The 72,089-nt window shown below is 39.2% G+C and overlaps 1 protein-coding gene across 1 annotated transcript; it reads right to left on the reverse strand.

Moving 5' to 3' along the window:
* Positions 1–45,924: 45,924 nt before the first annotated feature.
* On the reverse strand, positions 45,925–46,317 carry LOC143545017 (uncharacterized). Its single transcript, XM_077036977.1, has one exon. It carries the CDS (start codon positions 46,315–46,317, stop codon positions 45,925–45,927), a length of 393 nt encoding a protein of 130 aa, XP_076893092.1.
* Between the last annotated feature and the right edge of the window lie 25,772 nt (positions 46,318–72,089).

Raw genomic sequence — 72,089 nt, forward strand, 5'->3', positions numbered from 1 at the left:
CATGTTCTAATCCGCGTTTTTGACCAAAAAAGTATATGTTCCTGGTTTGTAAACATGTTTAACATCAAAACATGATTTTACTTGATTTTTAGGGTTTTTGGATGGTTAAACATGTTTAAAACTAACTAAAACATGTTTATAAGATTATAACTTAGTTAAAAGATGGTTAAAAGTTCATGAAAATGAAACTTACTTGTGGGTTTTTGGCAAGGGTTTGGAGGAACAGCTGAAGGGAGGTCTGGTCTTCAAGTTATGGTATAAAATTAGGTAGCTTAATCAAGAAGTCTTCTAAGTAAATATCTTTGGTGGGTGGTTGTATGTTGGCGGCCGCAAGTGTCTAGGGGCCCATTGGGCCTCTTTTTGGCCCAATGGTGCCTCGGTTTCCGTGCCACACGTAAAAGTCGGTCCAAAATTTAGTTCGGGTTTGGTTTTTCGCAAGAAAATTAATTCGAGTGTGAGAAATAGCGCAAAAACGAGTGTTTTTCAGCTTATTTTTGTAAAATAAGAAAAACGTACTGACTCGTTGTAAAATTCCAAAATATTTTCACGGATTGCTTAGAACATGTCATATAAGTGTTTTATAAATCTTTTTCGGCTTAACGGATGCTACAATGCTTGTTTTGATATTAACGATTGCGTTTAAGCTTATAGCGTATCGATAAACGAAACCTTTTTCGTTTAAAGAGTTTTAAACGTACTGGGGCCTAAATATCAATATGTTAGCCTCTATAACATATATATAACTCGTATATGACCCCTCAGTATGTATACGGGTTATAATTAGTATCGGTCGGTTACTCGTTTAAGCACTACGAATTAACTGATTTATCGTTTACTTGTTACGTAATGAATATAGTGTACCTCGTTTTGTTTGCTATCGAACTAAGGCCATATTACTAATATTTTAGCTTGCATAGATCATATATCACTTATAGATGGCACCCTGGGATATCCGGACCATAACCAGACCCGTTTGGTTATTTGTTTATTCGTTACGCAATAAGCGGTTAGACGCTTATTCGAGTTTGTAAGTACTAAGGTGTACTCGGTTTTGCCACGGATGTCACAAACGGTCCGTGACAGTGTGACTTAACTAAGGACAATTGTACGCTTCCTTACAATTAACTAGTCAACAAACCCTACAAGCAATTATTATAACAACCAGCAAACTAATCGTTCTTATCAACAAAAACCTAAACCGACTGAATGCACAACAATACTAAACATCAATACTCATAGATTAATCAAATACAATTATAATTATTTGTTCTAGTACATGAGAAAAATACTGAAAGATTACAAACTATACATCTCGGGTATGACTATAAAGGATTAGACGCAATTCGTCATCTCTTGATCTTCAATCTCGATGTTATGGAGCATATAGATGACATAGGGATGATTGGTATTGATGGGAGAACTCTCTTCTACTCCGAAAATGATCTATAAACTGCTTGATGTCAAATAGGGTCTCTCCCTGGTCAATCGCGTATCACGATGAACCATAATCAGCAATATTTTAATATTAATTACCATCTCGATATGCGATGGAAACCCTTCAATCCCATCGGTACCGCGATGGGACCCTTCATCAGCCTAATTCATTTTTCATCTCGTTTTGCGTGCGCTCGTACAAGTCTAAATTAGCCTCTTTAAGTATCCATGACCTGAAATACAATAACCCCATAGTCAGCAATCACTGAAAGGGTGGTAAAGCTGGTTTAGGGTTTGTTGAAATCCCTCCTCCTTTTCAAAATGATTACACCATGCGACCAGACACGGTAGATCTAAAAGAAGTGGACATTGACTATCCACTGAAAATAGATCCTCCTGTGACTGTTAGTAAGGTTAAAATAATCAATGAGGAGAAAGTTAAACCAAATGATTCAACAAGGGTTGTTAAGAAAGAAACAAATTGTTTAACTCCAAAATCTCATATTCAAAGCAATCTGGTTTTCTGTCAGACTAATGATGATATTCTTGTTGAAGTGTGGTTGAACCAGTGGTGATTCATAAAAATGAAAATATACCTGTTGAAATTCATATTCTTTGTGAACCACAAACTTCTGAGAAATCAAAACCGGTAAACCAAAATTGGTTGTTACACCAAGGACATGTGAGAAGAAGGTTGTTTCTGAGAATATATTAAAATCATTTTCAAAACCAAGTGTTAAGGGTAAAAACTGGAAGGCTTATAAATTAAAAGATGTTGACATGATGTTTGCTGATGAGCTCTTTCCGATAGCTCTTGTTAAACCTTGTAGGTTCCCAGCCGGATCTACACGAGATATCGCGTTCTACGTAGGTGCGGAATCCCTACGTAAGACGTTACGAGCGTAGAAGACGATACGATTAAACACGTTACAATAAACACAAACACGTTATATTGCAACCGTAAACACGTGATACAAAGATCACCAAATACAGACTCTCTCTAACTCGTTCTCTGAATAATAAACTGAATTCTTTGGAGTTGTCAATAATCCGTAACCTAAACAGCTTATATAGACACGACAACTTCGCCTGGCATGTTCAGGCGAAGTTGTCCCTAACTTCGCTTGTCTAACAAGTTCGCCCATATCAGCGAACTTGTTAGCAACTTCGCTTACATACAAAACATAAATCTAACTAACACGATTACAGACACTTGACACTGAACTACTGACATCTTGCACCAACAGACTCCCCCTTGGCAGTAGCTTCAACTCTTTATCTTCAAACACGTGTCTTGTAATCTTCAACGACCTTGCATCTTCATCTTCAAGCATGAACTCCTTCGCGTACACAAACTGATACAATTCTTTGATATTTCTTCGCTTCGTCTTTCCAAGCAGGAATATAAAAGATTTTCTTCTCATTCAGCACCTGCAGATCAGCTTGCGACATGTTCACTAGATGCATCGGATCATAAACTCTTAGCAGCTCTTGTTCATCTTCGTCTTCCATCACTGCTTCAGCTGTTTCACAATCAACATACCACCACTTTAGATCTTTGAGCACATCCTTGGGCATCTGTTTCATCGGCACTTCTTTAAGGCACCGGATCGGCTTATACTTCATAATCATCCAAGGTTTACCATCTGCTCTCAATCCACGATCTTTGTCTTCGATAAGTTTTCCCTTTTGTGGTTTCAACAGCTCAAACTTCTTCTCTTTTATACTTTCCTTCCAAACAATCTTCCCAATAACTCTAGCCATATTATCATCACTTCGGTTTATCAATCCCAATCTGGCTAAGTCTTTCACTTCACATTCTGGCAGTGTATTCAACGATCTTAAAAGTCTTTTGAAAACTGAACACCATCATACCTCTTAATAACAAAGAGCCTCAACTGCTCATCGTATATCCAGCAAATAATCCCTTTTCTCGATTCAGCATAGCCTCTAATGTTGTAAGTCTTCTTAAACATAGTAGGGACCGCCGGTTTCTTCGTTTTGACGAACCACTGAGCGTAGCCTTCTTTCCATCTAGGCTGCTCTTCCCATTCCGTCTCATCACTTCCAATCTGTTGACTCATATCTGCCTTATCTACTTCTGGTATCTCATGCTCCACATTCTCCTCTACTATCTCTCCCTCTTCAATCTCATTATCAATAACTATCTCTTCACCAATCTTCTCTATCTCATCACTCGGTAGTACATCATCATCACCAACCAACTCATCATCCATCTCCTCTACATCCACTACCACCACATCATCATCACCAGCTGCAGTTGTCGACTCCCCCTGAGTTGTGGAAGTTCCAAGAGCTTGATCAGTTCTTGGCAACTCACCACCTGCATCTTTCGACGCATTGGGATCATCGTCTCTATCATTTCGTCTCTTGGTCCTCAACTCATCGCCTTTACAGCTCGTCTCCCCCTGAGATGCCAAGAACTCCTTCAGAGCATCTATGATTTTTCCATGTTCTACCAGCAGGGACGACTGCATCTGATTCTCTGCAACTAGGCGTTGAATAGCCTGGGTCTGGATAAGATTTATCCTTGATTGTTCTGCCACGACCTGTTCAAGTGTTGCTATTCGTTCAGAGTCTGATAAGGTTGCATCGAAATAGAACCTCATATGTGATATATCTTGAGTGTACTGAGGAGGGATTTCCGATATCACCGGGACCTCAGAAGTAGAAATAGACGTAACCGCATGTGGTATTGTCACCGATAACCCTGCAGTGGCCACAACAGTCGACTCAATAAAGCGTGCCACGACCTCCGTTGGAGTAAGAGTTGGAGGCGGCAACGAGACAATCTCAGGAGCCGATAGTTGGAAAGTAGTGGGTGGGAGGCCAAATGTAGATGAGGTAGCCACCACGGGAACATCCGTAGCGATTGGCCTTGTAACCTGTAATGTTGAGGGAACCATTGTCATACTGGATAGTGCGGGTGGGGTGAAACGTACCACCCTCGAGCTCTCACCATCTCCAGAACCTGCACCTATCCGTTCCCTTCTTGATCTGCGTATTAACTGTTGTACCTCTTCCTCATAGTCTGACTCGCTGTCATCATCAGTTCTCTTTCTCTTCCCATGTAGTCATTCTCGAGTTACCATAATCCTTCTTGCCTCAGCCACTTCATCATCAGAATCAGAACCAGCCACCGTAGCAACTGTCCTAGTAACATTCACAGTCGACACCCTCTCAACCGAGACTTGCACATACTCTCCAGGGTCCACCCGTTCCATATCAAAGTAGCCTTGACCTCCAAACTCAGCATCAAGGTCCACGTTCTCCTCCGGTGACACAACAGGTGCAGCAGGTATAACTTGAGGTGCTCCTGCCTGTTGTGGTGCCGGGTCCCGAAACTCGTCCCCACGAGCAGGCACATACCCTGGGTTGATTAAGTACCCATACAGTGGAGTATGGCAAGGACGGAGCTCAGGTTTGCTCCTCGCACTCGAAGATCTACATTGGGTGAAGATCCGTTTATTCACACTTTCAACGTATCTGATCGGACGACGCTGAGGTAGCGTTGAAGCAACATGATTCAAGATCATTTGTAGGAATCTTGGATACATGATGAATCTCTCACGCGCCATCGCCCTTCTCTGACTATCAATCTCATAGAAGACCATCTGACTAAAGTTGTATCGCTTGTTGTAAGTCAGAGCAGTCATCGCCGACTGCATGGTCGCGCACATGCCATCAGTGCCAGCCTTTCTCCCTGACATGCATACAATCATGACATGCATGAGAAAGCGCCACTGGTCAAGCAAAAACCCTTTCCTTCTCTGCGTATCCCCCAAGGGACAAGAGTATCCCATCCTCAAAAACGCTCCGTCACGGAAAGGAGCCACAAACTCTGTCGGGTCATCCCTTGTCTCATTTCCAAACCGTAAAGCCGCCCGGATTTGTTCAGAAGAGAACTGAACAATCTGATTGTTGACTGTTGCGCGCATCACCGGGGGCTCGACTCTACAGTCATATTCCACGGTCTGCCAAAAATCCTCAATGTTGGGCAAGGATATCGGCAGTGTTGTAGTGATCGCGTGGAATATACGCGAGCGTAACAGAAACGTGATGATTTCGCGGAAATCATCAACTCCGCTCGCCTCCGGGTCTAATGTTATATACATGTTGTGACCCGGGAAGAACTGTCTTTGGTTATCACCTCCGTTATCACCTCCTGCACCACCTGCTCCAGCTACAGCAGCCATTTCTGCAACAAACAGGCTAAGTTATATAAACGTCAAAGCAAATCACAAGTTCGCCTGTTACCATGAGCGAAGTTGTGATCTATTCTGTACAGGCGAAGTTAAAGGTGGGGCGAAGTTGGGAAACAACTTCGCTTCAACTTGAACTTCGTCTGTTAACTGTTAAGTAAAAAGGTCCAGGCGAAGTTAATGAGAACTTCGCCTAACCACAACATCGCCTCATAAACTGTTTCAAAAACTATTATCAGGCGAAGTTAAACCTCAGGCGAAGTTACGGATAACTTCACCTAAACTATAACTTCGCCGAATATGAAACGGCGACAGTTAAGGCTGTTCAATCGAATCGATTTGGACAATATTGAAGATTTCGGCCAGTTAACACAAGATTTTGAGTCGATTTGGACGATTAATATGTTTACTATCACGTGAAAGTAAGTTTGAAAATCGGGTGTTAAGGTTCGAAAGACGAGGTCGATAATCGAGTCGAAACGACCGATGATTAACCTCAAAAACAATGATTATATGAAACTATAAACCCTACAGACCTTTAATCGACAATGAAATCGAGAAAGAATGAACACAGATTGAATCGAACCATAATACGATAAGTTCGCCGGTTGACAGGAAAGAATAAGTTCGCTGAGGTTTTTGAAATAATGAACAGGTTTGACCTAAAAACTTCTTTATATAGAATCACAGATGTACCGGATAAGTTATGGATAACTTCGCCTATTGCAGGCGAAGTTATACACAACTTCGCTGATATTAAAATTTTTCAAAACAACCCCATACTTTGAACAATTTGCAATTAAGTTTTAAAACATCCTTTAAAGAGATAAATGATACGATCAAGACCAAGTAACCAGGTATAAAATCAAACAACTACAAAAGTAACGAAAATTTGAAAAATTAAAGTCCACGGGATCAAATTTCAGTCTCGACAGGGACTACCATGTTTTAGAAAAGATCCGAACAGGAATCATACTTATTACGTGACTGTCACACAGATCCGTGTTTAGTTGTATTATGACATAAAGAAACAGGTTGTAAGCAGGTAAATGACTTAGAATGGTTTTCATTGTTTCTGTGATACAGGTTAGGTTCAATTAAGCTCAAAACTTAAGTGGGCAACAACTCAGAGATTATAATGCCTCCTATCTATTCTCAAAGCGTATTTGGCTTTCCCCAAGTCACCCCGAGTTGACCTCGACCCGTAGTGTCTGATTAACTAGTAAGTACTCTTCGATCTCTAGTCTCTTCTTCCCGTACTCTTTGTTGCATCTTGATTAACTAGTAAGTACTCTAGAATGTCTCAATAACTCACTTTTTTTTTTCAAACTTCAAAGTAGTAAACAACTGCAAGTCCCGAATCTGGATCACTGCAGTGTCTTGACACGCTATAATCACGGGAATCAGAACACTCACGGGCTCGTGTATGACTGGGTAATCGTTTTTCTGCCTATCATTCGGAAAGATATATATGAAGACATGCACAACTCTTAAGGAGTTTCCACGTAAAATCGAGTAGATTTAGTTAGTATCATTTCTACTTTTACGCATCATAAAAAGCTACCATGACATACAATGACTGTTCTAAAGTCTTTTAGGCCTAATAACTTCACTAGTTAAGAACACAGAATCAGTATATCTATCACTTTCCAAGGTTGGATCAATTTTCTGTTAAACATAGCAAAGTACTTCTTACGAAGTAGTAGACTTGAAAAATAATTTCATCTCCCGGAAAGAAAAAAAAATTTTTAACTTCAATCGCCCCGATCAAATTGAAGTTTTCAGGTAAACGGCTGTCCCGAAGATCCAATGGATCAGCTGGACCGACCACATACAAGTATGTGTCCTTCTAACTAAGTATGATCAACTAATTTTCAGCGAAAGAATGAAAACACATCATAAACCGCCCCGGTCACTTTCAGTCATCTGGTTAATGGCTATCCTCATATTCTACAAGTAGAAATGAGGACCAAACATATCCGAAGACATGTCCTTCAAACTGAGGCAACCGAAATAATTCAAAGCGATAGTTACGTTTTTTTATTTATTTATTTATTTTTTTTAAAACAAAAACATAAAGCATGGTTACTCGGGATTGATCATCCCATTCAGCTCAACAAGGTTTTGAAATCTAGTTTTGTCAAACGCTTTCGTAAACAAGTCAGCGAAATTATCTAGCGTATCAACCTTTTCGAGCTCAATCAGTTTCTTCTCAGGACAATCCCGTATAAAATGATGACGTATGTCAATGTGTTTAGTTTTACTGTGCTTAACGGGATTGTTAGTTACTGAGATAGCAGCAGTGTTATCAATGCAAATAGGAGTAAGAGTAAAATTCAGACCATAATCGCGCAACTGTTGTTGAATCCAAAGAACCTGGGAGCAGCAGTTGGATGCTGCCATGTATTCTGCTTCACAGGTTGAAATTGCGACTGAGGTCTGCTTCTTGCATTGCCAGGACACTAGTCTGCCACCAAGAAACTGACATCCACCAGTTGTAGACTTCCGACTCTGATTGCACCCTCCATAATCAGAATCTGTGTAGGCGACCAAATCCAAGTCTCCTCCTCTTGTGTACCACAACCCCAGCTTAGGTTTGCCTTTGAGATACCTCAATATTCTCTTTGCACCCTTCAAGTGAAATTCCTTTGGGTTTGCCTGAAAGCGAGCACAAAGACAAACAGCAAACATTATATCAGGCCTAGAAGCAGTTAAGTACATTAAAGAACCTATTATAGCCCGATATTGGGTTGGGTCCACGTCTGCATCGTTGTCTGACTCAGCACCCAATTTATGGTTGACGTAGACTGGAGTATCGTATGGAGTGCTGTCCCCCATCTTGAAACGTTTGAGAACATCATGGACATACTTCGTCTGATGAATGAACATACCATCTTTCTTCTGATCAACCTGCAGTCCTAAAAAGAAAGTTAGTTCACCCATAGCACTCATTTCAAATCTCTTCTTCATGACGGCCTCAAACTCCTGACACATGGCGACCTTTGATGCAGCAAAGATAATGTCGTCCACGTAGACTTGCACCAGTAGAAAGTCGCTCCCTTTTCTCTTGAAGAACAATGTGCTATCAATCTACCTCTTTCAAACTCATTCTCAAGCAAGTAATCGGATAACGTTGAGTACCAGGCACGAGGTGCCTGATGTAGTCCATACAGCGCTTTACTTAGCTTGTACACGTGATCGGGAAAGTCAGGGTCAGGAAAACCCGGAGGTTGCTCAACGTACACAACCTCATCGACTTTACATTTAGGAACGCACTCTTCACATCTAAATGAAAAACCTTCATCTCCTTATGAGCAGCAAATGCCAAAAACAGCCGAATGGCTTCCAATCTTGCCACAGGAGCAAACACCTCATTGTAATCAATCCCCTCTTGCTGATTAAAGCCTTTAACAACCAGCCTCGCCTTGTTCCTGATAATAATCCCTTTCTCATTTCTCTTGCATTTGAAGACCCATTTTGTGCCAATCGCATGCACATTCTTTGGTTTTGCAACCAAGTTCCATACCTCCATCTTCTTAAACTGGGCTAATTCTTCTTGCATGGCTTCGACCCACGAGCTGTCCTTGAGAGCCATTTGATAGTTCTTTGGTTCAATCTGGCTGATAAAGCAGGTGTACAAGCATTCGTTGATTATGCCTGATTCTTTAATGCTTGTGTAAACACAGGTGTGCTCATTCAAGCTTTGTCTTGTTTGTACACCATCGGACAGATCACCTATCACATTTTCCAGAGGGTGATTTTTGTGAATTCTTGTAGTCGGAACCGAACTGACATTCAGATTATCTTCCAAGTTCGAAGATAGCTCATCAATGGGTGATTGATGTTGAGAGTGAAACGGATTGATGAATTCCTCTTCAGTAGAGGCAGCAGGGGTATTGACAGCATTTGACGAGGAAGGCTGACATTCATCATACTGTGGTCGTTGCACCAAAGTGTCTTCCTCATCGCATATCATCTTCGTAGCAATTCTTTCCTCAACTTCTGCAAAATCCAAATAAGGCATGTTAAAAGATTTAAAAAGTCTATCATAGTCGAAAACCGCGGCGGGTCCCGTGCTTGGTTTTGGTGATTTGTAACTTGTGATATCATTGTTACACACCACCTCAACCTTGCTGGTCGATGTATTAAAGACCCGTCTGTTGGGAGTCCCAACAACGTATCCGACTAAGATTCCTTCGTCGGCTACTTCACCAAATTTAGAATTGGTCTTTAATATCGAACACGGGGACCCGAATGGTTCAAGACCACTCAAGTTGGGCTTTCTCCCATGCATAAGTTCATAACAGGTTTTATTTAATCTTTTAACAGTTAACACTCTATTAAGGATATAACAAGCTGTTGCAACTGCTTCAGCCCAGAACACCACGGGAAGTTTTGAATCAGCCAGCATGGTTCTGGCTCCTTCAACTAAAGTTCTGTTCTTCCTCTCAGCCACTCCATTTTGTTGCGGTGTATACGGAGCGCTGTACTGGTGTTCAATCCCCTTCTGTAAGCAAAAGATCTCCATCTCATAGTTCTTGAACTCAGTCCCATTGTCACTTATGATGTACTTAACCCTTTTTCCCATGATATTCTCAACCTTGGTAATCAAATTCTTTACCATCTGACCAGTTTCATCCTTTGACTTCAGGAAATATACCCAGGAATATCGAGAGAAATCATCAGTGATCACCAAGCAGTAAGATGTTCCTCCTAGACTTTTTACATTCACTGGACCGAAGAGATCCATGTGAAGTAGTTCTAGGGTACTGACTATAGAATTAATCTTCTTGGTGTGACGGGATTTCTTGTGTTGCTTTCCCTTCTTGCATGATAAGCATTGGTCTTCGAAGTTGAAATTCTTCAAGGGAACACCCAACACCAACCCATTCTTGACAATGTAGTTCATCTTCCGAAGATGAATATGCCCCATTCTCCTATGCCATAATTCGGACTCCGATTCAGTCACTTTCGACAAAAGACACGATTCTTCTGTGGCCATTTCAGTCGACCTCATGTCCATGATATACGTATTCTTCTCTCTTGGAGCCTTCATAATAATCCAATCCTCGGGTATCTTAAAACCAGGATGCAACACAATCGCCTCATTCTTGGTAAAATGCACGGTGTAATCCTTGTCACAGATCTGCGAAACACTCAGCAGATTGTGCTTCAATTCTTCAACAAAGTTCACTTTCTCTAAAGTTATCTTTCCATTCGTCACAGTCCCAATTCCTGTGATCCTTCCACCGCTCTCTCCAGCGAAACTCACTCTTCCTCCTTGAACAGGTTTCCATTCGTGTAACAAATTCTTGTTACCCGTCATGTGCCGGGAACAGCCGCTATCCACAACCCATAGATTGTTTGCAGCCCTGTTCAACTGTTCCTGCACGATTAAAGCAGAGGGTTAAAATCTGGGGACCCAAGACCTCTTGGTCTTGGGTCGATACATCCCGTACCTTGGCTGTCCAAAGTTAGCATCAGAATAATTTCTGTAAGTCCTGAGCGGATACCTTCTTGGAGATTGACTATGAGGCCATCCAAACCGTCGTGAATTAAATGAATTATTACTTATGGTTTGGTTGTTAGCAGTGAAAAACTGAGATCTATTTCTTTGAAAACCTGAATTAGACCAATTTCTGAATTTTGATGGGTTTTCATTTTTTCCATTATATTGATTACTGTTTCTTTTCTCAGATTTTGAAGGCCTCACACCTCTGAATTTCTGCTTCAGAGGGCAATCAGCAATTAGGTGTCCTAATTGATTACATCTGAAACAACTCCTGTGTTCAACTTTCTTTTCCATAGTTGTTTTAGATGTTGAGGCTGTATTACTGCCCGTTTGTCTCACATAAGGTGGGACATACGGGTTTAGTGGAGATTTCTTTTCAGTTGTTTTATGTTTCTCCCCACTTTTTGGTAACACTGCCTCTTGTTTTGTCTCACTCGACTCGGAAGACTTGTCTGAGTTAGATGAGACAGGACTAGGCACAGAAATTTTCACACTCGAAACAGGCTTACTTGTTTCGCCTTTACTAACTTCTGGTTCTTTAATAGTAACCTTAACCGGAACTGTCTGACCAAAATCAACAACGACAGATTTCTGATTACTAGGATCATAAGTGTAATTATGATTGTAAGGTGGTGGAACTTCATGATAACCAATTCCTCCCCTTTTAACTGGGGAACCTTGATCACTAACGAGGTGATCAAGTATAGCGGAGGAATTTCTAAATTTCTCAAGTTTCCTGTTCAGTTCCACCACTTTCACCTGGTGATCAGCTATCTGTTTATCCCTTTTAGCTATTAGTTTGGTCTTCTCTTCTAAGACTTCATAGCTAAGATCAATAACTTGTATTTTTTCAGCTAAATTTGCTTTCAGACTTCTAATATCTTTTTTCACTAGCTTTTATTTTTACTTTATAACTGTTTTCTCTAGCTTTAGTGAAATGATGATCTTCTTTTAACGTTTTAAATTCAGCATCCAAACTAACAAACTGATCAGTTATAGTTTTCAGTTGTTCAGACAGATTTTCACATTTAGTACAATGAATTTTGGTACTTACCTCGGAGAGCTGGTCTTTCACATCTGCCATGTTAGCTTCATTTTGAGCTTCTGCCATGTAAGCTTCATTTTCGCCAGTCACTTTCTCACTATCTGCAGTTTCGATGTTTGCCAAATTGGCCTGTTCGAACACTTCTTCAGCATGCAGATTCCAGTTGTACTCTCCATTTTGTCTGGATATCATGGCTCTATTATCATTGACACCCCCACTCTGTTGTGTAGACCTGTTTTGACTGCGCTATACACGTTCATTTGTGCACTCCTTTGCAAAATGGCCATTCTGTTGGCAGTTGTAACACCTAACCTTCGACTTGTCAAACCCTGGTCTCTCACCGACAAACTTCCTACCAGTCTTCTTCATAAACCGCTTAACCCTTATCACAATCATCGCCATCTGCCACTGCAGATCCATCTCTTCCAGATCATCAGCATCGATCTGATCATAATCTTCATCCAAAGTTGCTGGATCAACAATTTTACCCTTGATGTAATTTTCATACGAAGCAATGAAAGATGCGTAGAGAGCAAACTGCTGTTCAGCAGATTTAACACTCATGGGCATCTTCGAGTAGTTTTTGTTTGAAACACCTGGGGAAAAACTACTCTTGGTTGCTTGAGGGCTAGAAGTATTAGATCCACCAGCTACAAAGCACACATCACCATTCATGTTGAGAGATACATGACCGTCATGTGTTGAGTTAGCGCCCGACTCTCCCTTTGAGTAGTAAGCAGACGAATCAGACTTCGAACTTGAACTTGAGTTGACCTTTGCACCATACATTCCTGGATCTTGAACCTGATCAGTAGATGTCTCTTTTCGAACCATGTTTAGTTCAAAAGTTCGTAGCTTGTTTACTGCCGTTTCCAAATCATAGTCGGCAAAGTCTTTGTCTTCTCTCATCAACACGGTGTACATCTCCCATTTCGGTGGGAGAGCATCAAGAAGCTTTTCAACAATCTCATCTTCTTTGTAAGTAATAGAATAATTGCTGAGTTCTGTCATCAGATGATAATATCTAGTGATGATATCATCAAGTGATTCATTCTTCAGATACTTGAAGACCGAGAACTGGGTTTTAAGTAGTTTAATCTTTGAATCACGGATTCCCACATTACCCTCAAAACGGTTTTCAAGCACTTCCCAAAGCTCTCTGGCAGTTTTGTACTTTCTGAATGTGTGCAGAATCTCTTGTGGAAGAGCCATTGTAATTGCTGCACGAGCTTTGCTTTCGGCCTCATACATTTTCTTCTCTTCTTCTTCCATCTTGCTGTATTTCTTAATCTGATCACGACCCTCATATTCAGCAGTTGGTGGAATGTAGCCATCTTGTATACACACCCACATTTTAGCATCTTGGTACTTGACATATTGTTCAAACCGATCCTTTCATGCCACGAAGTCGGTTCCTTTCAGCATCTTTAGGGCCTTAGTAGCTGAACCCGCTTCCACTTCCATCTTCACCAGTTCCGTAATGTTTATTGAAGTCATCTTTTACGAAACACAAAGAAACCCGAAAAATAAAAATTTTCTTCTTAACAGTACTGTAGGCGAAGTTGTGGATAACTTCGCTTAAGTCTGAACTTCGCTGATTCTGAACTTCGCTCACTTTCTTAAATTCGCCTGATTTGGCGAAGTTGTGAATAACTTCGCTTGAGGTAAGCGAACTTGTGAGGTAGGCGAAGTTGAGGGTAACTTCGCTTGAGATAAGCGAACTTGAGAAGGTGGGCGAAGTTGTGGATAACTTCGCTTAACCTTATATCTTCGCTGAAACCCTACTAACAGTGACGGCAACTTCGCCTGATGAACACGATGGTTTTTGCAGGTTTGATTTCTGGATTTTGCGAGGTTTGTGACGGTGTAAAGGGTTGTTTATGATTGCAGGAGGTGAGTAGGACACAAAAACACAGTAAACTCGTCCCGCGAATAGTCGAACGGAACGATTTCTACACCCGCGTGATAATCCCGAACCACAATCACGAGCAAAAAGCTCTGATACCAATTATAGGTTCCCAGCCGGATCTACACGAGATATCGCGTTCTACGTAGGTGCAGAATCCCTACATAAGACGTTACGAGCGTAGAAGACGATACGATTAAACACGTTACAATAAACACAAACACGTTATATTGCAACCGTAAACACGTGATACAAAGATCACCAAATACACACTCTCTCTAACTCGTTCTCTGAATAATAAACTGAATTCGTTGGAGTTGTCAATAATCCGTAACCTAAACAGCTTATATAGACACGACAACTTCGTCTGGCATGTTCAGGCGAAGTTGTCCCTAACTTCGCTTGTCTAACAAGTTCGCCCATATCAGCGAACTTGTTAGCATCTTCGCTTACATACAAAACATAAATCTAACTAACACGATTACAGACACTTGACACTGAACTACTGACATCTTGCACCAACAAACCTGAGTGGGTTGAATATGTTTATGACTGTGATCATTCGGTTTCTCTTAATCATGATGCATCAGTGATGCCTATTGGGGAAATGAAAAAGAGAAAATCAAAACCCCAAAAGGAATCTAAACCATTGTTGTTTCACCAGAACAGATTTGGTAAATCTATTGGTTCTGATGTATTGGAAAATTTTGCACAGTGTTCAAATCTTGAGAAAAGGAGGTGGGTTGAATTGAGAAAATGTTTTTATTGTAATGTCAAAGGACATTTGATTGTTGATTGTCCTTACAGGAGAAGACTCAAATTGCCTGATGCTTTAGACAAGGTTTCATTAACTTTTGGGCAATTTGAGACACTTGAACGAAAAGCTAAACAACAAAGAGTTTATTTTAATTCTTTGTTAAAGTTTCCTGAAACGTCTCACAGTTCTTATGATGTGAAATTTTTGAGACAACAAGCTGATAAACCATTACCAGCTTGGAAACCAAAGATTCCATCAGCTGTTGCTGATCATGTTGAGGATACTGGCCGACCTAAGACTATAGTCTGGGTTCCAGTTTCTCATTAATTATTTAGTTTTTGTGCAAGGATATCCAAGAAGATCTATTAACGTCATATGGATTGTTGCTAAATCAAATTTGTTGATAGTGGATTATCTCGGCACATGATGGGTGTTTTTGTTTAGTTTGATTTGATTGTTATTTGCAAAGATTTAAAATTCATAAAATTTTCAATCGGCAAACTTTTTCACCGTTCACACTTTTTATAATGGAAAATTACTTTTTGGTGAACAAGATCTTCAAAAGAGTTAACCATGTTGGAAGATCGTTTTCATTTTTCGTTATTTTCTACAAATTTTTTTTATTGTTTTTATTTTTAGGGGGAGAAAATTAGGAAAATCCAAAAAGATTGTGTTTTTTGTATGAAAAATATAAAAAATACAAAAATATGTTGTTAATTTTGAAAAATATAAAATTTGAGAAATGTGATCTGAAATATATGGGAAATGATGGTACATTGACTTAGCGGACCTGACACATGAATAAACTAGACTAAAAGGCGTCGTAAAATCAATTGCATGATGTGTATGATAGGCTCAACAGATCGTATAAGTGATGAAATATATATAAGCCTAAATGTTTGCCAAATCTAGTGGTGTTACATCTTGATGCATAGTTAATATATGTATTAAGTACCAAAAAGTTTAAAGATTGCTGTGTGTATATGTGTTCATTTTGTAAAGAAATTCAACTTATTTTTTCTTTTTATTTTGCAAAGAAATTCAACTTCGTTTTTTCTTTATTTTTATTCAAATCTTGGATCCTCTCCTGTGCGATAAGATTATCCGACCTAAGGGTTAAGATTTGGATATTCTGATTTATTTTCTTGGTGTTTCGTATAAAGCCTTGGACTTTCTCCGAACGATAATACGGTATTATCCAAATTGATTGTTAAGTCCTTATACAACTTCAACTTATTTTTATCTTTTTATTTTGTTAAAATGGAACCTTATCTGCCTGTAGTAATACCGATCTTAAGGGAAAATTTTAAGTTTCTGCTTTATTTTCTTTTTATTATTTTTGCATGAGTCACAGCTAATCAATTTAAAGAAGAATGAAACACATACCAGTGAAATTCATTGTATAAAAGATATATGAATTGTGTCTGATAGGTGGCATCGACATAAGATTTGTGCTTAATTGAACCTTAATATGTATCGTAAAGTTACTGAAGGATCTGTATAAAGTTTAAAGTGGACAATTATATCTGCAATCATCGTTGGGTTATGTGCATAATAATGTCAAAATTGAAGTGTAATCTAGGACGTTGCTAGTCAATATGATCCCATGTCGTGATCTTTCTCACAAAAATATGTACTGCTTACATTTACTGCTTTAATTTCTTTTCGTTATTTTGAGAAAAATACAAAAAGATTTTAGCTGTGTTTTGGTATAAATTTTGAAAAATCAAAAATATTTTGGGTGTGTTTTTGCATAAAGTTTGTAAAAACCAAAAAGATTTTTCTTTACAATTTGTTTTTGATCCTCCGACAAGAGATATACATTTTCAAATTGTTTTTGCCGTGTTATAAAAAAATGTTTTCACCATTACACATTCTTGTTTATGTATTTTGTGCTCAAATGTTAAATCAAGATATACTTTACGGTTTATTAATGGAATGTGTTAATTCACTGCAGTTATGACGAGAGTGGTGATTATTCAATCCTTGAATCTTCTCAAGATGGTGAATTTAAGGTATGACAGAGTATTCGAGTTAAGGAGAGTGAAGATGCTGATCATGTGTATAAGCTTGATGCTAATAAAGATTGTAGACATACAGCTAATGCCAAGGGGGAGTTTGTTAGTGCATTTTCTTCAAGGCATTATATGTATAAAGATACACGTGAAGACCAACTAAAAGCGACAAAGATTAAAAGTTAACGAACTCTAGCAATTATCAAGGGGGAGTCTGTTAGTACATGAAATGTGACAAGTGATGGGAGTTAAACCGACGTGTCGCTTTGTCGATGAAAAAGTTAATTCTCGATTCCATGGTTTAAAGCTTGTAAAGTATGTATATTTCTCGGGAGTTGTCCGGCATTTCTCGGGGGGCCTTCGCGTCATTCCTGTAAGTTAAACTAATTAACTTTTTCACCACGTTGCTACTTATTTCCATTTGGAGGGGCTAGAGTGTAAAAATTTTATAACATAAACAAAAAACCCTAACCCCTCCCTCATATGTCCGATCGGCAGCCTCCATCAGCCCCAAACCATCCGATTTTTTTTTTTTGCAGCCAAGGTTTGAGCATAAAACTTTAATTGAAGGTTAGTACTATGTCCCTACAAGTCTTTTACACATTAATTGATCATTATATCTCGCGTATTGATCGATAAATGGCTTGTTTTAGTTTAACCAGGTGGCTATCCAATTGAGCGGTTTCGGGACTGTTTTGATTGAGGTTTTTGCACCAAAATCTTCCTAGGTATGTCTAGTATAACATACTTTAAATCATGTTCATTGGTATTTGTTTGATTGGTCAACTAGTTGTAGTTTGATAGATTTTTTCGGTTGACTTGAATGGTAGATTGTTGCGTTTAACCCGAGATATGAAGTAAGTGATAACTAGTTCAGTTCGGATAGCTTCGGTTTAGTGTACGGGCTGTTGGAAAATGATTTTAATAAGTATTGGGGCTGAATTGGTTGTCGGTTACTCAAACGGGTCGGTACAACACGCATTTGCGTTTATTGAATAGTTGGTGCGTTGTACTTGCGAGTTACCGACCCATATGACTCGTGTAGCGTCGTGTGGACTTGTTGGCTGTGAATTTATCATATTGGGTCCACACGGGGCTGAGTTGGATGTTAGTTGCCTAAACGACTCTTAAACGCGCGTGTTAGTATCACCTAGTGCTTCCGAGGGTAATTTGGGAATTCTTTATTCCCGGGAGCATCTAAGGGTCGTGTTGGTGGATGTATGGCCCCGGGGGGCTGTTATGAATGAGTTTGTTGAGGTTGAGGCTTTAGGTAACTCGAACCATGTTAGGACGCCTCGTAGGATAAACGAGTCCTTTCGATGTCGTTTGTGATGATTGTATGTTTATCGGCAGGCCTTTGAGTTTTGGGGATACTTAGGGTTCTCTAGCTCCTGGTGAATTCGTGCCTTGTGTCAGGTGAGTTCATGATGCCCCTTTTTACTCTTTTTAAGTTTTTGGGCTAGCATGCACACCTAAGCGATTTTTCTTGATGAACAGTTTAAACTATTTTGTATAGGCTTACTTGTATAGGGTAGGCCTTGGGATGATATTATGGTATGTTTGTATGTATTATTGTATGGCCAATAATTGGCGATGTTATTAGTCGTTATCGACTAAGGATGTTTACGTATGCCTACTTTGTGTTTGCATACGTTGGATGAGATGTAACGTGTTTAGGTTGTACGTGTGCTTGACCCTGATGTTATTACTTGGATGATATATATATAGGGATGTAATTATAAGGATGTATACATATACATATGCATATATATATATATATATATATAAGAATGATTATTTATTGATGATGATGGCCTAACTGTTATATCCCGTTTATTTTAGAATTCTTGGAATGACTATTATGATTATTATTATAGATGTTAATTAACAAAACTTGAACTCACTCAGCTCAAGCTGACTTTGTGTGCATGTTAGTGTGAGTTTTAGGTTAGGAGGTGGATGCATTACTGCTTGGACGGTGGAGTGCATGCTTAGTTGGAAGTTTTAATAATAATAAACATTTTTCTTTTAACGTTTTATTAAATACCTTTCCCTTTGGTTTTGGGCATAATTCCCGGGTTTTGGGAACTTGTTTTATTAATTATGATTTTCTGCTGAATTATACTCTGAATTGGTTATTTTAATGGAATGAACTGTTTTTAAGTTTAAGTATTTTTGTAAGTATTTTGGATGAATACTAACTGTAGGATTCCTGGGATTCGGGGTCTTACAAGTTGGTATCAGAGCCATGGTTCGAGGGATCCGAGCATCCCCGAATGCTTGGACTCGAACTGTAAGGGAAGAGACTAGTATGCCCACCGCGAGTAGCTGCACGCCAAGAGGTAACTTTAATTGTTAGTCATTCATTTGAATTTTAAAGTTCCAGTATGTGATTAATTGTTTAAGTGTTAGATAGAATGCTAATGTGGCTAGGTGTAGGGGGTGATTAGGACGGGCGGGTAAAGTAAACGACTAATTACACCTGATCAACATCATTCGCAGTTAACCTTTACCTTACATGTTCTAAATGCCACTTGTACTTGACCGTGTTAAAATTCTATCTTTGTAGGGATAAGTCATGGTTAATACTCGTGCAACTAAGAGAGGCCATCCGAGTGTTCGTGGCCGTGGTCGTAAGCAACGTGCCGAATGTAAGACCGCGAACCTCGGAAATCCTAAAGTTGGTAATCATATTCAAAAATTCTCAAAAATTTAAAACCAAACATGTTAATCTTATTAAAATCAGTTCAGAGTAATCAACAGCGGAATAACTAACATCAAAATTCCAAAAAACCAGGAAAAGTACCCAAAACCAAAATTTAAATGCTTATAGTAATAAATTAAAAGAAACAGTTTGCATTATTAATTCTTCAACTAGATATGCCTTCAACCGTCCGAGTAGTCTCCAGCACGTCCAAGCGGTAATCTCCAATCCTCAACCAGAAAATCAATCTAACATACACACAAAGTCAGCTTGAGCTGAGTGAGATCAAGTTTTCCATAAGTAACATCCAATAAACAATTTAACTCCATAAGTATAAAATGTAGGAGAAAATCATAAGTAATTAGATATAGAACTTTCCTTGGTCAAGCCATAGATAAGTAAATTAATAAATAACTATTCTTGATCAAATCATAAGTAATTAAGACTTTAAACAGCTTTCTTGACCAAATCATAAGTAATTAAAACATTAAACATCTTTTCTTGATCAACACACAACACGGGTCTCCTAACCCCGAGTCTTGCCCGAGTAATATATTTGACCCGGCCGCAGTTTAACAAAAAAACCCAAAAAAATCATGCACCACGAGCCTTCTCACCCCGGGTCATCCCCAAGTAATATATTTGACTCGGTCACAGTTTAATAATACAAAAATCACGCAACACGAGCCTCCTCACCCTGGGTCATCCCCGAGTAATATATTTGACTCGGTCACGGTTTAACATACCTAAACACGTGATACGGGCCTCCTCACCCCGGGTGTTCCCCAAGTAATATATTTGACCCGACCACGGTTTACAGAACGGCGGGCCTCCTCACCCCAGGTCATCCCCAAGTAATATATTTGACCCGTCGGGACATAAACATGCAACACGGGCCTCCTCACCTCGGGTCTTCCCCGAGTAATATATTTGACCCGGTTACAGTTTACCAACACATACACATTCACATACACACTTACAAACATCTAATTCAAACATTCAACCAAACCATATCATCACATTCAATCCATAAATAATGGATAATCTAGGAATTAATACCAGGCCTAATAGTATCCTCGAGCCTAGACCATAAATAATATATATAACCTTAAGGAATATAAGACCATAAACGAGTCTAAAATATCCTAAGGCTTAAAATATACTTCACACATAGTTTCATAAATCCACATATACGAATGAGGCTATGTAATACCATCCAAATAGTTTAAACGAGTAAAATCGGGTAAAATTGTAATACGGTGTGTATGTTAGCCCAAAACGTAAAAAGATTAAAAGGGGGCATCATGAACTCACCTGACACGAGGCACACAATCATAGCGGGCTAGAGGACCCTTAAGTACTCCCGCAACTCAAAAGCCTGTCGGATTACGAACAAGAATTAATAACGGTACCAAACCGACTCGTTTATCCTACGAGGCGTTCTAACGTGGTTCGAGTTACCTAAAGCCTCGACCTCATCATACTCAATCATAACAACCCCTGAGGCCTTATGTTTACCAACACGACCCATAGATACTCCCGGGAGTAAAGAATTCCCAAATTACCCCCGGAAGCACTAGGTGATACTAACACGCGTGTTTAAGAGTTGTTTAGGCAATTAACATCCAACTCAGCCCCGTGTGGACCCAATATGATAAATTCACAGCCAACAAGTCAACACGATGCTACACGAGTCAAATGGGTCGATAACTCGCAAGTACAACACACCAACTATTCAATAAACGCGAATGCGCGTTGTACCGACCCGTTTGAGTAACCAACAACCAACTCAGCCCCAATACTTACAAAAATCATTTTCCAACAGCCCATACATTAAACTGAAGCTATCCGAGCTGAATTGGCCACCACTTACTTCATCCCTCGCGTTAAAAGCAACAAATCACCATTCTAGACAACCGAAAACTAGTTTTTAATCTATTGACAATTGATCAATCAAATGGGCTTCATAGCCCACGATACTAAGGTAAAACACATATGACATACCTAGGAAGATGACGGAGCAAAACCTCACTTCAAACAGCCCCGACAAGAACACAATTGAACATCCACCGGTTAAGCCTAAAATGAACTTATCGATCAATAACAAGTAAAACATGCAGATTTTAGCATGCGAATATGCATTTAATTACATAGGATAACCTTTGAAATAAATTATTAAATTTTTACCAGAATTACCCAACCAAATTACACAATTCCAATTGGGTTTGATTGCTAACTCAAAATATTAAGTTCCAGAAGTGGAACCAACCAATTTGGACTTGTCGAAAAAGAGTTATGATGTCGGGAAGACCGACCAGAATCCGTCATCCTGCATCAGCTTTCACACTCGATCTTATAAAATCATAAAACCATTCAAATCTCATCCAAATATTACATATTATACCTTTCTGGAAACTAGACTCAAAGTAGAACATTATAGAAACAAGAATCGATCAAAAATAATAAATTTTCATCGAGTTACAGTCCAAACAATAAACGAGTACGAATCTGTCAGCAACTGTTTTAATCAAAACTCAACCCTAACATCATCAATGAAGGGTTTAATGGTGGAAAAGAGTTATATTATGATGTAACCAACCTTGGGTTAGACTCGGGATGGCTGGAGATTTGCTGGAACTTGCACAAAATTTGAGATGGGGCTGCCTACCTGCTGCTGATCGGAAGTGAGGGAGGGAGGAAGGGTATTAGGGTTTAAGTTATAATAATCTTACATTTAGGCCCTCCAACATATAAATTATGATGTCTTGATTCCAAAGGTTGATTAAAATGACTTTCGAGTATGACTAGGAGGTCCCTCAAGTTATAAGATCAAATCCCGAATACTTCACAAACTCTACAACCGTGCATGCCGTCAAACGAAGATTAGCGGTTGTTACATACAAATATAGCCCTTCAAATTATGAGAGGTGATTTCTGTCTTGAGTAAAAAGATGGATGTGTGGGCTTTTAAAACGTATTCCAAGGCTCTAAGTTAGAAAGATGAAACCCCAGCTTTTAAACAAACATTCATAAACGATCGAGCCGATTAATGAAATTTACGGGCGTTACACCAAAGTTGAGAGTGAAATTCCTACTCCCTAGTAGGAGGAAATCTCGATTCATGAGGAGGGGGTTAACCCCGCCTTAGATCCTGCTATGCGCGCGGCTATCACGGATGAGGTTTACCAGGTGCTCCATAACGCCATTCCCGAGATCGTTGCTGAGGCCGTTAGGGCCATGGAGGAGTCTTTGGTTGGTAAGAGTTCGGGTAAGGAAAGGAAGGGTAAGGAGACGCAGGTCGATGAGGAGGAGGAGGTGTATGTGCAGAGTGGGGATGAAGACGATGTGCATACTATTAGTGTCACTACCCGGGGTTGTTCATATGGGGACTTTAAGAAATGTGACCCTCCTTCTTTCGATGGTACTAAGGATGCGTTGGCAGCACATCAGTGGGTGAGAGAGTTGGAGGCCGTTCTGAGAGTTAGTAAATGTAAGGGGGATGACATGGTAACTTATGCCACTGCCTCGTTTCATTCCGAGGAGCTGTGTTGGTGGGATAATCTGGCGCAGGCTATGGGTGATCGTTCCCTTAGGAGGATGACTTGGGATGAGTTGAAGAAGTTGGTTCTTGATCAGTTTTGTCCTCCGCACGAATTGGATAATATTGAACAGGATTTCTTGACCTTGGAGGCGGGCAGTATGACGCATCGGGAGTATACCACAAAGTTTAGTAAGATGGCTCGTTTATGTCCCGATTTGGTTACTCCCGAAGCCAAGAGGATTAAAAAGTATATGAAAGGGCTTCCGACAGATATTCGTAGGGGTGTGGTGACCACTGACAAGAACTCGTTTCATTCGGTGGTTACCCTAGCAGGTACATTGTATGATCAGAGGGAGAAGTTACCGCCGACCGAGGCTAGAAAGTCATGGAACTCAAATTCGTACGGTAAGCGGCCCGAGGGAAGCAATTTTAATTCGGCTGAGAAGAGAGTAAAGACTGAGACTTCGGATTTTAAGAGGGATGCGGCATTTGGTAATTGCAAGAAGTGCGAGAAACCGCACAAGGGGGAATGTAAGGTTGGGTCTGGTTCATGTTTTCGATGTGATAAGGTTGGACACCCCCATTTCGAATGTCCGATGTTAACTTGTTTCCGCTGTAAGGGTGCCGGCCACTTGGCATCAAACTGTCCTACCAGCAAGGCGGGGGGGGGGGGGGGGGTTCCAGTCAGGGGACTTCCTCGAGGGGGAAAGTGGAAGAGAAGCCGAAGGTCAGGGCGATGGCCTTCAACATCTCCAAGAGAGAGGCAAAGGATGATGCGGACGTTGTTTCAGGTACTTTTTCCTTATTCATCTTTTATTCCCCCGTTATAATTTCTCATTCCTTAGGAATCGTATGTGATGATCATGTAGCTAAGCAGTAGTTTAATATTATCCCAGGTACCTTTTTACTTGATGAATTACAGGCATCGGTCTTATTTGATTCGGGTGCTAGTAGAAGTTTTGTGTCTACCACTTTCTGTTCCTCGTTGAATAAATCACCCGAGCGCGTAGTCGATGTGTTTGAGATTGAGGTCACCGTAGGAAAGTCCGTTTCCATGTCTAGGGCTATTCAGGGTTGTTCCATCGAGTTGTCTGGGTATAGATTTCCGGTGCGGTTGTACTTTATGCCGCTTGGCTGTTTCGATGTGGTGCTTGGGATGGATTGGCTCGCAAGTGTTAATGCTCAGATCGTTTGTGGTCAAAAACTTGTACGTCTAAGAGTCCCGGATGGGACCCAAATTACGGTCTTCGGTGATCGGAATGGTGTGACGCCACATATCATATCTATACTTAAGGCGGGGAAACTGATGCAGCGGGGGTGCGGGGCGTATCTGGCGTATGCTATAAACGTAAAAACCGTGGTGGTTACTGTTGGTGATGTTCCTATTGTTCGGGATTTCCTGGATGTATTTCCAGTTGATTTGTCAGATGTGTCGCCGGATCGCGAGGTCGAATTCCATATAGAACTTGTACCGTCTAGCACCGAATGAAATGAAAGAACTTATGGCTCAATTGGAAGACTTGCTCGACAAGGGCTTCATTCGACCGAGCATCTCACCTTGGGGTGCCCCGGTCCTGTTCGTTAAGAAGAAGGACGGTAGCATGCGGATGTGCATTGACTACCGTGAATTGAATAAACTCACTGTTAAAAATCGGTACCCTCTCCCAAGGATCGAAGACGTATTTGATCAACTCCAAGGAGCTAGTTGGTTCTCGAAGATCAACCTTAGGTCCGGGTATCATCAGTTGAAAATTCGTGAGGAAGATATCCCTAAGACTGCCTTCCGCACTCGTTATGGGCATAATGAATTCCTCGTGATCTCTTTCGGTTTGACCAACGCACCGGCTGCGTTCATGGATCTTATGAACCGGGTATGTAGGCCGATGCTCGATCGTTTGGTTATTGTGTTCATCGACAACATTCTTGTGTATTCCAAAAGTGAATCCGATTACGCCTGTCATCTCACGGAAGTTTTGGAAGCTCTGCGAAAGAACAAGTTGTATGCGAAATTTTCTAAGTGTTCTTTTTGGTTACGCGTGGTTCGGTTCATGGGTCATGTTATTAACCTGAGTGGTATTTTGGTTGACCCTGCAAAGGTGGAAGCTGTAAACGAATGGGAATCTCCTAAGTCTCCGTCCGAAATCCGTAGCTTTCTGGGCTTGGCGGGGTATTACCGCCGCTTCATTCCCCACTTTTTGAAAATTGCTTCATCGTTGACCAAGTTGACCAAGAAGAGTGTTAAGTTTATTTGGGGTACTGAGCAGGAGGAGGCTTTTCTCAAATTAAAGAACAGGTTAACGCATGCTCCGATTTTAGCGTTACCCGATGGCACTGACGATCTAGTTGTTTATTCTGATGCCTCTTACAAGGGGCTTGGGTGTATTCTGATACAGCGAGGCCAAGTCATAGCTTATGCCTCACGACATTTAAAGCCTCATGAGGCGAATTATCCTACCCATGATTTGCAGCTGGCTGCGGTTGTGTTTGCGCTTATGTTGTGGAGGCATTATTTGTATGGTGTCCCTTGTGTTATCTATACCGATCATAAGAGCTTAAAGTACTTCTTCGAGCAAAAAGAATTGAATATGCGTCAGCGTCGGTGGCTGGAGTTGATTAAGGATTACGATTTGGAGATTATGTACCATCCCGGTAAGGCTAACGTGGTAGACGACGCGTTGAGCCGGAATGAGAGACCGAAACCTATTCGTGTGAAATCTTACCAGCTTATTCTTAAAACCGATATTTTGAACAACATTCAGAGTGAGGCTCTACAAGTGGAATGGATTATGTCAGAGCGTATTTGGGGTCTGGAAAAATTGTTGGAAGACGTCAGTTACGGGGTGAAGTATAAGGATGGTCGTTTATGGGTACCCAGGTATGGGGGATTCAGGGTTAAAATATTGGATGAGGCACACAAGTCGCACTATTCCATTCATCCGGGCGCGACCAAGATGTACCAAGACCTGAAGAAAAATTATTGGTGGCCTGCGATGAAGTATGAGGTGGCTCAGTACGTGAGTAAGTGTTTAACACGTCTGCAAGTTAAGGCCGAGCACCAGAAGCCTTTCGGGAAACTTCAACCCTTGGAAATACCTGAGTGGAAGTGGGAGCATCTTACGATGGATTTTGTGACTAAACTGCCTCGTACTCCTAGGGGTAGTTATGACACCATTTGGGTAATCGTTGATAGACTGACCAAGAGCGCTCATTTCTTGCCGATTCGAGAAACTTTTAATTCCGAGCAGTTGGCCGATATATTTATTCGTGAGATCGTTTCTAGGCACGGGGTGCCGGTATCTATTGTTTCGGATAGGGATATACGTTTTACCTCCAGGTTTTAGAAGAAGTTTCATGAGGAGATGAGTACCAAACTTCTCATCAGCACCACTTATCACCCGCAGACAGATGGTCAGTCCAAGAGGACCATTCAGATTCTCGAGGATATGTTGCGAGCTTGTGTAATTGATTTTGGTGGTAGTTGGGATCGTCACTTACCGTTAGTCGAGTTTTCTTATAATAACAGTTACCACGCCACGATTGAGATGCCACCGTTTGAGATGTTGTATGGCAGGAGGTGTAGGACTCCAGTCTGTTGGGGTTCCATTGGTCAGAAACAGTTGGGTAGTTGAGGTGGTTGAGGTTACGACTGACAAGCTCGATAAGATTAAGGCTTTTATGAAGGCAGCTCAAGATCGTCAAAAGTCCTACGCGGACAAAAGGCGGAGGCCTATTGTGTTTGAGGCTGGTGATAGGGTTATGCTAAAAGTTTCCCCTTGGAAGGGTATTATTCGTTTTCGTAAGAGGGGAAACTTAGTCCCTGGTTCATTAGTTCAATCCGTATATTGTCCCGTGTTGGTGGGCTAGCGTATAGACTGGAATTGCCCGATGAGCTCGGGGGGATTCATCCTACTTTCCACGTGTCCCATTTGAGAAAATGTTTAGTAGATGAGGAGGCCCACGTGCCTCTTGATGATATTGAACTCGATAATAAACTGAACTATGTTGAAGAACCTATTGCCATATTTGACCGTCAGGAAAGGCGTTTGAGGAATAAGGTGGTTAGGCAGGTGAAGGTGCGGTGAAGGCACCTCAAGGGTTCTGAGGCCACTTGGGAGTCCGAAAACGAGATGATGAAACTCTACACGCGGTTGTTCTTATCGCATCGGGATTCGGGGACGAATCCCATTGTAAGGGGGTGGACTTGTAACACCCGTTTACTCTCGATTCCATGGTTTAAAGCTTGTAAAGTATGTATATTTCTCGGGAGTTGTCCGGCATTTCTCGGGTTAAAATTACCTTTGTGACAATACTCATTAGGTACCGAACTCAATTGGATTAAAATTACCCTAAGTACATGTACAATTAATCATATACACAATATCATTTCTCTGATCAGTCCTGTAGACTACCAGAGGCATGTTTTATGATATGTATGGCCTCGGGGAACTCCGAGTCACCATGTATGTATGGATCCAGACACATGTATACTCTTAATCTGAGTATGCCCGTTTCTTATTATTGTAACACAAAGTTTTAAGGATTTGTAAATCCCATGCAAACAGTTCAGACTCTAAAAGATGTAGAGTCTTTTAGATGTAGGAAGTTGTGGTAATAGATAATTGACACGCGTAATGTATTGTACAGTTAGCCGTGCACAACTAAAGAAGGGAATTACCATTAACGGCAAGAGAAATGGACTCCAGGTGAGTTCTTGCCCCATTTCTCTTTGAAATGTTTTCGGGGCTGTGTGCATACTCCTATGTGATAGTTAATATATTTACTTAATTGATAAGTGTATGATACGTGTATGACTATGTATTGGATGTTATTACTATATAATGATAGTATGAATGAGCATGTATATATATATATATTGTTATTTACATGAGACAGATAAAATATGCACGTATGATAAATGTATGGTTATTCGAGGCAGTAGGGACCAGACCCTTATAATATCTGTGATGTTAGGGACCAGACCTTGATAATATCTGTGATGTTAGGGACCAGACCCTTATAATATCTGTGATGATAGGGACTAGACCCTTACAATATCTGTGATGTTTAATGTAGAATAGCTTATGGTATACCATAGGGTTTATGAAAGAAAGTATGTAAGTACGTATGCATGTATATAAGGTATATATGAAAGGAGTAATAGAAAACTAAGGTATGAATACGTATCTTCGGATGCGTACGAGTAAGGGTATGAATGTATTGTATGTTAATTGATTAACTAGAACTCACTCAGCATAGCTGACTTTTAGTATGCACGCAGGCCAATAGGTTGAGGCAGCTGGCTTAAGGAGGGACATAGGGCATGGACTGAAGAGACTGGCATCCATGATGAAGTGTTATGACTGTTTTAATTAATTAATTATGAAAAGACAATTTGTATGTTAAGACAAGAATGAATGTTTTGTAATGTGATGTTTGAAGTTTTTAATTATTCCGCGAAGTTTTTAATTTACTCTGATTTTAGAACTGTGTTTTAGAGTAAATCCAACACCAAAGTAGGGTTACCGGGAACGGGGCCTCACATACTTGAAAGATTGAATTGTTTATGATTAGAATTGATTATTGGACAATTGTTAAGATGATTGGTGTGAGTTTTGTGATGCTTTTAATGATTATTCATGGCTGTTCAAATAATATGAGAGGCTAAACTTGTTAGTTCTACCTAGGAATGATGTTAATTGTTAGTGTTTGATGAGTTTATTGGATTGTTTGATTGATAGACGTATATTGTTATTGTAAAGTTTGATTTAGACATGAAATAGGTTGTGTTTAAGGGCTGGAAATTTTGGTCATTCATTGCTTAAACCCCTTGTGTCGGTTAATTAGTTATGTGTTGATTGATCTGTGCATTGTTTGATTCTAGACTTTGTGTTTAGGGTTTGTTTGCGGTAGGAACAACCGTAGGGTTTTGTTGCATGAATTTGAGGTTAAAGTACAGTGATTAGGCACCTTCTTAGAGACCGAGAGGTGATAAGAAGTTAGGGTCCTCTCATTGCCTTTGCATGCTAGAATAAGAATTGCGCGAGAGCGAGTTCGTTTCTTGTCAGGTTTAGGTGTTTTGAGCGACTAGTTGATCTATTTAGGTTTAAGTTGAATTGTTCCTCTATCCTTGGTTGTGTAGTATTCATTTCCATTAGGGTCGAGTGTTGGTGAGACCGAGAAGTGAGTCAACATTAGAACAGGTTAATTGTTTCCCGGTTTGGTCGTTTTAGGCGATTTTGAGTAGTTTGGGTTTGTTGACCGAGAGGTGATCCAGTGAGCCCGAGCGATCCTTAGTCGTGTCATCTTTAGGAACCGGTGTCTAGATATCATTCAATCCATTAGCTTGTTAGGCCTACAGTTTGATTCAGACCTAGGTAGACGTTTTTCTCCATCCGAAGTTAACACAGTTAGTTTGTCGTTAAGTTTTCTATTTTAGGTAACTTTTGTTAGTTAGTCCAGTTAGTTCAGTTAAGTAATTAAAAATCAAAAATCAATTAAATATTATTCTTAGGTAGGTCTTGTCTAGGGTTAGTGATCTTTAGCGTTCTGACGTGTCCACGTGTTCGATACTCGGATTTCCTAGGTCTGTACTACATTCAATCGGTACACTTGCCGGTTGTGTGTGGTTTTAGGATATTCGTTTTATATTTAAAGCTTAGTTGCGAGGGTCATTGTTATAGGGTTATCCGACGCACATCAAGTTTTTGGCGCCGTTGCGGGGGACACGGTTTTAGGCGTTTTGAGAGCGACTCGAGTTAGGATTTACCTTGTGTGCTACTTGTCATTATTTTTGTTTTGTTTTTCTTATTTGTTAGAATAGTTTAGCTAATTTTATTTCTAATTATAGTTTTATGCGACAGACTCGATCTCGAGGACCACCCGACATTGAGTCATTTCCCGAGCCAGAGAGAGAGTTTCGTGAGAGACGTCGTGCCGTTTCACCATCTTCCACTTCTTCATCCGTTGACTCCGACGATAGGGATAGGATCATGGGCGACAATCCACCACCGAGGAGGACAGTTGCAGACCGGGCCCGACCTGCCAATGCTGGCGCGAGATCCAGCATCGCACCACCCGCCATTGGAGTTAACGCGAACTGGCAGATTTCGTCGAACATTCTGAGTACCATTTCTCATTCTGCTCATTTCCACGGGTTACTTCACGAAAACCCGCATCATCATCTCACTCTTATCGCGCGTATCTACGACACATTCCATCTTGTCGGTGTATCCGAAGACACCGTGAAACTCCGCGTTTTTCCATTTTCGCTCATCGATAAAGTGAGTCTGTAGCTCGAGTCCCTCCCACAGGGCTTCATAGCTACTTGGGCTGCCATGCAGACCCAATTTCTTAAGAAATACGATCCTTCGGCTAAGGCCGCTCGTCTACGTAATCACATTCACTCTTTGCAGATGGAGGACACCGAGAGTTTCTACGAGGCATGGCAGCGATTTAAAAATCTGTTAGAGTTGTGCCCGAACCATGGCTTGCAAGATTGGGTGGTTGTCAGGAAGTTTTATAATGAAGTGACGTACGCGACGCAGAACATGCTTGACACGGCGGCGGGAGGAAATCTATTGACGACAAAGGACCCGGATGAGTGCATTTCTTTATTTAATGGGTTAGCTATGAGTGGATACCCGAGACCACCCGCCAGAGGAGGTAAGACCGTCGATTCCATATCACGCGGCATGCATTCGGTGGACACCACCACCGCACTCACGGCACAGGTAGAGGCGTTGGCGAAGATGGTGAAGGACTTGCAGACGAAGAGCAAGTTGTGCGAGATATGCAGAGGATGGCATGATACCGTTCAGTGCCCAGTCAGTTCGCAGGAGGAGGCCGTAGACTTCATAGGCAATCCAAACCAAAATCCAAATTCTTTCAATTCTTATAATTCAGGATGGAGAGGCAATCAGAACTCCAACTGGAGGAGCGGCAATCAGTCCGGTTTTCAGCAGCGTCAGAGTTTATTCCAGGATGCCGGTGAGAGAGCGAGCAGTGGGGAGAAGAAGCCCACTTTTGAAGAGATTATGGCGCAACAGACGCAGATGTTGTCACAGCTCATGACACGAGAGGATTCCCGACACAAAGGGACGCAGGAGAAGTTTCGCGAGCACGAGCAGTTCATGAGGAATCAGGGAGCGTCGATTCAGAGTCTTGGGCAGCAGATGGGAGAGATAGCTAGTCGGTTGAACGAGAGGCCGCAGGGTACGCTACCGAGTAATACCGAACAAAACCCGAATGGATTCACGAAAGCTGTGACGACGAGGAGCGATGCAGGGGCACGAGATGAGCCCGTGATTCAGGAGAGGTCGAGAGTGAGAGTTGTCGAGGAGCCTGCAGTTGATGATAGAGAGGAGCAGGTGGATGAGGATATTGTGATGGAGTCTCCGCCGGCCCAGGTGCATCAGAGGAGCAGCCCAGGGAGTTCAGCACAGGCCGAGAGACAGCCGCTACCGAACGAGCCGCCGAGAGTCTACAAACCTAGAATACCATACCCCAGGAGACTCCACAGAGATAGAGATGAGGAGCAGAATTCTAAATTTCTTGATCTTTTGAAGCAGCTTCACCTTAATATTCCATTCCTTGAGGCACTGACTCAGATGCCTAAACACGAGACGTTCCTTAAGGATATTCTCTCGAATAACGAGAAGTTAGCTGAGTTAGCTTCCATCCCTTTGAGTGCTAGTTGTTCTGCTGTTTTACAGAGGAAGTTACCAGAGAAGATGGCCGATCCAGGGAGTTTCACGATTCCCTGCATCTTGAGTGATGATACGGTTATTCATGCGCTGGCTGATCTTGGTGCCAGCATTAATCTCATGCCGTATTCTGTGTATCGCAGACTGGGCTTAGGCGAACCGAGGCCTGCCATGATGAGTATCCAGCTTGCTGATCGTTCTATTAAATACCCTCGAGGGGTGGTCGAGAACATGCCTGTTCGTGTCGACAAGTTCCTCTTCCCGGTGGACTTTGTCATTCTGGACATGAACGACGATTATAGTGTACCGCTTATTCTTGGCCAACCATTCCTTGCCACTGCACAGGCATTGATCGACGTCTGCGAGGGTAAGTTGATTTTGAGAGTTGGGGATGAGAACGTCACCTTTGACGTTCGACAGTCACTTAAACACCCCAAGTCTGCTGGTGACTCCTTGTACTTTATTGATACCATCATGGAGCATGTTTGGGTGTTTTTCATCGAGATCTATGGAGGATCTGCCTCTGACACTCAGATTCTTCATAGGGACATTCCAGAGATTGAGATGGTTGCCATGACCGATCAGTCAACGGAAGATGACACCGAGTTACATACCCCTGAGTCTGAAGTGTCAGCTGGGATCGTACGAGACGATCCGATAGACCGACCATCTGTCGAGAGCCCCCCTCCTTCCTTAGAGCTTAAGGAGTTGCCAACCCATTTGGAATACGCGTTTTTGGACAAGGAGAGGAAGCTGCCGGTTATTATTGTATCTGCTTTGGCGGAGGTCGAGAGAGAGAGATTGTTGAGGGTGCTGAGGGAGCACAAAGAGGCCATTGCATGGAAGATTATCGACATTAAGGGTATCAACCTTTCGTTTTGCATGCATAAAATTCTCATGGAGGATAATTTCAGAACTGTCGTTCAGCCGCAGCGGTGGCTTAATCCGAAGATGCAAGAGGTCGTGAAGAAGGAGATCATCAAACTCATTGATGCGGGGATCATTTTCCCCATTTCTGATAGTTTGTGGGTTAGTCCAGTCCAAGTGGTTCCTAAAAAGGGTGGCATGACTGTCGTCACCAATGAGAGGAACGAGCTCATTCCCACTAGGACTGTGACCGTTTGGAGAGTCTGCATTGATTACCGCAGACTGAATGATGCCACGAGGAAAGACCACTTTCCTTTACCTTTCATCAATCAGATGTTGGAGCGGTTGGTGGGTCGGCAGTATTACTGCTTCTTGGTTGGTTTCTCCGGGTACTTTCATATTCCGATTACTCCCGATGACCAGGAGAAAACCACGTTTACCTGCCCATACGGCACGTTCGCCTATAGACGTATGCCTTTCGGACTGTGTAACGCTCCAGCCACATTTCAGAGGTGCATGGTGGCTATATTTCATGACATGATCGAGGACTCCATGGAGGTGTTCATGGATGATTTTTCTGTTTTTGGGAGCTCCTTTGATCTTTGTTTCTCCAACCTTGAGAGGATGTTGGCCCGGTGCGTTGACACCAACCTAGTCCTTAACTAGGAGAAGTGTCACTTCATGGTACGCGATGGCATTGTTTTGGGACATCATAATTCGAGTGCGGGGATAGAGGTTGACCGTGCGAAGGTCGAGACCATTTCTAATCATCCCCCGCCCACTTCTGTGAGATCCATCCGGAGTTTCTTGGGTCACGCTGGGTTCTATCGCCGGTTCATTAAAGATTTTTCTAAGATCGTGAGACCCATGACCAAACTTCTAGAGAAGGATGCCCCATTTGTGTTCTCTGAACAGTGTATCGAGGCGTTTGATCTTTTGAAAGACAAACTCGTTAACGCCCCGATCATGATTGCTCCCGACTGGTCGCTTCCCTTTGAGTTGATGTGTGATGCGAGCGACTTCGCAGTCGGAGCGGTTCTTGGACAGCAGAAGGATAAACACTTCCATCCGATTTACTATGCTAGCCGGACCTTGAATGGTGTACAGGAGAGTTACACCATCACCGAGAAAGAGCTTTTAGCTGCGGTGTTTGCGTTCGATAAATTCAGTTCCTATCTTGTCCTGTCCAAGGCGATTGTGTACACGGATCATTCTGCCATTCGTTATCTCTTTAGCAAACAGGATGCTAAGACACGCCTTATCTGATGGATCCTGTTGCTTCAAGAGTTTGATATTGAAATCCGTGATAAAAAGGGGGCCGAGAATGTGGCGGCCGATCATATTTCACGTCTTGAGGGAGCTGAGTTAGGAGAGCCAGGGGTCAGGATTAATGACCAATTTCTAACAGAGAGTCTCGTGTTTGTTTCAGCTCAGGATAAGGGTTTTCCATAGTTCTCCGACTTCGCGAACTATCTTGCGGACGGGTACTACCCGAAGATGTCTTACCAGCAAAAGAAGAAATTCTTTGCTGATGTTAAGTTTTACTTGTGGGACGACCCGTATCTCTTTCGTATAGGTGCTAACCAGTTGATCAAGAGGTGTGTTGACGTTAAGGAGGGATGGCAGATTTTGAGCCATTGCCATGTTGGACTGACAGGAGGTAACCACGGTGCGAGTTTGACAGCGAAGAAGGTTTTTTATTGTGGTTTTTATTGGCCTTCGATTTTTAAGGATGCGCACACGTTTGTGAGGAGTTGTGATCGTTGCCAGCGTGTCGGCAACATCTCGTCGCGAAATGAACTGCCCCAAAATACTATTCAGGTTTGTGAGGTTTTCGATGTGTGAGGCATTGATTTCATGGGACCGTTTCCATCTTCGCGTGGGAACAAGTACATACTTGTGGCGGTTAACTATGTTTCGAAGTGGGTTGAGGCCAAGGCCTTACCCACGAATGATGCCCGAGTTGTACTCCATTTTCTCAAGAGCCTTTTTGCTCGTTTTGGTGTCCTGAAGGCGTTGATCAGTGATAGGGGTACTCACTTCTGCAATGAGCAGATGGAGAAGGCTTTGCGATGCTATAGGGTCACCCATCGGCTTGCAACCGCCTACCACCCACAGACTAGTGGGCAGGTGGAAGTGAGTAATCGGGGGATCAAACGTATTCTTGAGAAAACGGTTGGTTCGAATCGTCGGGATTGGTCCGACAAGTTGGATGATGCGTTGTGGGCCTTTCGTACAGCCTACAAAACTCCGACCGGTTCCACACTGTTTCGGATGATTTATGGGAAGGCCTGCCACCTGCCTGTCGAGTTGGAGCACCGTGCTTCATGGGCCCTACAAAGGGTCAATCTGGATATGTCCGCCGCGGAAGCCACTCGGTTCCACCAGTTGCACGAGTTAGAGGAGCTGAGAGATCACGCTTACGCGCAGTCATTTAGGTATAAGGAGCGGACGAAGGAACTGCATGATAGAAAGTTGAAGGGTAACAAGCAGTTCAAGTGTGGGGATTTGGTCTTATTGTATAATTACCGGTTGCAGTTATTCCCGAGAAAGTTGAGATCCCAATGGTCAGGACCGTTCACGGTCACTGAGGTTTTCCCGTATGGCACGATTGAGATAGAAGATAAAGGCGGGAAGCTTAAGGTGAACGGTAATAGACTGAAGCACTACATCGGCGAGCCGGTGACTAATCAGACGGTCGAGGTATTCTACCTTGACTCGCTCTCCGAGACGTAGACTTGATGGATGCACCACTCAGGAGACTGCCCGAGTTGTAGAGTTTGTATTTTTGTTATATGTTTGTGCAATCTGTTTTATTTGTTTTGTCTATTTCAGGATGTTCCAAGATGAAACCGCTCATACTCAATCTCCATTCGAGTCGGTCGATTTAAGGGGTGTTCTATTATTGAAAAAAAAATAAAATAAAAAATAAATAAATAAATAAATACAAAATTATAAAAATTATAAAAACCAAAAACACATAAATATGTTTATTTCTTTATGTTTTTGTTTTCCGTATTGTACGCCGCTACATGCAAGCGAGTTTGAGTTTTGCAGGTTATATTATGCGCATGGTAGCTACGATGGCGTCTTGGAACAAGTTCTCCCGAGGTTGCGGCCGCGAATGAAATGCTATACAGTCGTTTGGTTACTACTCAGCTATTGAAGATTCTGCACACAAACCAGGGGAGTAACCCGTTCTTTGTTTTAGTCTTGTATATTATCTTTTTAATTTTTTGTTTTATTTTTATTTTTATTTTTATTTTATTTCTTTTCTTTGTTCTCATCGAGTACGATTTCGTTCTAAGTGTGGGGATGGGGTTTATTTTACTTAGTTGTAGAAATTTTTTGATAAAAAAAATTGAAAAATTTGAAAAAAATAGTCCCTTGAAATTTGTTTTCTCTACGTTAAACAGGAAATGATATTATTACCGAGTAGTGGTGATTTTATAAATTCTTGGTGTTTTTAATATATATATATATATATATATATATATATATATATATATATATATATATATATATATATATATATATAATAAATAAGAACAGTGCCCATTAGACCCGCACGTGATGTATGGTAACCGAACGGTTTAGACTCAGTAATCGATGTGTCGGTAGGCTCAGCCTTTGAGAATGAAAGGGCGGTTTGGTTGTTGACCTAATTGAACCTTTTAAATAGCCTGACTTTAGTGAGAAACATCTTAGGGGTTTTGTTTGTTTAACTAAACTCGTGACAGGACTGAAATGAAAAGCCGGGTCATACTCAAGCCTCGAGTCACATGATCGTCTGCATATTAGTTGTTTTATCTTTTGTATTTGTTTCTATTCATGCAAAGCTATGTACTATGCCAAAAGGCAAAAAAAAAGAAAAAAAAAGAATGCATTTGTAATTGCGTGCACTTGAAAGAGAGCTAGAGTTTATAGTTTGTATATGAGTCAAAATGTTGGGGTGACTCGGCCCAGTAAAACCATAATGGAATTGGTGAAGTGGCAGTAGGGCCTTTAGGTGTGGGTTCCACTTAGTCATACAAACTAATAGAATTGTCACGCCTTATTTGCCTTGGTAAGTATTGGGGACATGGGTTTAAGTGGACAGCAATACCGGCAATCGACCTGATCTAGCTTATTAGGTGAAAGTTGGAAGAAATATTTGGGTAACGGGTCACTTGTTCTAATACTTTAAAAAGAAAAAAATATATATATTAATAATAATAATAATAAATAAATAAATAAAACCAAGAGTTGTCGGTTGAACTCGGATATGATCCTGTGTAGTATTCTTTTTCAGGGACGAAAAAGTCTTAAGTGTGGGGATATTTGATGTGTTGTAAAACACACGTATTTTCCGCACCTTTTATCTATGTATTATATTATATTTTATGTACTTTTACTTGTTTTAGATAGGTTTTACATATTTTTATTTATCTTGTAGGCAAAGGGTGGAAAGGAAGAAAAACCGAGCTTTTCGGAGAGCTTACGGGTCTTTTACGCATAAAATTTCAAGACAAAGCTTAAGGCTCGGCCCGGTTACATATTGGAAAAGCCCAAGATCCTATTATATTATAACATAAAAAAGAAAAAAAAACCCTAACCTAGAGAGCCTTGGCCGATCGCAACTGGGCGGGAAAGAAAAGAAAAGAAAAAGTTTTGTGGAGCTAGGGTTGGAGCTTATGGCGGCTAGGGAAGGAAGAAGGACAAAAGCGCAAGCCTCGGGGACGTTTTTCATCAGTTTACATCAGCCGGGAGCAGCCCATATTTACTCCATATCCTTTCTTTTACAGATTGAATTGCTTATGATTAGAATTGATTATTGGACAATTGTTAAGATGATTGGTATGAGTTTTATGATGCTTTTAATGATTATTCATGGCTGTCCAAATAATATGAGAGGCTAAACTTGTTAGTTCTACCTAGGAATGATGTTAATTGTTAGTGTTTGATGAGTTTATTGGATTGTTTGATTGATAGACGTATATTGTTATTGTAAAGTTTGATTTAGACATGAAATAGGTTGTGTTTAAGGGCTGGAAATTTTGGTCATTCATTGCTTAAACCCCTTGTTTCAGTTAATTAGTTTTGTGTTGATTGATCGGTGCATTATTTGATTCTAGACTTTGTGTTTAGGGTTTGTTTGCGGTAGGAACAACCGTAGGGTTTTGTTGCATGAATTTGAGGTTAAAGTACAGCGATTAGGCACCTTCTTAGAGACCGAGAGGTGATAAGAAGTTTGGGTCCTCTCATTGCCTTTGCATGCTAGAATAAGAATTGCGCGAGAGCGAGTTCGTTTCTTGTCAGGTTTAGGTGTTTTGAGCGACTAGTTGATCTAATTTGGTTTAAGTTGAATTTTTCCTCTATCCTTGGTTGTGTAGTATTCATTGCCATTAGGGTCGATTGTTGGTGAGACCGAGAGGTGAGTCAACATTAGAACCGGTTAAAATTGTTTCCCGATTTGGTCGTTTTAGGCGATTTTGAGTAGTTTAGGTTTATTGAGTGAGACCAAGAGGTGATCCAATGAGCCCGAGCGATCTAGTGTCGTGTCATCTTTAGGAACCGGTGTCTAGATATCATTCAATCTATTAGCTTGTTAGGCCTACAATTTGATTCAGACCTAGGTAGACGTTTTTCTCCATCCGAAGTTAACACAGTTAGTTTGTCGTTAAGTTTTCTATTTTAGGTAACTTTTGTTAGTTAGTCCAGTTAGTTCAGTTAAGTAATTAAAAATCAGAAATCAATTAAATATTATTCTTAGGTAGGTCTTGTCTAGGGTTAGTGATCTTTAGCGTTCTGACGTGTCCACGTGTTCGATACTCAGACTTCCTAGGTCTGTACTACTTGCGATCGGTACACTTGCCGGTTGTGTGTGGTTTTAGGATTTTCGTTATATATTTAAAGCTTAGTTGTGAGTCAGCAGTAGGGTTGCCACATCACCAGGTACTCCCACGTGTCTCCACGTATCACGCATGTAGAGATGCAACTTCACGTATCGCGAAGATGCTTGATCTGCAACTTCGCGTATCGCGAAGATGCTTTGAGGTCGGTTCAAGTCTTTTGTCTTTCGCGTGTCGCGAAGATGCCTGATCTACAACTTCACGTGACGCGAAGATGCAAATCTCAGATTTTCATTTTTAGTCCCTGTATTATCCAAAAATACTAAAGCGGCCCGCTCACGGCGATGCGAGCGTGGGAAGTGTAAAGTGCGCCATCAAAACACCACATTACGCCCATCACCCGAGTCCGTGTCCGTCTCTGAGTCTGAGTCCATGCGCGTCGGGTGCTTCGCACCCTCTGCTAGGACTATGGAGAGTGATTAGTCACATTAAAACATTTTTATGGAAACTTACTTCCTTATCAAGAGCTTCCATTTGTTTCCTTGTTTCCATGTGAGATGAAAATTCACTTCCTTATTTATACCCATGTGCGATGTTTCCACTTTCTTCCATCTTTCCATGTGGGATCGAAATTTTTCTTATTTCCTTAAGTTAAGATGCTTTCTTTTCTTATCGTATTTTTCCCATTACTTATCTTTGTAATTATGTTTAATCCTTCAACTTTCAAATTTGGCAACTTTAGCCCAAAATAAGTATTGGTTTTTCCTAGATCCCCACCTTGGAATGAATCTCGTCCTTGACATTCGCTTGACTTAAGTTTGGATATTCTTATTTTGTTAATCTGTGATTAGATTCTATCTAATCTGATTCTTGCGTTTAACTGTCATTGCAAAATGATAAAAACTCTCAAACCTGTTGCTAGCTTTACATCTCGATTAGTCAATAGTTCAGAATATCATAAGTAATTGTAAATTGCTAAACACTGTGGCCAGTTGTGTTTAATTATTTACCTTACCTTGTGCATTCTAAACATTACCAATGTTAGCTCTATTGCTTCTTGGATTCGATCTATCGAATCAATTTAATCTCTGGATCCTGATTATGTGCTTTCCTTGTATCATAACAGTACCTTTGTACTTTTGAGCAATTATATCTGATATGCTATACAATCATGTCTCTTAAACATTCTCGAGTTCTTCTGACTTTTTGATCAATCTTTGATCATTCTATTAACAGTATTTCTCAGAGATTTCTTTTTAATATCTCGTGACATCAGTGATATTCAGAATCCTTTCTCTTAGTACACTATTATCCTATATTTGTAATAGGCTTGCATAAGTATCTAGATGGTTATTCTTGATTAATCAGTAGAGTTTAAGTCTATTTCAGTTCAGCAAACTCGTGGCAGCAGACTCATGGTCTGATCAGCAAACTTTTATGTTTGTTTTTGTTCAGCAGACTCTTAGGTTTGAACTAACTTTAATAGAGTTTTATAGTCATTTTATATTTACATATGATGTTTGATATGGCATGTGTTGCTCTAATAAAGATAGTTCATCCAACTAGATGAATCTGTCAGATGATAAATCAAATCAACATGAACGTCAGCTTTAAATTTAGACACTCGATTGACTTTTCCTGAATATGAGCATTCTTGTGTATTGACAAAATCTGTATGCTAATATTTTATTTAGAACAGAGGGAATTAAATACCCTTTCTCTGTTTACAAAATTTATCACTTCTGAACGAGTTACAGTTTAATGTACATGAGTTAACTAATCCATCTTACATTCTTTTAATATTATCTGTTCTTGTCTTGATTGTTGTCAGATATTTCTGATTTCTTCCGACATCCTTCTGATATTAGTATCAGCCTTAATTAGCTTTTCTTTTCGGGAAATTTGTTTTGAAGTGGCCTGTTTCTCCACATATGAAACATAATCCTGATTTCTTTCTTCATTCTTGCATTGTGTGTCCTTCCCTGTTGCAGTATGCACACTTATCTGTGCCTTCTCGTCCACATTTTCCAGAATGCTTTCTTCCACAAATTTTACAAGTGGATTTTGAAATATTTCTTTCTTTCTCTATCTTCTCGTAATATTTAGGTTTCTTGATTTCTTTTTCTTCTTTCCTTTCTTCCTCTTGATTTCTTATCATGCTATTAATCAAGTATCCAGCTACTTCCATGGCCGACTCAATTGTTTGCGGCATATTAGCTCTTACCAAGTCTCTTATTTCTCTTGGTAATCCGTATATATAACGGGTTATCTTATTATATTCCGGGGTAACTAGATGTGGAACCAATCGACAATATTCAAAGAATTTAGTATTATATTCCCTAAGATTTGTTCCAACAACCTTGTGATTCCATAACTGAGTTTGAATTCGATCCATCTCATGGAGTGGACAATATTTCTTTATAACAAGATCTTTGAATTCTTCCCAGCTTAGATTGTATATTGTTTCTCTTCCCTTATTCCAGATCAGGGTATTCCACCATTCAAGAGCTTCTCCATTGAACATTTGAGAAGAATATTGGATAGCTTCTTTACTTGCACATTTACTAATGTAAACAATTGCTTCTTGTTCTTCTAGACATCTTAAGGCTGCTATAGCATCCTTGTCTCCATAAAATTCCTTCGGTTTATAAGCTTGGAAATTCTTAAAGTTGCATCCTATTTGATGCTTCAACTTCTTTAGGGATTTGTCCCTTGAGTTATTGTCAGATGCCGAGCTATTATAAGCTTCTTCCTTTCTTGAATGAACAGATTTTCTTTTACTTTCCTTATCAGGTTTTGGTTGGCTTTGATTGATAGAACTATCCTTGATAGCTTCTTGTATCATTTTCTGGATTTCATCTTTATACTGGGCGGGAAGTTCCTTGTTTTCATCATTCTCTCTGCTTCCAACTTTATTGGAAGGTTTATTCTGAGAGTTTGCACTTCCTTCTCTTGACATACTACAAATAAATTTAAAGATAAGTTCAACATTCGAGAAATTTAAAACATATCTTTTATTTATATTATTGTGGTTTACAGAAGTGCACAATATTATCATTAGTTACACTTGTTATAACTACTACAGTTCTTATTATCTATTTCTTCCAGCGGACAACCAATTTCTTGATTTTGCTGTCCTTTTTGATATTCCCAGTTGTTTCCTTTTTTTCCCTTTTTCTTTTTCTTTTTCTTTTTCCTTCTCTTCTTCCATCTCAATATCGTTGAGCATTGATTCGGCTATTTTTGTAACATCAACTTCATAACATGTTGAATCATCTCTGATGTACAGTCCTTCATAATCTATGCTCCATCATTCATTTTGAGGATGGGCAAAGTAAGGATCTTGATTCATCAGGTAATTGAAATATTCCTGCCCCTGAGGATTTTCTTCCTGATCAGTCATTATTCCTTTCCCCTTTGATTTTATTGATCCCTGGGATCCAGTTGATCCACTTGATCTTGTTCCCTGCACATCTTGTCTTCGCATGATATGGGTTAAGGGGATGTTGGAATCGAATGAATCCGAGTTTTCCTCCATTGAGGTCTGATATGAGTCTTCACTACTAGATATAGGGATTGGAAGTAAAGCTGTTCCTATACACCCTTTGCCTTTACCTGACCGAGGTTGAAATGATCCTTGGCTGGATTGACGATCATACTTCTGTATGATGTTAGATAGGAAATAGGATCGCGTTCCTATCTTATCCGTAACAGTTTTATTCAGTGATTGTATTTTAGATACTTTCAGTTAAGTACCTATTTTGTTTGAATCAGTACCCGTGTAGGAATTTTTTCCTATCCGTGTCATTGTTTTATCATTCAATGTTTATATCAGTTGATATTCTTAATTGAATAACAATGTTTTCAGCATATCCTTATCTCTAGTCAAAACATAGGTATAAAGTATACCTAATTCGCTAAAACCGATGGCTCTGATACCAACCTGTCACACCCTGACTCAGGGCCTGGGTGCGACGCCCGTTAGTTGGTATCCTGCTTTGAAAATATATCAGAGTTGCGGTTTGTTTTAGCGGAAGTCTTTAAAATATAATATTTAATTATAAAATGTCGGGTTAGAATACCCATGTAAATACTGTATAAAATATCAACGGCGGTCTTTTTCAGATAAAATATTGAAAAACTCGGGACTTGAATACCCGTTTGATAATTAAAATACCAATCTTTTATTTGCTTATAATATTCTTGAATAAAATATCTGAGCCATCAGATCAACTCTAATGACTGTGTCTCCAATCTTCTATCAGTCCTGCCTGTTAGTTCTATTCGTTACAGTTCCCAGAAATGTGGGGAAAAATACCGGTGCGTAAACAATAACAATACCTTTGTGACAATACTCATTAGGCACCCAACTCAATTGGGTTAAAATTAACCTAAATACATGTACAATTAATCATATACACAATATCATTTCTCTAATCAGTCCCGTAGACTACCATAGGCATGTTTGATGATATGCATGGCCTCGGGGAACTCCGAGTCACCATGTATGTATGGATCCAGACACATGTATACTTTTAATCTGAGTATTCCCGTTTCTTATTATTGTAACACAAAGTTTTAAGGATTCGTAAATCCCATGCAAACAATTCAGACTCTAAAAGAGTTGTAAAAGTTTAGGGCGTATTCACCTTTTATGATTGTAATCAGTTTCTGATACTGATTCCTGTATATTGATCAGTTTCTGCTACTAACCCCTGTCTATAAATCAGTTTCTGTTACTGATTCCTGTTTCTGTTTTCGGCATTCTGATTGATTGATTGACTGTTATCTTGGACCTCATACAGGTATTTGGAGTTAAATACCTATGACTGATTGAGCGGCACTTCTACTCTATATAGTGTGACAGAGCTTACACCGCCAGAGCTTCGGGGCTTGGCACGTATTACGAGATTGGCACGCTTCTCGAGATCGGCACGCAAAATGATGCAAAACGTGTGAAAAGTGAAGTGGTTGGTGTGAGTTGTGATGTGCCGAACATCCCTCCATTTATAGCTGAAATCTTGCAACTTCGCGTATCGTGAAGCTGCTTCACGTATCGCGAAGATGCACTTGCTTTGCTGAGTCAGCAGTAGGGTTTCCACGTCACCAGGTACTGCCACGTGTCTCCACGTGTCACGCATGCAGAGATGCAACTTCGCGTATCGCGAAGATGCCTGATCTGCAGCTTCGCATATCGCGAAGATGCTTCGAGGTCGATTCAAGTCTTTTGTCTTTCGCGTATCGTGAAGATGCCTGATCTGCAACTTCACGTATCGCGAAGATGCAAATCTCAAATTTTCATTTTTTAGTCCCTGTATTATCCAAAAATACTAAAGCGGCCCTTATGCGGTTCACGGCGATGCGAAGCGTAAAGTGCGCCATCAAAACGCCACATTACGCCCATCGCCCGAGTCCGTGTCCGTCTCCGAGTCCGAGTCTGTGCGCGTGCGCGTCGGGTGCTTCGCACCCTCCGCTAGGACTATGGAGAGTGATTAGTCACATTAAAACATTTTTATGGAAACTTACTTCCTTATAAAGAGCTTCCATTTCTTTCCTTGTTTCAATGTAGGATGAAAATTCACTTACTTATTTGTACCCATGTGGGATGTTTCCACTTTCTTCCATCTTTCCATGTGGAATGGAAATTTTTCTTATTTCCTTAAGATAAGATGCTTTCTTTTTCTTATCTTATTTTTCCCATTACTTGTCTTTGTAATTATTTTTAATCCTTCAACTTTCAAAGTTGGCAACTTTAACCCAAAATAAATATGGGTTTTTCCTAGAAGTTACACTTACCCAAGTTGTGAATATCTTCCATTTCAAGGTATGGCTTCAACCTGTAACCATTCACCACTTGTCTCACGTTGTCACCAAAGTCTTCAATCTTATACTGACCATGGTTTCCAATTCCCACAATTGCATGTGGGCCCGTCATCTTGCTCTTTAGCTTACCCGGGAAGAGTTTCATCCTCATGTTGTCGAGCCAAACCCTTTGACCCAATTCAAAGTTCCTCAACTGAATTTTTTGATCATGAACCTGCTTCATCTTGCCCTTGTATGCCGATGCACAATCATATGCCTCGTCCCTCAATTATTCAATCTCACACAACGCCAACTTCCTAACTTTCCCTGCACCATCATAACTAGCGTTAACTTGTTTAGTGGCTAATAAGCTCTTGTGCAAGTTCAACCGGTAAATAACTATCCTTAGATACACAAGTCTATAAGGAGTAGTGCCAATCGTCGTGTTATAAGTCGTCTGGTAGGCCCCAAAGCATTGGTCAGTTTGAGTAACCAATCCTTACGGTCCGTTTAGACTATTTTTTTATAAAATTCGTTTTATTTTCCGGTTAGATACTTCAACTTGTTCACTCGTTTGTTGATGGTAAGGAGTTGTAATTCTATGATCACCCTAAAGATTTCCAAAGACTCCCCAACAACATCTGAAAAGATACTTATCATGCACCTTTGGAAGGTGGTGGGACGTTACATAACCCGAAAGGCATTTGCCTAAATGCGAAAGTACCGTGCGGGCAAGTAAACGTGGTCTTTTCCTGATCTTCAGGATGAATAGCTATCTGGTTATATCCTGAATATCCATCTAGAAAACAATAAAATTTATGACCTGATAGCTTCTCTACAGTCTGATCAATGAATGGTAATGGGAAATGATCTTTCGAGGTAGTAGCATTTAATTGTAGGTAATCAATGCAGATCCTCTACCCAGTTACTAGTCGGGTCACTACCTCATTACCTAAGTCGTCTTTAATTACTTGGATGCTCGCCTTCTTGGGTATGGTCCGATTCGGGCGCACCCACGTGCTGTTAGAAATGGCGAATATGATACATGTATCAAGCCACTTCAACACCTCCTTATTGACTACATCCATCATGTTCGGGTTCAACCTCCGTTGAGCATCATGTGCCGGTTTGACTTCCGGATTCGTAAGGTTATTGTGCATGAAAATCAAGGGGCTAATCCCTTTCAGATCCATAATAGTCCATCTATTGCCTCCTTGTTGGCAACCAACACCTCCAGTAAAGCACCTTCCTATTCAAAAGATAAATAGAAGCTATAATAACATGTAAAGTCTCATTCTTACTTAGAAAAACATATTTTAAATACTTTGGTAGCTCCTTCAGTTCGACTTTCGATGGCTACTGCATTGACGGTTTTGACCCAGTGTCAATCTTCTTGGATAGTGGTTCCACATGAACTGACCATGGTGGTCGGTCTCCTATCAAAGATACAACCTCAGGCTTCCTTTCTTCCTCCTCCAGTTGCTTGTCTGTTTCCATCTGTAACTCTTCAAATATAAATACGTCTCCGTTGTAACATCCATGTCCACGACAAAGTCGTATAATGGAATGAACTTGTCAATAACATCTACATAAAGCACTCGTCATCGACCGGAGAAATATTTACATGCATGAAAACATTCATCCTAAGCTTATGGTTACCAAATGCCATGTCAACTGTACCACTTCCGTAATTAATGTTGGTATTTGTGGTAGACAAAAATGGCCTACCGAGTATAATCGTGGGCTGATTGGTTCTTTCACTCGAAATATAGTCAAGAACCAAAAAGTCAACTGGAAAATAGAAATCTTCCACCTTAATAATCACATCAGTCAACATCCCTTGGGGAAGTTTTGGTGTTTGGTTAGCTATGACAACCATGGTGGTGGCTGCCTGAAGCGAACCAACGTCACACTGATCGTACAGATTTCCTGGGAGGATACTAATACTAGCTTCATGATTTATGAGTGCCCGTTTCATTTTTAAATCACCCACTTGAATGGGTATAATAGGCGCTCCCGGATCTTGTAACATAGGTGGATGAGCACCCAAAAGAATTTCACCCACATTATCAGTTAAATTAATCTGTTTAGGAATTTTATGGTTCCTCTTTTGTGTGCACAAGTCTTTCAGACACTTAGCATAGACAGGAATTTTTTTTATGGAATCTCATAGGAGAATGCTGATTTTAACTTGTCTAAATGTTTCCCACATTTCCTCTTGTTGTGGGCCTCGTTTAGTTGGCATCTTCGCCTTAGATGGCGCCAACAAATCATTGGGATAAGGAACGGTTTTAGCAACCTTCCCCTTATCCTTAGGATCGGCGGTGCCATCTAATGTGAGTTGGGTAGTTTAGAAAAATTTGTTAACTTTTTCAAAGGTTTTGTTCACACAATGTCTAGCTTTAATTTATAAAGATGATTATTATCTTAACAAAACCACACACAAATAGGCTAGTGTACCTATCGTATATGTAGTAAAGTATAGGTAAGAACCATGTATAAATCTACGGACACACCTATTTGATTTTTATTACTAAATCGATGTATTTGTTTCAACTGGAAATGAATATCATATTGGTTTTGGTTTGACAAGTAAACTTTTAAAGGGAAATTAAAGACATAAATTAAAAAGACAATATTTTTGGTTTTTTATATTTTTAGATAGAAGATCAAAGATAAAGCTGTATCATCTTTGTTCAAATTCCTCTTAACTTAGTTTAACAATTGGTTAGTAAACATGTGATGTGTGCTTGCTATGTTGATTAAATGTGGGATTAACACCATATTCCTAAGTCATTTTAATCCATGATAATTAAAGAAAGGGATATGCATAACTTCATGATCTCCACTAAAACATCATTTTATGTAAGCAAGTGGTTTACAATAAATATTTATCAGATAACTAACTTTAAAGATGAGACAATCCCTTAAATTATTAAGTGAATTGCCCTTGATATTTAGTAAAAATAACCTTTGTATGATACATAAAATACCAATTAAGATTAGTTGAGTTGTAAGGGGTTAACCTTGAATTACCAATTATTAATTCACGCAAATCTTGAACAATTAGAGAACTCATATAATAACCACCCATGATATGACATCCCACATCGGTTGGGGAGGAGAACTAAGCCTTCTTTATAAGAAGGTGGATACCTTCCCCATCATAACGCGTTTTGGGCTCTTAATGGTGGTGAATGCGAGGAGAACTCCACAGTTAAACGTGCTCAGGTGGGAGCAGTATCAGGATGGGTGACCTCCTGGGAAGTCTTCACCTGGGCAACCAAAAGAAAATCCGTGAGGCGATGGTAGTACGTCCCGGCCAAAGCGGACAATATTATGATGCGGCGGTAGTTGGGCTGTTAGACATGAGTTGTTTAAAATAGGTTATGTTGCACACTCACTTAACAAGTAATTAGTCAATTTTAGTGGATGAATGTCAACAATTTTTTTTCACAATATTGTCAATCATTCCTATTTTAAAATGATTAAATACCACTAATACTTCACTTGGTCCATATCAATATTAGTATTTACGTTTTTTCTCCAACCAAGCCCTTACAAGAATGGCAATTCCTCGGTTTATCATCAAGCTCGGAACTTGGTGGCTCTTTTAAATATTTAAATTTTTTAACCAAGTCCTCACAGGAGTGGCAGTTCCTCAACTTATCACCAAGCTCAGTTCCCCAACTAGCAATTTCTCCGCTTATCGTCAAGCTTGGCACTTGGGGTATCTTTTAAGAGTATTTTAGCATTCCTTGTCAAGTGATAATTGCAACATAACCATTACTTATTAAAAACCGATCATATGTTTAACTATCATTTTTATACTTCAATTAGGATTCATTTTAAACCAAGATGATACTATGAAAGTTAAGCCAATAATAAACATAATGTTCACCATCAAAGTAATAGATACAAATATGATCAAATTGAAACAATCTTACCAATTTGGATTACTTATCTTTGATGCTAATGACTTTTTCCGAGAGCTTAATCTCCTTAATCTTCAAGGGTTGGATGGATGGGATAATTCCTTTATTAATGGTGGTAAAAAGATGTGGTTGAAGTGGATTAACTGATGTTGTAAGGTGTATTGAATGTGGAAGATGATCATTAAATTTATTGGCTGATCTGGGAGCCAAAACACAACCGTGCTTAGCAAAACACGGCCACGGTGACTTTTTTTTGTCTTGTTGAATTATGTGCTCCTGTCATATCATACAGCAAAGGTTAGCCGACCGTGGTGAATTAGGCACGGCCGTGGTGAGTAGACAGAATTCAAATTTTTTCCTTTTCTCTTGTACTGTAAACATGGGCATGTTTTGGGAAGGCACGGTCGTGGGAGCTTCAGAACCTTCTACTTTGTCTTTTCCTTTTGTTCTCGATAACATGTGTGTGTTGGTGTTAACTTGGCCATGTTTTGGCTTCCTGATTTTTATCTTTACTTTGTATGCTCTAGGCATGACCACGTCTTTATTCACCATCGGGTGTGTTGTGTTTTCACCGTTTATCTTTGTTTTTCTTCGTATATCAGCTCGTTTTATTCCTTAGGGCTATATTTACCTATAGATAGAAGTTATAAACAATAGTGGTTATTTATTCTAATATAATTTCCGATATTACGCTTATTTAGAGATATTTTAGTTCCTAAAATATGTATAAATTCTTATACATCACCATCTTTTAGAACTGGTTTGTTAGCTTTATTTTTGTTTTCAGTTTGATTTGTTTCAGTTAAATCAACAGGTTCTGGTTCGTCATCATTGATGACATTTTCATCAACTTCTTCCACCACTCCATCAACTGATGGTTGTAGAAGCCCAACCTTATTGTAATAAACCTTCCTACCTCTTAAAATACTTACCTGGTTCAAGTATTTCTTTGAGCTCGAACCAAAGTGTTGCAGGTTTACTATGGTGTCACTCGGTAGTTGACTCGCATTTTTCTACAGCATAGCCACATCGGAGGCTAACCGACCAATCTACTTCGCCATAGCTTCTAAAGATTTACCTTAGCTCAAACTACTTATAAGTATCTTTCTGCCCATCTGTCACAATCTTCAGCAAAGCATCTAATTTCGAGTGCACAGACTCATCTGAATTACCCGAGGGCCCTTTCTGTTGATCCTAATTCTAACCACATGATGAAATTTTACCCCGGTAACCATCTCTGTTATACCCCAACAACTATTCTAATTAAGCGGCCCCGCAGATAATCGCCTTGGCGGTAATTTCCCTATTGTCGGGTTTGACTGGAAACCTGAAAGTTCGGGTTTGACTGAGTAGCCATATTTCCTTATCTGAAGTTCAAGTGTTTACTCAGGCCGGTGTGATATGTATTTGAATTAAACCCCTGATTCTTGGAATACTCGTATGCATAGTTTCCCTCGTCAGGTTCCTCCTCATCTTCATACTCAGGGAAATTTTTTGCTATGTGCCCGAGTTCCCCACAATCTTCACAAACCAGAAACTTTACCCCGACTTTTACCAACCTCCTTTTTACTCTATCTTTCTTCAACATAGCCAACTCTCGCTCTAACTCTGCTATCCATTCTAATTCACTTGATGTTGATTTTACTGATCTGGTAGTCGAGTGTCTTCTTCTTCTTTCAGCAAAGGCCTTGAACTTAGAATCTTGACACATCAACTCGAGAAAATCCCATCATCTTCCTCGGGTTGGTTTAATAGATTACTATTACGCGAGGCCTTTAAATGTTTTCTGTCTTTATATGTTAGCCCATCTACAAAACATTTCACTACTCGCGTAACTCGATCTGATGGTGCAGGCATTTCTAACTCGATCTGATGGTGCAGGCATTTCATAATCATCTCTTTGAAGCGGGTGAATGCCTCATGAAACAACTCACCTGACAACCGCTGAAAGTGACGAATCTCAATTACAACCTCATCGGTCTTCTTTTGTGAATACTACTCGTATAAAAATACTTGTTGCATCTCGGCCCAATTACGAATACTGTACATTGGTAACGAATTAAACCAACGTTTAGCCGTATCCTTCAACGAAAACTAAAAAAGCCGCAACCGAAATTCATCCTGATCATAAGTACCATCACCAATCGGCCCACAATCGCCCCAAAATATGACATGTGTGAATATGGGTCTTCTGAGGCCACCCCGTGAAAATGGGGCACAAAATTAATGTAAGCAAGATGAGAACTGCATGTCCGTCATTTCGGCACACCCACTTGTGAGACTATCGGGGATGCACCATCAGAAATAGCCGGTCTGTACCTACTGTTTACACCCTGAACAGGGGCTCAATGTTGGTTCTTCGACCCCCTCTATTAACCTGACCACCTCTTATAACCATAACTTTGTAACCTCTATCTGCCCTATTTCTTCCAACCCCATTTCTATTTCTGCCCATGTGTCTGTTCACAAAACTGCACCCCACTGGTTCACATGTTCATCTTCTTCTCCCCAACCATCATCAAAATCATTCACAGGCTCAAACTCATTATTCTACCTAAGCCTCCAGTCGGCCCCTTATTACCATCTTGCCCCTGGTATAAATCATTCCACTCCCCTTCACCCTCTTCATCTTTGGTGTGAATACTGACGCAGTCTTCATCTTAGTACACCTGGGTTCTGTGATTGGGGGGTATACTTTGGACGTGACAGTCCGGGTTAGTGGTTGTTTCGGTCTCTGGATTGACGAGCTGCGTTTTTTAGGTTTTGTTGTTTTTTAGGCTGGTTTTGGTTATTATTGCGGTTAGGTTGAGAGATGTTGTCTTTGGGTAAAAGGTTTTGCTTAGGGTTCTGGTTTTGATTCTGCTTCTGATTTTGGTCTTCCATTTCTGATCCTCTGTGCTGAGCTCGGCTTTACCAGTCTATTCTGTTGACTTCTGGCTTGAAGATAAGCGGAGATTGTCTTCTTGAGTGGCATGTGTGCATAAACCTGTTACCTCCACAAATAACACAACCCGCGTAAAATGGGAAAATAAAAAGAAAAACTAAAACTAATACTAAAATAAATAAATAAATAAAAGAAATCAAATCACACAAAACACTAAGCGCACTAACTCCCCGGCAACGACGCCATTTTGATCTAGTAAGTCATGATCTAGTCAAAACAATATTAGCAAGTGTCCTAATCACCTTAAACTAGTTAGGGCAAGTAGGGTGTCGAACCACGAGGAGTATGTGGTCAATGCAATGTGTAATTAACTCCTGACATTATAAAGTAAGCAAATATGAGTTCTGATCACATTAGCAATTTTTTGGTTTTAATATTAAGCAAGCAATTAATTCAAAGTTCAAACAGTTAACAAAACAATCACACCCTGGGTTCAAGCATGTAACAAACAGCAATTCATATCATTTAACAGATTAGTCATCAAAAATTGAATCAGGTTTGTTGGGATATATTTATGGTTTATGATTTTGTATTTGAATTTATGGTTTTGTTAGTGATATGGGGATTTCGGTGGGCTTTTGGGGCTTTGGGTTTAGAACGGACTTGGCCTTGTGTGGCTTTGTAATACCCTATATATATAGATATATTTATTATTGATTAGGATTAGACCCTTAAGAATTCTCTCTCAAGTATTGTAACTGGTTAATGTGTTTACGGGATCAAGTACCCGACGCTTATAATAAACGTGTTCTTTGAATCTCGTGTTCTTGTTTCTTTTCATCTTGTACTTGATTCACCATGTGTTTGGATTCCACCCAATCACACGATCTTTGGAAGCAGTTGGAAACCGAAGAACATTGAAGAGCATCTCCTTCGTGTTCATCAGATATCATTGGTTGTTGATTTGGGATAGGATTTAGCCAAATCTTGTTTGAAATTCAAAAGATATCAAAATCCCTTGTTTAGTGGGATTTTATTTCTTCTCCAAGGCAAAGTTATTAGATATTATGGGTTCTCAGTGTGCATAGTGTTCGGTGACAAGGGTTCTCGGTTTGGTTACTTGGTTTTCGGTCAAGTATCAAGTGTTCAATCACAGTGAGTTTTCGGCTAAGAGTGGTTCCCGGTACAAGGTTCTTGGTTAAGAGGGGTTTTCGGTAATAGTGAGGGTTTTCAGTTCACTAAAGAATTTTCATTTGTAGTTTGGTTCTCGGTTCAGTTTGAGTATCCTGCTACAATGGAGTCAAAGGATAACACTATTTCCACTAATATCCATCAGGAGCTTGACTCCGTGATGGGAACCACGACTCACATTCCTCATTTGTTAAATGATAAGGGTTATGATGAATGAAAGTTTTGATTTGAGAAGTACATGAGAATGAAGGACTACAAGGCTTGGAGGAGCATTCTCAAGGGTCCAACCATTATCACTTATGAGTTAGATGACAAAGACAAGACTTAGGCTCCAATACCGGTTGAATTGTACGTAGAAGCTAACTTTGATAGCGTTGATGATGATGAGAGGGCCTTATCTACACTTACTCTGGCTTTAGCCCTTGACATTGCTCTAGTTTTTTTTAGAGAAATCAAGTTAGCCAAGGCTTTGTGGGAGGATCTCATTGTGTGTTTGAGGGCAATGAAGACATGCAGCAAAGTAAGAGGGATCTGCTGTGTCAGGAGTTCAGTATGTTTAACCACATCCTAGGTGAATCACTTCATGCTCAACTCCAAAGATTCCCCAAGCTTGTGGCTCGAATGAGATCTGCAAAAATTTAGTTGACTCTTTTGGAAGTCAACAAAAAACTCCTAAACTCACTCCCTCAAATTTGGGATATGAATTTTGTAGTGATCAAAAGACTAAGGATCCGACTAGGTTGAAAAAACATGAGATGAAGGCTGTGATCAACTCTTGTGAAATAAATGAAAAGCAGTGTAATATCAATCATGCCAGCTTCTTCAGCACTGTTGGTTTAAATTCATCCACCAACAATGCTTTTTCAGCTCAAGATGGGTTTGTTATGTTCAGATCCACATTGAACCAGTCCACTACTCTAGTCTATCACTCAAGCACTCCGCCCAAAGCCTCTCCAAAGAATACAGCAGCTACTCCATCCAAACCTTCATCAAGCTCAAATGCCAAGCCAGCTCTTTAGATCCCACCATCGCTAAGGAAACTGAGGAGAACATTTTCCTAATAGCAGGTTTCAAGGGCTACTATAATGCCTTTCTTTCTGGTGATATAGTTCCACTACTCATGTTTGCTGAGCTGGATTAAATCCATCCTGAAAATGTTGAAGAGATGGAAATCTCATAGCAAATGGCTAGGCAGTGTTCAAGGAAAGAACTTCACCAAGAAGACTGACAGAAACAACTGGCCTTCACAAATGACAAGAAAATAAGTTTTGACAAGAGAATACTCAGGTGCTACAACTGCCATGAGTCGGGTCACTTTGCTCGTGAATGCATCAGCGCTGCTAAAGAAACTAACAAGGAGAGGGCACTGGTTCCAGTTGGGCAGACAAGAGCAACAAGGTCCAACAATGAGAAAGCTATGCTGACTCAGTAGTTTGGATGGGAGGACCAGATGAAGCCATTGAACTTGGGAGAAGAGTTGGCTAATTTGGCTTAAGTTGATGCAGTTTAAGAGGAAAATCAAACTAAAGAGAAGGTGAAAGAGCTTCAGTTCGCATTCATGGTAACTTCCACCTCCAGCTCCAAACAGGTAATTTCTAAACTATGCTTTCAAGCCTGCATTAATAAAGTAAGCATGTATAGAACTCATAATGATAACCTTCTTAGGAATATGTTAAACATGCTAACAACACCTTTAAGGCAAATGAATAACTATAAAAAGAGAAAATAGATGCCTAGCTAAAAGATGTTGCTGAACTTAAAGAAGATCTAAGTAGGCAAGGTTGTATTTATCTTGATGCCACAAATAATATATCTAAAATAACCGCTGAACTAGATACGCCAAAAATAGAAATAGACAAAATAAACGCTAAATTTGAGAAAACTAATTTCAACTTTTAAAAAATTGACATATCTAGTGCAGCAGTTGAAAACATGATTGAGCATCAATATAAATACAAAGATAAAAAGGGTCTGGGCATGGGTTTAAACAAGTTCCCCCTCCATTCAACGATAATTATTCATCTCTTCCTATAAAAAAGAGAGAAAGAGGATAGGGAACAGTAATTAAAGTATGGTAAGAAAGCTGCAAATGAAACTTTGGGAAAAGGCTCCCTCAAACCTATTGAGTCTGTGTTTAGTAAAAAAGGTGATACTAATGCCTCTAATTCACATGCAGATGAAGTAATAATCGAAGATCGGTCAGAGGATGAGGAAGATTTATGTGTTTTGGATAGTTCTAAACTTAAAACTATTTTACTTTCTGGTTGTGTTAAAAATGATGTTTGTGTGGGCTCTGTTTTTAAGAGCAAAAACTATGTGCTTGAACCTTCTATTTTTGCTTTTAATAATGATTTGGGAAATGTTAATACTATTAAACCAACTAAAAACTGGTAAATATAGGGCACCAAAGTTTGTGAAAGAAGGTGCTTCTTGCGCTTGTTCTTGCGGTAATGCTATTAAAACTAAACAGCTTAACAGGGAATCTGCAAGTCCCAACAATTCATCAAGACCAGGAGTTGACCATAACGGCTTCTATTTGAAGAAGCAAACTGGTTATAATTGTGAAACTCCTGGTCACATAGCCAGAAATTGTCCCTATCGTCCATATGTTCCCTATTACAGACGAGGACAAAGGAGTATACCTAGGTACGGGTTTCAAAATCAATTTAATAGAAAACCCACCAAGGAAAACACCTCATAGGATGACTGGAACGCCCATAAATCTGCAGGTCAGGCGTTTAAACGAGATAAGCCAATTATAGCAAATAAACCTGACAAGAGTCCGGGTTCGTCCCCAAAACTAAACCCATGTTTGAAGTCGGTCAAGGGGCCTAAATCCGAATCTATATCAGTTCCCAAAGCCGAAGTCAAACAACTCATACGTGTTAGTCACAAAGTTCTTAAACCCAACTACAGATGGTTGCCTAAATCTGTGTAACGTCTAAAAATTTCCGACGAAAGATTTAACCTTGTAGTGTTGTGTGCACCTTTCGGGCTTGACCCGGCATTCTTCCGAGAGCTCCTTGCCACCCTCGTAAACGTATTTTACTTAACTTTTCTTACAAGCTCAACGATTAGTAAAGTGGAGGGGCCAGAATGTTATTTTGTTATTATTTTTATAAAAAAAAAAAACTAAACCCAAACCCTAACCATCTAGGCCGATCGGCGCCCCCCCCCCCCTCCCCCTCTCTTCTCGATTTTCGTGCAAGACCAGCCCATTTTTGGCCATCCAAAGTTCAATTCCATGTCGGTATTAAGTGTCTACAACTCTTTTTCACCTTAATTGATCATATTAACACGCTTATTGGTCGTTAGGGTTGAGTTTTGATTATAACAATTTCTGACAGATTCGTACTCGTTTATTGTAGGGCCTGTAACTTGATGATAATCCATTGTTTTTGATCTATTATCCTTTCCATGGTGTTCTAATTTGAGTCTAGTTTCCAGAAAGATATAATACGTAATTTTTGGACGAGATTTGAATACATTTTATGATTTTATAAGATCGAGTGTCAAAGCTGATGCGGGATGACGGATTCTGGTCAGTCTTCGCGACATCATAACCCTTTTTCGACAAGTCTAAATTGGTTGGTTCCACTTCTGGAAGTTAATATTTTGAGTTAGGAACCAAACCCAATTGGAATCGTTTAATTTGGCTAGGTAATGAATTTTATAAAAATAAAACCATTTTGTTGGGCACTGAAATAGCTGCACATACCTTTCTGTGTTGGAGGAATTTTTATGATTTTTATGTCCACTAGAAAAATATAATAAAAATATTTTTATAAACATAATATATTTATACAGCTCTGGTAAAAATTTAATAATTTAATTCCATGGTTTTCCTATGTAATAAAATACATCTTTACATGCTAAAATCTGCATGTTATATTCGTTATTGATCGATAAGTTCGTTTTAGGCTTAACCGGTGGCTGGGCTTTCTCGCATCTTTCGGGGCTGTTATAATTGAAGTTCATGCGCCGTCATCTTCTTAGGTATGTCTAGTGTAATATACTTTAGTATCATGAGTTTTGGCATTCGTTAGATTGGTCAACTGTTGATGAGGTGAAAACTAGGTTTCGGTTGTCTAGTTTGTCCGTTGTTGCGTCTAACACGTTGTTTGAGGGAATTAACAACCAATTCGGATGTTGTAGCCTCGGTATGATTTGTTGGCTGTGAAAAACTATACTTTTATGTTATTGGGGCTGAATTGGTTGTCGGTTACTCAAATAGGTCGGTACGGCGCAAATTCACGTTTATTGGTAATTTGTGCATCGTGCTTGCGAATTACCGACCCATCCAACTCGTGTAGCGTCGTGTGGACTTGTTGGCTGTGATTTTACTAAATTTGTTCCACACGGGGCTGAGTCGGTATCTAAGTGCATAAACAACCCGTTAACACGCGTATTCGATAAAGTCAACAACTTTCGGGGGTAAATTGGGAACCCTTTGTCTCCGGTATTAACTAAGGATGGTTTTGGTAAATACATGGCCTCGGGGGCTGATGTAATTGAATTTGGTAATGGCAAGGCTTTAGGTCAATCAAATCATGTCAGAACGTCTCGTAGGATAAGCGAGTCGGTACGTTTAGTTAGTAATCTTTGTGTGCAATCCGACGGGCTTGTAAACTGTGGATTGGCTTTGAAGTTCTCATACCTATTGTTATTTTATTGGCTCGTTTCAGGTGAGTTCACAATGCCCTTTTTAATCTTTTTACGTTTTGGGCTAGCATACACACCTTATTATGATTTTAACCGATTTTAAATTCGTTTAAACTATTGGCTTGGTATTGTATGATCTTGTTTGTGGTTGTGCCTTTATGAAGACATGTGTAAATTATATTTTATGCCTTAGGATATTTTAGACTCGCTTAAGGTCATATATCCCTTAAGGTTATACATTTTACTTGGGCTCTAAGCCTCGAGGTTGCTATTAGGCTTAGTATTGAATGCCTAGATTATCCATTATTTATGGATTGTATGTGGTGATATTGTTGGTTGGATGTTTGAATTAGATGTTTGTATATGTGTATGTGAATGTGTATGTGAATGTGTATGTGATGGTAAACTGTGACCGAGTCAAATACATTACTCGGGGAAGACCCGAGGTGAGGAGGCCCGCTGTTCTATAAATCGTGGTCGGGTCAAATATATTACTTGGGGAAGACCCAGGGTGAGGAGGCCCGTATCACGTGTTTGGTATGTTAAACCGCGACCGAGTCAAATATATTACTTGGGGATGACCGGAGGTGAGGAGGCTCGTGTTGCGTGATTTTGTTTTATTAAACTGTGTCCGAGTCAAATATATTACTTGGGGATGACCCGGGGTGAGGAGGCTCGTGTTGCATAATTTTAACGGTTTTGTTAAACCGCGGCTGGGTCAAATATATTACTCGGGGAAGACCCGGGGTGAGGAGGCCCGTGTTGCGTGAAAAGATGTTTAATGTTTTATTTACTTATGATTTAGTTAAGAAAAGCTACTTATGATTTTATGGACTCATGATTTTCCCCTACATTCCATACTCATGGAATTTAAATTTTTAATGAATGTTGTTTATGAAAACTTGAACTCACTCAGCTCAAGCTGACTTTGTGTGTATGTTAGGTTGACTTTCAGGTTAAGAAGTGGATGCTACCGCTTGGTCGTGCTAGATACTACTCGGGAGGTTGAAGGCATTTCTGGTCAAGGATTTCAAATAAAATAGATATTTTATTTATATTTGGTTTTTGGACACTTGTACCCGTATTTGGGATTTTTATATATTTACACTTTTTCCGCTGTTATTTACTCTGAACTTGTTTTAAATAAAACGAATTGTTTGGTTTTAAATTTTTGTGAATTTGTGGACGTGATTACCAACTGTAGGATTCCCAGGATTCGGGGTCTTACAATCTGTAATGGACTAATCATCGAAAATTCCTTGTATAACCCCTTGTACAATATTTGATAACATGGAAGATATGACATGGAAACAAGTGCCATGTGTAGACAAATCAGGTTTACCCAGTGTTACAAAGGACTGGGTACCTAAATCTAACTAATACTGCATATTGTGTAGTAACAACTATGGAGGAATATCATCAGACTTTGTGTCACACCCCGTTACGCGGTTTGCAGAAGCGTAAAACGGTAATATAACAGATACAACTGGTATCAAATACATTGTTCATAAAGAAACATTACTAACTAATTTACAATAGATTACATTGTTCTAACTTCTTTTACAAACTAGGTGTCACAATCAAAACTAGTCCGTCTACTGCTTCACTTGTAACTTGAATGCTTGTACCAGATTACAAAGCATCGATCACAACTCAAACTGATAGCACATAAGCACTTTACTCCATGTTTCTAAATACCTGAAAAGCACGTTAAAATAGGTCAACTACAAATAGTTGGTGAGTTTCATAAGTTTTAACGAAATCAGTTCTGCGTACCACACAATCATAGCTTGTAGGTACGTGCATATGTAAGAAAATGTAATTAAATTTATATATGAATATCTGTATCTTTGTATGCACATATATATGTGTATAAGTTTATAATAAAATTTGAAATTATGATAAAATTGTGACTGTTCATTCGTAATACGTGTCTTTGTTTTCTGCGTAATATCAACCATTGTGGCCCCCCCTTCCGCCCACAACGGTTCCCCGTAAATTCAACCACTATGGCCCCCTTTCGCCCACAATTGTTCCACGTAAACTTAAACATTACACAGTATATACACAAATAATTAGTATTTTCTACACACAATATTTTCTACATCTATTCACATAATGTGTATACACAGATATTTATATATATATATATTTATATATATACACACAAATGTAGTATTTATCATGTATCACCAATCACTGTGGCCCCCTTTCCGCCCACAAAATATATAATCACAATATTTTTTGACACTCATGTCATAATCAAGTTAGTTCGTTTAATAAGTTGCAGCAGAACTTGGCTCATAGGCCATACTCAACTTTAGTTTATAAGTTGCAGCAGAACTTGGCTCATAGGCCATACTCAACTTTAGTTTATAAGTTGCAGCAGAACTTGCTCATTGGCCATACTCAACTTTGGTTTATTACTATTGTGGCTCCCCTTCCACCCACTATAGTCCCACGATCATCACAGACCACGTTATCCACATGGTTATCATAGACCACGCTATTTCCCCAACCTGTTGTGTTTAGCAATATATAGCATATTTGTATAAACAGGTTGCCACGTATGATTTCATTATGTTTTGGCATTCGTAGTATTTCCATTTAATATATCAATCATGATAATAATCACCTTTCATCAGCACGTAGTTTATCATTATGTTTTTAGGGACTTTTCATATACGAAGGTTCGGGTATTTAACGTTCTAAACCGTTTTCAGATAGATAATGCATATAAACATGCTTTTCACCCCAAAAGTTCGTAAAACAGTTTAAAGGGTGAGGTCATGAAACTCACGGTTTTGTAGGCACTCAGTGCGAGGTTAGTTCGGAGTCTGTTTCCCTTGCTATCACTTAGTCCCTATAGTTTATATTATAATAATATTAATATTTTAATATTATTATATTCTTTATACTAAGCTTGGCTGTATAACTAGTCTGGTGTGGTTGTAACACCCAGAAAGAGCCAATAGGCTTAGATTGTGATGTTGTTGTAGGTTCCCTGGACGGATCACACGAGATATCGCGGTCTACTCAGGTGCGGAATCCCTGCGTAGATCGTTACGAGTGTAGAAAGCAAATCAAACAAACACGATACGATAAACGAACACGTTATATTGATAACCGAACACGTGATACGATATCAATAATACAGACTCACGTTACCGAACAAACTCGATTTACTGAACAACTAACTGATTAACCAACACTAAACAAAGCCGTAACATCTAATATAAATACACGATAACTTCGCCTGATATGTTCAGGCGAAGTTGTCCATAACTTCGCTTGTTCAACAAGTTCGCCTAGGCGAACTTGTTAACAACTTCGCATTACACAAAAACATAAATAACATTACAGACTCGATTACAGACACTAGACTATGAACTACTGACATTTATGCACCAACAGTTGTTCAATGTCCAATGTTTAAAATCGAACTTGGCTCAGTTTCCCCGTTTCGCCAGTTGGGCCAAGTTGCTCGTTTATGCGTTTGGAAAACATTTATGGGGATGTAAACTTGGGTACACGTGTTGGTTGATAAAATGATTAAGTTATAAATAAAGATCACAAATTAGGGGTCTGGATTCGCTACGAAGCTCGTTTCCGTTTATTCAATTTGATTTGGAGAAAAACGCGCGCAATCTATCCAGATTGTCCGAATTTCTCACAAAAAGTTTTTTTTGCATAATTAATCCGAAAATATGCTTCTTGATCATTTTTTATGTTCTGATATTCCAACAGGTTCACTAATCACAAACCCGTCGGTTTTTATCAAAAATCGAATTTGATTAATATTCAAATTAGCATAACTAATGATCCGTTTATCATTAAATTATGAAAATTTAGAAACTTATCAAATAAAACATGTAGATTTTTATAAAAATATTTTTGGAATTATTTACTAATTTATAAATTTATAAAAAATCATTTTATATGTTATATTTAGCCCGAAAATCATCCGTTTATACCAAATGATTTCCGAAAAATCAGCCAAAACTTAGGAATGATCAAAAACTTCCCAATACAATCTGTAAAAATTCCAGAATTTAACAAGCTTGCCAAATACCATTTTCGAGCCAAAAACTACTACGAAAATTTGAATAAACGTGAGTGCACTACACACGTTTAGGGTTTTCCAAATGACCCCAAATTTCATACGTAATCATAATATATCAAATCTGAGTTCCCCACAAAGTTTCATAATTTTTCAAGAATTTTAACTATTTTTCCCAAATAAACATCACAATTCGGTAATAAATTCGCCAAATATTTTCGGATGGTCAAAAAATTACCAAATTTGGACAGGGACTCAATAATATGGTCCCTAATGTCCCTGAAAACTTTCATGACTTCAAATATATACATCATAACCTTAACCTAAACAGCCCGTAATCAAACATTTCGGCATTACCTTTGCTGTTTTCGCCCGTTTTCGCTCTCTTAATCCAATTTCTGAGTTCTAGTGCTTCTATATAAGCTAAGCACATGTCCTATATCACCAACCAAGCATGTATCATCAAGAGACCATTCATGAAAATTATGGTTTCGATTAGGGTTCTAAACCGAACTTTTGAACCGTAAAAACTTCGTTTAAACCCTCTAATCTGTGTTTACGGCCAAAAAAAACTATCAAACCAGGTTCCTAACCATGTGTATGATAAAAACACGTTTTTGGACAATTTTTAGGGTTTTTGCATGGTTAGAAGTGATTTTTGGTAATCAAGCTATGTTTATATGTAATCAAACATGGTTAAACATGGTTTAAATGATCCAAATATGCAAGTTACCTTAGGGTTTTTGGTCAAGAACTTGAAGAACAGTCTGGTCCAGGTTTTAGGCTGAGATATTTTGGCCAAGAATGGATTTGGATGGACTTTTATAACAAAATATCAAAGGGGTGGGTAAGTCCAACTTGGCGGGCTGGATTTTTCGGGCCCTCTTTGGGCCCAATTTTGGCCCATTAGTCTCGTTTTGCTTACCCGAACGTGAAATCTTCAAGTTTATTTAGGGTTCGGTTTTTGGTGAGAAAAATATATCGGATACGACAAACAGTATGAAAACGAGTGTTTTTCGGCTAATTTATTGTAAATTTAGAAAAACATACTAGTTGTTTGTAAAAATCGAAAATATTTTCACAGATCGCTTAAAACATTCCCACTAAGTGTTTTCTAAATCTTTTTGGGCTTAACGGATGATACAATGCTTGTTTCGAAACTATCACTCGCGTTTAAGTTCATAGCAGGTAGTTAAACGAGCATGTTTTCGTTTAACTGGTTTGCTATTGTACCAAGGCCATAATATCAATATGACAGCTTATATTAAATGTGTATCACCTATAGATGCCCCCCCAGGATATCCGGATCTTAACCATACCCGTTCGGTTATTCGTTTGTTCGATACACAATAAGCGGTTAATCGCTTATTTGATAAACGAATACTAAGGCATACAATTTTGTCGCGAATGTCACACTTTGGTATGGTGATAGTGGTTGTTCCAGGCATATGACAAGAGATGCCTCTCAATTGCATGACATCCAGTCTATTATAGAGGGTGTGTGTCCTTTGTGGGATGAGAAAAAGGAGAGATCACTCAGAAGGGTATGGTGTTTTACAGTTTGACAATGTGAATTATGTCCCTGAATTGAAACACAGTCTGTTGAGTGTTTCTAAGATCTGTGATAAAGGCTTTTCAACTTATTTTACAAATAAAGAATACCTTATTTTAAAACCCGGCATTGTATACCAGATGACTGGGTTCTTATTCGATCATAAAGAAAAGATAATGCATACGTGATCGTCATGAATCAAAATGTTCCTGAAGAAATTACCTATTTGTTTTCAAAATTGTCGAAACATAATTCCATGCTTTGGATCATTGTCTAGGTCATGCCAATGTTAAAACTTAAACCGTCTTGCTAAAAACAATATTGTTCGCGGCTTACCATGGATTTTATAACTATTGAAAAATGTGTTGCTTGTGCACAAGGAAGACATCACCGTCATCCTCACAAGCCTAAACTGATTAACACTATTGATTCTTTATTTCAACTACCTCACATGGACTTATTTGGTTCTGTCAATGTGCTCGTTATCAGGCTAATCCTAAACTCTTTCATTTAATTGTTGTTAAACAAAATTTTAGATATCTGAAAGGAATGCCAAAATTAGGTCTTCGAAATCCTAAAAATTCAGATTGTGATGCATACGCTTATGCTGACAGCAATTATAAAGGTTGTGATATTAATAGGAAATCTACATCTACTGGATGTCAGTACTTGGGTGGCAGGCTTATCTCGTGGCAATGCAAAACGCAACAAACCGTGTCTACGTCCACTACTAAGGTGTTTGTTTTTTAAGAGGTAAAATGTCTGCAGTCTGTGGACCATATCTGCAAACATCTATAGCAGAAGAGGTGGACCAAACCTCTGCAGTCTGCAAGAAGTAGATTGTTTGTTTTTTTAACATCTACAGACTATTAAAATAAACTGAAATTTAAATAAACTGATTTTTTAAAACCATATATTTTATTATATAGAAAATTATTACTATAATGACAAATGTGTTTGAATATTTCATAAGAAGAAATGGCTAGACTTGTCCTCGTCGATGAACACATGATAACTTTGTTGATTTACAATGTAAGACCCCGAATCCCGGGAATCCTACAGTTGGTAATCATATCCGAAAATTCATAAAAATTTAAAACCAAGAAAGTTCGTTTTGTTTAAAACAAGTTCAGAGTAAATAACAGCGGAATAATAAGTATCAAGAATCCCAAAACTTAACAAAAGTTTAACCCAAAACAATACATTTTATTTGAAAACCGGTTCAGAGTATGTAATAAACGGAAAATCATAAGTTCTAAAACAAATTCCCTAACCCGGGAATTAGGCCCAAAACCAAGTTTAAATATATCTAGTAATAATAAAAAAACATCTTTCATTATTGAAACGCTCCGACTAGATATGCCTTCAACCGTCCAAGTAGCCTCGAGCACGTCCAAGCGGTAAGCATCCTCCTCCTAACCTGAAACTCACACTAACAAAGTCAGCTTGAGCTGAGTGAGTTCAAGTTTTAATAATTTAACATTTATAATAATCATTCCAAGAGTTTTAAGATAAAACGGGATATGAACAGTTAGGCCATCATCGGAGTTTTAAGATAAAACAGGATATGAACAGTTAGGCCATCATCAACAATAAGTAGTCATACTTATATACATATACATCTATATGATTATATCCCTATAAATATTATCCAAGTAATAACATCAGGGTCGAGCACACGTACAACCCAAACACGTAACATCTCATCCAACGTATGCAATACAAGGTAGGCATACGCAAACATCCTTAGTCGATAACAACTAATTAACATCAGTGTCGAGCACACGAACAACCCAAACACGTAACATCTCATCCAACGTATGCAAACACAAAGTAGGCATACGTAAACATCCTTAGTCGATAACGACTAAATAACATCGCCAATTATTGGCCATACAATAATATATGTACAAACATACGTACAAACATACAATAACATCATCCGAAGGCCTACCCTATACAAGTAAGCCCATACAAAATAATTTAAACGGTTCATCAAGCAAAATCGCTTAGGTGTGTATGCTAGCCCGGCCATAAAGTAACATCTGTATAAACATACATATATATTACTCCAAGATATACCATACTACAGGTAAGCCTATAGGCCATAAGGCATCACAGGTGAATACATACATAATTAATCTTCCAAATATACCATATTACAAACAAGCCTATGGGAAATCGTTTAAACGGTTCATCGTGTAAAATCTGTTGGGAGTGTATGCTAGCCCAAAACTTGAAAAGAGTAAAAAGGGCATCATGAACTCACCTGACACAAGGCACGAGTTCACCACAAGCTAGAGAACCCCTAAGTATCCCCACAACTCAAAAGCCTGTCGATTTACATACAAACGTTACTAACGACACCGAAAGGACTCGTTTATCCTACGAGACGTTCTAGCATGGTTCGAGTTACCTAAAGCCTCGACCTCATCAAACTCAATCATAACAGCCCCCGGGGCCTTACATTCACCAACACGACCCTTAGATACTCCCGGGAATAAAGAATTCCCAAATTACCCCCGGAAGCACTTGGTGATACTAACACGCGCGTTTAAGAGTTTTTTAGGAGATTAACATCCAACTCAGCCCCGCATGGACCCATTATGATAAATTCACAGCCAAAGAGTCCACACGACGCTACACGAGTCGAATGGGTCGGTAATTCGCAAGTACAATGCACTAACTATTCAATAAACGCGAATGCGCGTTGTACCGACCCGTTTGAGTAACCGACAACCAATTCAGCCCCAATACCCATAAAAATCATTTTCCAACAGACCGTACATTAACCCGAAACTATCCGAACTGAATTGGTCATCACTTACTTCATCCCTCGCGTTAAACGCAACAAAACACTATTCTAGCCAACCGAAAACAATCTTTCAAACTATAACTAATTGACCAATCAAACGAACACCAATGGATATAATTTTAAAGTATGTAGTACTAGACATACCTAGAAAGATGTTGATGCAAAAACTCACTTCAAACATCCCCGACAAGAACACAATTGAACATCCACCGGTTAAGCCTAAAACGAACTTATCGATCAATAACAAGTAAAACGTGCAGATTTTAGCATGCGAAGATACATTTAATTACATAGGATAACCTTTGAAATAATTTATTAAAATTTTACCAGATTTTAATAAATGTCTTAGGTTTATAAAAATATTTTTATTATATTTTTCTAGTGGACATAAAAATCATAAAGATTTCTCCAACACATAAGGGTATGTGCAGCTATTTCAGTGCGCAACAAAATGGTTTTATTTTTATAAAAATCATTACCCACCCAAATTAAATTATTCCAATTGTGTTTGGTTCCTAACTCAAAATAATAACTTCCAGAAGTGGAATCAAACAATTTGGACTTGTCGAAAAAGGGTTATGATGTCGGGAAGACAGACCAGAATCCGTCATCCCCCATCAGCTTTGACACTCGATCTTATAAAATCATAAAAAGTATTCAAATCTCGTCCAAAAATTACATATTATACCTTTCTGGAAACTAGACTCAAATTAGAACATCATAGAAACAAGAATCAATCAAAAAATATATATTTTCATTGAGTTACAGACCGAACAATAAACGAGTACGAATCTGTCAGAAATCGTTATAACCAAAACTCAACCCTAACGACCAATAAGCGCGTTAATATGATCAATTAAAGTGTAAAAGACTTGGGGGAACATAGAACTAACCTTCAATTGATGTTTTATGCCCAACACTTGGCTGCAAAAAAGAAAAATAGGGGCTTGGGGGGCTGCTCACTTCCGATCAGCAGGTAGGGTGGGGAGGGAGCTAGGGTTTTTTTTTGTTTTATGTTATAATATAAAATGATACACTCTAGCCCCTCCAATTTGAAGGATAAAGCAACTTGAACGAAAAGTTTAATGAATTTAACGTAACGGAAACACGAGAGGGCCTCTGAGAAAGGCTAGATAAATCCCGAGAAATATACATACATTACTGGCTTAAATTCCTTTAACCGGAATTAACGAGCGTTACATACAAAAATTAATTTTGATAAACATATTAATAATATGAATCACCACATATTTTGGCCTTTGAAAACTACTGCTTTTCCAGCAACCGCCGCCAAGTCACTGTTACTCCGCCAACAAAAGCCACCATCACAATAATCGAAAATAACTTCTCCGGCACACCATCCGTCACCTTTCGAATGGTCATACCATGATTACCATCCATAAATATCCCCAAACAACTCATGAGCCGTCACCGAAAAGAAGCCGTCGGCCATGGAATTGAAAAAGGATGAAGTATCTTCAAAGGTGGTAGAAGCCATCACCGAAAAGAACTCATGAGCCATCACCGGTACTCTGTTTGAGACGCCGTACAATTCACCTTCTTGGCTCGAAAAGGAGAATACCTCCAGCGATGAGAAAGATGAACTATCGTCGAAGGTGGTCGTTACGCCGGTGTTAACATCAATGGAGAAGTTGTCGGCAGAGGGGATGCTTACCTTGTTGTAAGGCGGACTTGTGCGGAAGGTGGACGAGCAACAGGGCAGGTGGAGGTGCGCCGGTGGCCGGCGGAGGTGTGCGGCATTGGCGGCGTGGAGCTGTGTGATGGCCGGAGGAATCGGAGGTGGAGGGTGGAAGAAGGGGATTTGTGTTTTTAGGTTTGAGAATGGGGGATGAAATAAAAGATGAGAAGAGGCAGAAGATGTGAGAAGTGGCTGGTCCATGTCTGCGTGAAGAAGAGGGCGCGCAGACGTTTTTTTATGAAATGTTTTCGAAAAAACAAACAGTCTTCAGAGGGCAATGTCTACGCGTGGTCTGCGCGGTGTAGACAAAAGAGATCAGGAAGCTCTTTTGTGAAAAAACAAACACCCCCTAAGGCTGAATATGTGGCCACATCTTCTTGCTGTTCACAGGTTATATAGATGCAACATCAATTGCTGGACTATGGTTTGAAATTTCTTGACACTCCCATTTTTTGTGATATTAATACTACTATTGCAATTGTTAAAAATCCAGTCCAACATTCTAAAACCAAGCACATTGACATTAAAATTCATTTTATACGAGACTGTTTTGAACGTAAATTGATTCATTTGGAACAGATACACACTGATAATAATGTGCCGGGCCTGTTTACCAAACCTTTTGGTACAGCTCATTTAAATGTGCTTGTAGGATTTCTTCAAATGCTTTGTTTCAGTGATTAAGTTTATTTTTGGTTTAAATTTGTAAATAAAAGTCTTTTTTCTTTTTTTTAGTTTTACTTTTTGCACAAATTTAGTGGGGATTCAAAACACAAAAGCAGTGTGTGTGTTTTATTTAAAAATCATAAAAATAAAAATACTAAATAGTGTTTTGTTTTGTTTCTTTTGTCGCATTTATTTAGAAAATGATATGAATCTTTGTGTTAACAGTAAGATCAACGCATGTAAGGTAATATAGCTGAAACGCGTAGATTCTGTAACCAATGTGTCGGTAGATTCAGCCCTAAGAATTAAAAGTCGGTTTGACTGTTAACTTGCCTAAAATTAATGAACATGTTCTAAGTAGGACACATCTTAGGGTCTTATCAATATTTTTAAATATACCTGTGTAAGGACTAGAATGAAAAGTCGAGCCATACTCAAGCCTTAAATCAGTTAGATAACCAAGTAATCAGCTTTTATAGAAATGTAAATTGGTTATCATATGATGCTTGGATATGCCTAGCGTGTAAGTATGCTAGACGGCCTGTGATACAAACTAAATTCGTATACTTCTAGTTTAAGTAGTTAACACTTCACGGCTTATGGTTTTATGGACTTAAATCCTGTATTCATTGGATGCTTATTGGGTCTTTATGCGGTTTATCATATAGGCATTCACTTCTTTGGAATGGATATTGAATGAGCTCAAAGAGCAAACCTATAGTTTATCTGGTCAATAAATTGATCACATCGTACTTCAAAGTACAAATACACTACTGACTTGATCAACCACGCTGTTAGTCATACGTGGTCCCCTACCATTAAGAAACATACCACAAGGGACACGACGTATGTAAGTCCTACAAATGAAATCATGCCTACTCATCCATGGGAATAGACCTTGGGGTGTTGCGTGATAATGGAGGTATGTCTTGTAGTGGGGACCATTTTTTGGTTAGCTATTTTAGTATACCATAATCATATCTAATGGATTTCTGGTAGACTTGCATGCTTAGGTTTAGGTGAACAACAATATCCTTGATCATCTTAGCTAATTCATCATTATTAAACTTGTACATTGATTGTTAAATCATTTTAATATACTAGTTTTGAGGTTTAAGTCAAGTTGGGGTGGTATGATCCGGTAAAACTATAATGAAGCATCGTAAAGAGTTTTCTTAACTTTTAAGTGGGTCCTATTAGCTCATACGAACCTAAATTGTGCCCGGTCTTATCCCTCTAAGTAAGTATTACAAGCATGGATTTTAAGTGGATAACAATATCGACAATGGACCAGATCTGGCTTAGTATGTGTGTGCTGAAAATTGTTCCTTGATCGATCTTAGAACAATTTGATCCCAACTTTATCAAAAGTGTAAATAATAGGGTTAATTAAAAGTATAGTTTTGTTTTTATTTTTTATTTATTTAAGACTCTATTATTGAAACGAGTGTTTCGCTACACCTGTTTTTTATTAAAAGACTTTAATGTGATCGGATTGATTTTTCTGTGGTCCATCTATATTGATGCACCCATAACAGCCCATCATCTTATCCTGTTTTATTTATGGTTCAGGCCCAAAGTCATTTTCTTTGAACTTTGACCCGTGATTAGTTAGGCTTGTGGCCCAAGATCCCAAGAGTTAAAACCACTTGGGGTGTGTTATCGATGGGTACTTTTTAAAACATTCAAATTTTACAAACTCTCAGAATTCTCAAACACACAAAAGCTTTATCTCTGTCATCTAAATCGATAAACTAAATTTGTTGAAGGTAGGCAAATTAAGTACTATTTTGTGATAATTGTGTTGAAATCTATTGGATCGAGTTCTCGTTTTTGGGTTTACGCATGATTGATTATGTTGTTTGTGTGTTTGGTGATGTTTAATTTTATGTTTGGAAGGGCTTTCAGTATACTATTGTTAAGTTGCATGTGTAAAAATGGTTAATTGGCTTGTTGGGGAAGACACGCATGATTGATTATGTGGGTTTTCAGTTGACCGAAAATGTCTGTTGACCATATTTATCATTGACCGATAATGCAAGCTAGACCGAAATCTAATGATCAGACCGAAATCACATGTTTAAACCAAAATCTCATAATTGGCTTGTTGGGGAAGACACGCATGATTGATTATGTGGGTTTTCAGTTGACCGAAAATGTCTGTTGACCATATTTATCATTGACCGATAATGCAAGCTAGACCGAAATCTAATGATCAGACCGAAATCACATGTTTAAACCAAAATCTCACTTAGTTAGACCGAAATCTCACTCAGTTTGACCGAAATCTCAATTTTGTTGACCAAAACCTTATCTAGGGTTGACTGTTTTGGTTGGAAAATTGACCATGATCACTTTATCCATAATATTGTGTTATTATTTTATTAAATGGGTCTAAATTGGCTCGTTTGGTGCAGATTATGGTTGATCAAGTTTCTTTGAAGTTTGTTGAATCTCATAACATAGCTTGATACCTATGTGATCCACCTCCGGCTAATAAAGAATTCAAGTCAACAATCATTGGCCTCAACACGTGTAGAATCTTTCTTTTTAGCAATAAGGTGAAGAAAAAGTGGCACCAAGAGGAACAAAGGCTACCATTTTGTGGGATCTCCAAAAGCGCAATGAAAAGACGAGCAAAAAGATATGAACACAAGAAGGAGTCAGGATCTGGTGCGTGGGGCCAAAAGGTGGTCACAGAGAATGATGAACCTACATGGGGTGCAAAGAAACTCAAAACAAAACAGGGTAAGGATCAGGTTGGGATCAGAAAAAGACCCAGATTCTATGCCAGATGGATCAACTGAAAAGGATATTAAGAAACTTGCTTTTCATATACAGGTTGATCCGTTGTATTAGCATGTTGCCAAAGAATTCACAGGTGTAGTTACATCCATGATACGCAATAAGCTTTGGGCAGGAGCATTGAGAGAAGCTGATACACATCTTATTGATAACCCGTGATAGAAGAAAGAAATATACCAAGGGGGAGATTATTGGGATATATTTTTGGTTTATACTTTTGTATTTGGGTTTTATGGTTTTGTTCGTGATAATCGAAATCCCCATAACAAGCTTGGCCTTGTGTTGCTTTGTAATACCCTATATATATATATATGTATATATATATATATATGTATATATATATATATATATGTATATATATATATATATATATATATGGTAAGGATCCTAAGAGAACCCTTGGCATTGAGAACTTTGAGAATCATTTTGGACCACTAAAAAAAACCTCTAAAAAATTATAAAACAAAAAAAAACGAAAATTTTAAAAAAGTAAAAAAACCAAAATTCTTATATTTCATTCCGGTTTCATTAAAAAAACCGATTTTTTTTCTTTTTAATTCGTATTATACCTATACACATATGTATACTTTCATTTAATCTCTAGTTACGTAATGTACACATATGTACATTATCATTTACCTTAAATTATACATATGTGTATAGGAAAAAAAAACATGTGTGTACATATTATGCATATATGTATAATAAAAAAACCGATTTTATTTAATTCGTATTATACCTATACACATATGTATACTTTCATTTAATCTCTAGTTTCGTATTATACCTATACGCATATGTATACTTTCATTTAATCTCTAGTTACGTAATGTACACATATGTACATTATCATTTACCTTAAATTATACATATGTGTATAGGAAAAAAAAACATATGTGTATATATATGTACATATTATACATATATGTATAATTTAGCTAAACCGAAAAAAAAAAATTTACATTTTTTTTAGAAACCGGGATGATAAATAAGAACTTCGGTTTTTTTACTTTTTTTTTTTTGTTTTATGATTTTTTTATTTTTGGGTTTTTTTATGGTCCAAAATGGTTCTCATAGTTCTCAATTCCCAAAAAGTTTTCACATGATCCTGATCCTATATATATATGTGTGTGTGTGTGTGTGTGTGTGTGTGTGTGTGTGTGTGTGTTTATGATTGATTAGGATTGGACACTCAAGAATTCCCTCACAAGTATTGTAACCGGTTAGTGTGTTTACGGGATTGAGTACCCGACGTTTATAATAAACATGTGCTTTGAATCTCATGTTCTTGTTTCTTTTCATCTTGTTCTTGATTCAACACGTGTTTTGGATTCCGCCCAATCACATGCTTTATTGGTATCACATTGAAAGATCATTTCTCGAGACTTACAAGGTTGGTTAACTAGTTAAACTTTAGGCATCAACAATCGCTAACACACGAAACCAGTTATCAGACAGTCCCTGCCAGTGTAACTCAACTA

The sequence above is a fragment of the Bidens hawaiensis genome, unplaced genomic scaffold (assembly GCF_021521415.1).
Source record: "Bidens hawaiensis isolate Kalapana, Puna unplaced genomic scaffold, B.hawaiensis_p1.1 tig00013806_1, whole genome shotgun sequence".
In the NCBI taxonomy this organism is placed as follows: Eukaryota; Viridiplantae; Streptophyta; class Magnoliopsida; order Asterales; family Asteraceae; genus Bidens; species Bidens hawaiensis.

What these genes read in the sequence shown, in the direction of transcription:
- LOC143545017 (XM_077036977.1), bottom strand. Translation starts at nt 46,317, where the DNA reads ATGAAACGGGCACTCATAAATCATGAAGCTAGTATTAGTATCCTCCCA.